Source organism: Eucalyptus grandis, chromosome 9 (genome assembly GCF_016545825.1).
Source record: "Eucalyptus grandis isolate ANBG69807.140 chromosome 9, ASM1654582v1, whole genome shotgun sequence".
In the NCBI taxonomy this organism is placed as follows: domain Eukaryota; kingdom Viridiplantae; phylum Streptophyta; class Magnoliopsida; order Myrtales; family Myrtaceae; genus Eucalyptus; species Eucalyptus grandis.
The window spans coordinates 25,093,304-25,155,389 of record NC_052620.1 but is presented as its reverse complement, the minus strand read 5'-3'; the positions used below and the strand labels follow the sequence as shown (position 1 = coordinate 25,155,389).

Below are 62,086 nucleotides of genomic sequence, written 5' to 3'. Positions count from 1 at the left end.
TGGGGCATGCTCATTAATACACATTTATGCATGTTGATAAAGACCCAAATGATATTGATGCATCAAAAAATTATATGTCATACGTGTGCATTGAGTAGATAATGACCATGCATTCATGTGAGATACTTACAAAGAAAGTAGGGTGTATGCTTATGTCTTGATTATGTTGCTCCAATTGTTTGTGAGTGTTATGCTAGGGCGGGTACGAAGGTGAACCCCTATTTTAAATTTAGATATTTCACTTACTAGGCTTCAGCTCATTCCTTTATCTTTCAGACGTGTAGAAAGGCCACCCCCACCACCGCTTTTTGGAGCCCTTGCAAATATTGAGTATGATTATGAGGAGGTTGCATTGTCTAATATAGTTTTTACGCATACCAAGTGCACTACTATGATGTGGATCAACATAAGACTTAATCACATAGAAAATTAGGGATTAATTTTTAAACCCTAGCCCAAAAATATTTTTTACTAAATTGCATCGTGTATTAGCATTAGGAATATTTGTATCACTACTGGTAATTTTTAAAATTTTCCCAAAAAAAAATTCATCAAAAAGAAAAGGAAATAAGAAAATAAGAAAAAATATTATTATTATTATTATTGAAAATTATGATCATAAAAGAAAAAAAGAAAGAAAGGAAAATCAAATAGGGCCGGGTAAGGGGTTGGGCTTGCCCGGCGTTCCTTCTCCTCCTCCTCTTCTTTCTCCCTTTCTCTTTTCTTTACGTGGGCCAGCCCACCTCTCTTTTCTCTATCTCATTTTCGTGCTTGGCCTGGCCCATACCTTTATTTCAGCCCGGCCAAGTCATCTTCCCCCCTCACGCCAGCCACGCTTTTGCAAAAGAGGGAAGGAAAGAAACGTACAAACCAGAGGAGGCAGAGGATCACGAGGACGGGCGAGCTGGCGATGGCAGAAGCTAGGCACGCCGGTTGCTAGCCGTTAAAAAGGAGAGAGGTGGGAGAGAGGGGAGGTTCTCTAGCGAGAGTCCAAGGGAGAGAGAGACCGAGAAGGGGAGAGATATGAAGGGAGAAAGCAACCGAGAGAGGGTGAGGCCGAAAGAAAGGAGTCCTCCGATCGTTCGGCCACGTCCGAAGCTCGTTCGACGGCTCCCGAATGCACCCCCAGGCCTGTTGTCCCTGTTTTCCCCAAGTTGCATCCGAGGTAAGCCGTGAGCTTGAGTCTTGTTTGTCTTCTCTCAGGCACGTCACAGCTCCAAGGATTCTAGCTCGGAGGAACGCAAGGCGACTAGACCTGGTCCGATCTATAGAGCTCGCCCCTCTTCGCCGCCCCTGAGCCGGATAGGGAACACCACCGACGACCCTCACCGTGCCCCGTTTCTACACCTGGTTTCTGGTTTGTTGAACTAGACCACCGTGCCCATTTCATGTGAGTCCCCACCTTCATTTATGATATATCTTGCTGTTGTTGGATCATTGTCTGCTCATTGTCATGCGTCCCAGTCCTTGTGTGAAACTCCATCGTGCTCTTGTCTGTTCCTCAGATAGCGTATCCGACATGTTCGGGCAAAGCATCCTCAAAGCACTTTGCCAGAAAATCAGGGTCGGGGATGATGTCCTTGACCACCAGAATCTGCATGTCCGCCCTCCCCGCATAGCTCACCATGTGAATCGTGAGCGCCTGCATGCATCGCATCTCAAACACCCCACATCAGTCCTGATAAAGATCCGATTCTAGATACGGCAGACAAGAAGGAAAAAGGAAAAACGAAAAACGATGAGGATTTGGATCCTTACGTGAGGTAAACTCGAGGAGTTCACCCGTACGTACGTGATGGGGTTGCCCATGACCGCGATCTCCTCTCGCGGGCCGAGCTCGTTCATGATAGTGAAGGAGGTGTTGCAGATGATCCTGTAGTTGAGCAGGCTCGCGATCTGCATCAGCAAATAACCAGACAAATTGCGAGTTTGTCAGCTTATTCTCATTCTGTTTTCCTGTTTCCCGAATTGCAGAAGCTTGAACGATCCTTACACGTGCTCCTAGATAAGTCATGACGATATCCCCGATTATGTAGGAGAAGTGAGCCTCCAGGGACTTCTTCTTCCGGCCGATCATGGACTTAGCTTTTCTCAGGTATTCAAGAGGGTCGCCAGAGCTTCTGCGGTAATGAACGGGGAGGAGGAGAATCCCGAACTTGTTGCCCCACCGCAGTCCCAGGTTGCCTTTGATCAAATTGGATAGTTCTTGATTAATACCAAACCCACACTTCAATTCAATCAACTTCAGTTAGTAGGCAAAAAACAGTGAGACTCACCAGCAATCCGGGTTGTTCTCACAGATATAGAGGTGGCAAAATGGATCTTAATCCCATATATGACTCATTTAAATCATAAATAGATAATATATGAATCATTTTTTTTTGTTGAAGAAACTAGTTAAATGGCTTTAATAATTAAAGACTTAAGATAGATGGGTCTTAAGTGGGTTGAATTTAGAACCCATTTTCAACCAAAATCACATAATCTCCCTCTTCCCTCTTTAACTTTACAAAATATATATATATATATATATATATATATATATATATATAAATCAAAATTATAATTATTTTGTATTTTAATTTTCTTTCCTTTTTTTCTTTCTTCTTCCCTCTTCCGGTGGCCCGCACGGCGATGGCTAGCGACCGGCCGGGCGAGCCTCGAGCTCACCGATGTCCGATGAGGCTTGAGCCTCGCGATTTGGCGAGGCTCGAGCCTCGCCCAACTCGAACTTGCTGGCGTCAGGCGAGACTCAAGCTCACCGGTGTCGGGTGAGCTCGAGCTCACCGAATCTAGCGAGGCGAAGGCCCCACCGACATTCGGCGAGGCTCAAGCCTCGCCGATCTAGCAAGCCTTGAGCTCATTGGCATCGGCTAGCCGGGCGACTGTGGCTGGTCACCGGTTGTCATCGTGGCCGGCGGCCGGCCAAAGAAGAAAAAGAAGAAAAAGAAAAGAGAAAAGAAAATTAAATATTATATTCTTAAAAAATAAAAAAAAAACTTTTTAAGTTTCGTTAAATGGGTCGGGTACGGGTCGAGTATGAGTTAAAAATTTTGCACTACAATAAATAGGTTATAAATGGGTTAAATGAGTTAATTTGGGTTGGATCATTTATGACCCGACCCGACCCACCCGTTTAACGGGTCTATAGATTAACCATCGCCACTCCGGCAATGCAAGTCACAGCTGACAAAGGTCAATGAGCATTTTAGTCAGTTGAGATTTGTCGCCTTTGAATTGACAAAAATCGAGTGGATTGTCGGAAATGCTATTCCCTTTTTACCATTGGGAGATCGGTGATCCAAGTATTTGAACAAGCCGGCTGATATGATCCCAAAGAGAACATCATTAATGGTCCGCATTTGAAGCAATGAAAGATATTCATCATCATTTGGAATGAGCATGGAATCAAAATGCATTAATAGTCGTAAAATAAAATAAAAGCATGTAGAATTCTTCTTTTCAAGATAAATGACAAATTTAGTATTAGTTGCACTCTCCAAAGTTGTACAAATGCTTACGTTGCTCGCCAATCGGGGTGAGCATGATCCGGGTGGGTGGTTCTCATGTTATATTTAAGAACAGTTCACTAAGGACCAATTTCAAAAATTAAAATTGAAATCCAGCCATTAGTTTCATAGACCTATTCGGGAACCGGATCGCGGGCCTGTTCGGTACTCGGGTGGACCCATGGAATCGGTCCCCAATCCCTATAAAATTGCATTCATCAATTAATATTATGATGAACCTAGTTTCTATTTAAAGCAGCAAAGCTTGTTCGGCCTTATATTTGGGTTGAATAGCTATTAATTTTAATTAAGAATTGAAAACTATAGGGTGGAACGAATAGATAATGTTAGCTAAAAGTTTAATTTTTTTGAAGATGGTGTGGTTGTCTTACGATTTATTGACATTGGAAACATATAGAGAATTAGACTACATGTTAGAAGTCCTAACTTTCACATAAGTTAAAATATTAATCGCTTGATCTATCTTTTTTCAACATTAACCTAATTTAAAAAATGGAATGGCTAAGGAGAGACATAATTATCTCCAATTAGTTCTCTCATTCCTCTATGTTTATTTACTTTGTTTTGGTTGAGGAAGCAACTAGATAGATTATTAGAATGCAAAAGAAAAAGTAGGGGAGTTAATACACACCGAAGAGACAAAATTAGTAATAATGTCCAATAACTACAAATATACATGTATGTACATATAGCGGAAATTTAATCAACTACGAAGATACATAAACTACAATTAAAGTACGGAAATTGAAAGATATTTATATAGCGGAAAGGATAAGTTGCAAAATAGTAAAAATAAGATAAATTTACAAGAATATTGAGTTCTTTAATTGATTGATGAAGACTTAAAAAGAATACAGGGGAAAATTGTCCAAAAAGTCCAAAACCTATTGTATAGTAACCAATTTAGTCATAAATGTTTTGATTGTGTTAATTTAATCTTAAACTTATTGTATGACAATCAATTCAGTATGGTCGTTGTCTTCGATTAAATTTTGACATTGTGTCTTTTTCATCGCACTTTGTTGAACACATGGATCTAAAATCTTGTTTTGGATTTAGATAGTACAATAATCTTCATTGATGGAGCTCCTTTACTTGTTAAGATTAGAAAGTACAATAATAATGGATTAATGAAAAGATGTTATTTCCGTTTGTACATTTGTGATTTTTAGCTATGAATCGTGAGAGATTTTTACCATATCCATTTGTCTATTTCTAGGTTCATGATATGATATGAAAGTATTTGGTTTTATTACTACATCAAATAATGGATAGGACATAGTAAAACATTTTATATCATATCCTATCGAGTTCTATTCTAACTCTAAATCAAAACAAACAAATGCAACTTAAGGGGAAAAGTATCAAAAAAATCTTAAACCTATTGCATTGGTATTGATTCACTTCTAAAATTTTCAATTGGACCAATTCAGTCATAAACCTTTTTATATTGGTACCAATTCGGTTCATCGACCATTTTGGCCCAAATACGACATGACAATTTTTATGATTTTTTATTAATTTTTTCTTTTTCCTTTTCTTTTCTCCCTTCTTCCTCCTCGGATTGTTCCGGCCACTGGGCAAGGCCCGTGAAGCCCTCGCTTGCCGCTGGTGAGGGTCATAGCCCTCGCCTGGCCTCTCCCAGGGCCGTTGGCAAGGTAGCTTTGCTCACGGCCCTGGGTGGCTGGCGAGGGCTTCGCGGCCCTTGCCTCCGCCTTGGCGATGGTCACCATGGCCTCACTAGCCGCGGGCGAGGCTGCCTTTGCTTGCGGCAAGACCAAGGTGAGGCTAACCTCACCCAAATCCGGGCGAAGCCGCCTCATCGGCAGCCCTGGGAGAGGCTGGGCAAGGGCTTCGCGGCCCTCGCCGGCCACCGCGGGATCAATCCAAGGAGGAAGAAGAGAAAAAGAAAATGAAAAAGAAAATAAATTAATAAAAAATTCAAAAAAATAATAATAAAATCATAAAAATTGTCACGTCAGCGTTCGGCCACCGGCCGACGTTCACGTTAGCGCGGCCAGCCAAAATTGGTTGAATGGATTGAATTGGTACCAATATAAAAATGTTTACGATCGAATTTATTCAATGAAAGTTTAACCGAATTAATCTTAATATAATAGATTTATGACTTTTTTTGATACTTTTCGCCAGCGTAAGTGATGGCTACTGTTGAGTTTGGGTTGGCTCGATCTCATGGATTTGAAAAGTTAGCTTTTACCTAACGTCCCATGCATCCAAGACAAATTTGAGTTCCGAAAACCAAAGAAAATTTTAAGGGAAGAAAGGATGAGGTGGTCCAATCTTCATTTTGACTATTTACAATCGAGCACGTAGTGTCGTCTTTAGTGTATAGATATGCCTGAGACCAATAAAGAAAAGAAAAAAGAAAGATATGCCTAACTAAAGTAGGAACGCAAAAATTTGCCGATGTGCAGATGGTCCAGCGGCTACAATACTCGAGATACAAAGAGAAAGACGCGAGATCTGGAACAAGTTTGACTTACGAAATTCATATACAAAAAATCCAATATAAAACAGATTTCTTCGCGTTGCTCGCGATGTAATCGACCTTTTTCACGTTAATTTAAGAGCTTCTCAGCTGCCGTTTCCTTACCGGAAAGAGACCATCGAATCGAGTCGATAAAATGCTCGGCGAAAAGATGATCCTTAGGAGCCGAAACCAATCGAGTCAAAGAAGAGCCCGACTCGTCGATGCTCGCTATCTCGCACCAGCGCCTCTCGCTGCGTCGAGACAAAACCGCATCTGGATATCTTCTCTCTGTCTCTTCTTCCAGCCAGAAGCCGTACACAGAAGCCTCACGCAATCTCGCCGGAAAATTCCAAATCCAACACTCCCACACTCCTCCCCCTTCCCCGCCACTCACCCACAAAAGTCAAAGTCCGATTGATCGGTTCCTCGGTCATGAAACGCACAAAAGTTTCCATTTTGGGACTGCCTATTTAGGTTCCGATTCGTGTTTTTACTCGTTTGAGAAGTTCTGACTTCGATTTTGGGAATCGGAGGAAAGGCGGAATTTTGCGGATTTCCCGGAAGTGGGTCTGCGAGTGAGGAAGGAGGGGCGACCGGAGCGGGGCCGGAGGGATCATCGACCAGCATGTCGTCGTGGTCCACAGCCCCGTCGCCAACCTGTCCATCGACTCGCCGGGGCTCCTGGGCGACGACAAGCCCCTGTGGGATGTCCACCTCCTGATGGCCCACCGGTGCCTGGTGTTCCGGATCCACCACGCCCTGGGTGACGGGATCTCGATGTTCCTGGCATTGTGCCGGCGGGTGGACAACCCTGAGGCGCTGCCCATGATCGGTCCTCCGTTGTCGGCTAAGAGGAGGAGGGGCAGCAGCGGCGAGTGGTGGAAGGCGGTAGAGAGGGTGTTGGGGGTGGCGCGGTTCAAGTTGGTCTTCGTAGTGGAGTTTGTGCTGCGGAGCATGTGGGCGAGCGACTGGAAGACGCCAGTGAGCGGCGGCGCAGGGGTGGAACTCTGGCTGAGGAAGCTGGCCGCGGCGAGGTTTCGGGTGGAGGACATGAAAGTGGTTAAGTTAGCGGTGGCTAACGCGATAAATTCTAAAGTTTCACGTGCTTATCGCCCAGAAACAATTTTAGCACCACGGATTCAATGCTTTCCTCACTTGTTCAATCCTGACGTTATACGCCATTTTTTTTTTCAATGTTTTTTTTGGTCGGTTATTTTTTCTCAATGTTATCCCTATCATATTTTTGTTCAAATTAATACTTTCATTTAAAAAAAAAAGTGCAACATCCACTAAATCGCCGTTAAATGATGATGTGATGAAGATGGGGCATGTTTTTGTAATTTTTTTAGTAACATGAAACAATCTTATGTAAAAATTGCGGAAAATAAAAAAAGTTGAAGCTTAAAAGGATTGAGAAATAGATGCCACAGATTATTAACAAGCAAGCGTTGATGCCAATCTCGAGGGTCGGTTGAGATTGCTCGAATGACCTCGGGAGTCGACTAACCCTGGCAAGTAGGGGTGTGCAAAAGAACTAGAAACTTTCTAGATAACCTAGAATCGAACCAGATTAGAACTCGCAGTTCTCATGGGGCCAATCTGGTTCTTGGTTCCAATTTAATGGAATTGGTGAGTATCGATCCGATTCCTGATTCTAAGCATGGAACCCCCGGCCTACCTACTTGGACTGAATTGATTTATATATTTAAAGAAAGAAATTTCACCTTAATTACTATTATAGTTCTTTGATTAATTATATATGTACATACATGTATATTTGTAGTTACTGGAAATTATTACTAATTTTGTCTCTTCGGTGTGTATTAACTCCCCTACTTTTTCTTTTGCATTCTAATAATCTATCTAGTTGCTTTCTCAACCAAAACAAAGTAAATAAACGTAGAGGAATGAGAGAACCGATTGGAGATAATTATGTCTCTCCTTAGCCATTCCATTTTTTAAATTAGGTTAATGTTGAAAAAGATAGATCAAGCGATTAATATTTTAACTTCTGTGAAAGTTAGGACTTCTAACATGTAGTCTAATTCTCTATATGTTTCCAATGTCAAGAAATCGTAAGACAACCACACCATCTTCAAAAAATTTAAACTTTTAGCTAACATTATCTATTCGTTCCACCCTATAGTTTTCAATTCTTAATTAAAATTAATAGCAATTCAGCCCAAATATAAGGCCGAACAAGCTTTGCTACTTTAAATAGAAACTAGGTTCATCATAATATTAATTGATGAATGCAATTTTATAGGGATTGTGGACCGATTCCATGGGTCCACCTGAGTACCGAACCAGACTGGTGATCCAGTTCCCGAATAGGTCTATGAAACTAATGGCTGGATTTCAATTTTAATTTTTGAAATTGGTCCTTAGTGAACTGTTCTTAAATATAACATGAGAACCACCCACCCGGATCATGCTCACCCCGATTGGCGAGCAACGTAAGCATTTGTACAACTTTGGAGAGTGCAACTAATACTAAATTTGTCATTTATCTTGAAAAGAAGAATTCTACGTGCTTTTATTTTATTTTACGACTATTAATGCATTTTGATTCCATGCTCATTCCAAATGATGATGAATATCTTTCATTGCTTCAAATGCGGACCATTAATGATGTTCTCTTTGGGATCATATCAGCCGGCTTGTTCAAATACTTGGATCACCGATCTCCCAATGGTAAAAAGGGAATAGCATTTCCGACAATCCACTCGATTTTTGTCAATTCAAAGGCGACGAATCTCAACTGACTAAAATGCTCATTGACATTTGTCAGCTATGACTTGCATAGCCGGAGTGGTGATGGTTAATATGTAGACCTATTAAACGGGTGGGTCAGGTCGGGTCATAAATGATCCGACCCAAATTGACTCATTTAACTTGTTTATAACCTATTTATTGTAGTGCAAAATTTTTGACTCATACTCGACCCAGTCCGACCCATTTAACGAAACTTAAAAAAGTTTTTTATTTTTAAGAATATAATATTTAATTTTCTTCTTCTTCTTCTTCTTCTTTGGCTGGCCGCCGACCACGATGACTACTAGTGACCGGCCACGGGCGAGCCTTGAGCTCGCCCGGCTAGCCGATGCCAACGAGCTCAAGGCTTGCTAGATTGGCGAGGCTCGAGCCTCGCCGGACATTGGTGGGGCCTTCACCTCGCCAGATTCGGTGAGCTCGAGCTCACCCGACACCGTGAGCTCGAGTCTCGCCTAACGCCGGCAAGTTTGAGTTGGGCGAGGCTCGAGCCTCGCCAAATCAGCAAGGCTCAAGCCTCATCGGACGTCGGTGAGCTTGAGGCTCGCCCTGGCTGGTCTCTAGCCATCGCCGTGCCGGCCACCGGAAGAGGGAAGAAGAAAGAAAAAAAGAAAAGAAAATTATAATTTCGATTTTTATATAAATAAATAAATAAATTATATATATATATATATATATATATATATATATATATATATATATATATATATATATATATATTGTAAAGTTAAAGAGGAAGAGGGAGATTGTGTGATTTTGGTTGAAAATGGGTTCTAAATTCAACCCACTTAAGACCCATCTATCTTAAGTCTTTAATTATTAAAGCCATTTAACTAGTTTCTTCAAAAAACAAATGATCCATATATTATCTATTTATGATTTAAATGAATCATATATGGGTTTAAGATCCATTTTGCCACCTCTATATCTGTGAGAACAACCCGGATTGCTGGTGAGTCTCATTGTTTTTTGCCTTCTAACTGAAGTTGATTGAATTGAAGTGGTGGTTTGGTATTAATCAAGAACTATCCAATTTGATCAAAGGCAACCTGGGACTGCGGTGGGGCAACAAGTTCGGGATTCTCCTCCTCCCCGTTCACTACCGCAGAAGCTCTGGCGACCCTCTCGAATACCTGAGAAAAGCTAAGTCCATGATCGGCCGGAAGAAGAAGTCCCTGGAGGTTCACTTCTCCTACAGAATCGGGGATATCGTCATGACTTATCTAGGAGCACGTGTAAGGATCAGTTCAAGCTTCTGCAATTCGGGAAACAGGAAAACAGAATGAGAATAAGCTGACAAACTCGCAATTTGTCTGGTTATTTGCTGATGCAAATCGCGAGCCTGCTCAACTACAGGATCATCTGCAACACCTCCTTCACTAGCGTGAACATGCTCGGCCTGCGAGAGGAGATCGCGGTCATGGGCAACCCCATCACGTATGTACGGGTGAACTCCTTGAGTTTACCTCACGTAAGGCTCCAAATCCTCATCGTTTTTCCTTTTTCCTTCTTGTCTGCCGTATCTAGAATCGGATTTTTATCAGGACTAATGTGGGGTGTTTGAGATGCGATGCATGCAGGCGCTCACGATGCACATGGTGAGCTATGCGGGGAGGGCGGACATGCAGATTCTGGTGGTCAAGGACATCATCCCCGACCCTGATTTTCTAGCAAAGTGCTTTGAGGATGCTTTGCGCGAACATGTCGGATACGCTATCTGAGGAACGGACAAGAGCACGATGGAGTTTCACACAAGGACCGTGACGCATGACAATGAGCAGACAATGATCCAACAACAGCAAGATATATCATAAATGAAGGTGGGGACTCACATGAAATGGGCACGGTGGTCTGGTTCAACAAACCAGAAACCAGGTGTAGAAATGGGGCACGGTGAGGGCCGTCCGTGGTGTTCCCTATCCGGCTCAGGGGCGGGGAATGAGGGGCGAGCTCTATAGATCGGACCAGGTCTAGTCGCCTTGTGTTCCTCCGAGCTAGAATCCTTGGAGCTGTGACGTGCCCGAGAGAAGACAAACAAGACTCAAGCTCACGGCTTACCTCGGATGCAACTTGGGGAAAACAGGGCCAACAGGCCTGAGGGTGCGTCCGGGAGCCGTCAAACGAGCTTCGGGCATGGCCGGACGGTCGGAGGACTCCTTTCTTTCGGGCTCGCCCTCTCTCGGTTGCTTTCTCCCTTCTGATCTCTCCCCTTCTCGGTCTCTCTCTCCCTTGGACTCTCGCTAAAGGACCTCCCCTCTCTCTCGCCTCTCTCCTTTTTTACGGCTAGCAACTGGCGTGCCTAGCTTCTGCCATCGCCAGCTCGCCCATCCTCGAGATCCTTTGCCTCCTTCTCAGGTTTGTACGTTTCTTTCCTCCCCTTTTTTGCAGAAGCGTGGCTGGCGTGAGGGGGGAAGATGACTTGCGTGTGGGCCGGGCTGAAATAAAGGGATATGGGCCGGGCCAAGCACGAAAAGGAGATAGATAAAAGAGAGAGGTGGGCTGGCCCACGTAAAGAAAAGAGAAAGGGAGAAAGAAGAAGAGGAGGAGGAGGAGGAACGCCGGGCAAGCCCAACCCCTTACCCGGCCCTATTCGATTTTCCTTTCATTTTCTTTTTCTTTTATGATCATGATTTTCAATAATAATAATTTTTTTTGGAAAAATTTAAAAATTACCATACAAATATTCCTAATGCTAATATGCGATGCAATTTAGTAAAAATTATTTTTTGGCTAAGGTTTAAAATTTAATCCTTAATTTTCTATGCGATTAAGTCTTATGTCAACTCACATCATAGTAGTGCACTTGGTATAGGTAAGAACTACATTATGCAATACAACCTCATCATAATCATACTCAATGTCTGCAAGGGCTCCAAAAAGCAGTGGTGGGGAGTGGCCCTTCTACATGTCTGAAAGATAAAGGAACGAGCTGAAACCTAGCAAGTGAAATATCTAAATTTAAAATAGAAGTCCACCTTCGCACCCACCCTAGCATAACACTCACAAACAATCGGAGCAACATAATCAAGACATAAGCATACACCCTACTTTCTTTGCAAGTATCTCACATGAATGCATGGTCATTATCTACTCAATGCACATGTATGGCATATGATTTTTGATGCATCAATATCGTTTGGATCTTTATCAACATGCGTAAATGTATATTAATGAGCATGCCCCATCTTATTTATTTCATCTCCCGAACACTCTCAAGGCCTTTTTTGATGCATCAATATCATTTGGATCTTTATCAACATGCATAAATGTATATTAATGAGAATGCCCCATCTTATTTACTTCATCTCCGAATACTCTCGGGGCATCCCAACACGCGGACATCTCAATGTTGTATAACCCTACAGTCATGTTTTATTGTAAAAATTTAGGGGATTTATAACTTCATGTGGATAAGTGTTCTAGACGATAGGGGTTAGTGAATAGCACAAATTATTGTAACTGTCGTTATTTATTTTATTTACTTCCAAAATTGTAACTGTTGACTATGGGTCACAAATATATGGGTTATAAATAGCCACACCATATTCTTGGAAAAATTGTTCAGAAAGTCATAAATTTATTGTATAACGGCTTTAGCCTTAAACCTTTCAATTGTGTTAATTTAGTCCAAAAACTTCTTAATAATTTGCCAATTTAGTCTTAAATTTTTTCAATTATGCTAATTTATTAACAATTTACTAATTTACTCCTAAACTTTTTAATGCATTGCCAATGTTGTCTTCCCGACTAATTTTGGCTAGAATTTATTGATGTAGTGGTCTAGTGAATGTTGAATGTCCTACATGGCACAGCTTGGGCTAACATGGACAATTTTTGATTTTTTTTTTTTTGGATAGGAAAAGCAAGAAAAGAAATGAAAAAAACAATAAAAACAATAAAAATTGATCTTTTTTAAAAAAAATTTAAAAATCGTTCACACTGGTGCTAGCTGCGCCATGTAGGAAGACTAATATTGACTAGATCACCACGTCAGTGATTCTCAGTCACAATTGGCTAGAAGAACTGTTATTTGTAAGAAGGCTTAGGATTGAATTAGTAAATTGTCAAAAGGTTGGGACTAAATTGATATAATTAAAAGTTTTCGGACTGAATTGACCGTTGTACAATAAGTTTAATGCTAAATTAACACAATTGAAATATTTATGATTGAATTAGCCACTGTACAATAGGTGTAAGACTTTTGGGACAATTCCCCCCTCCCAATCTTTGTAAATCTTGAACAATCAATTAAAGAACTCAATGTTCTTGCAAATTTATCTTTATTTTTACTACTCTGCAATTTATCTTTTCCGCTATATAGATATCTTTCAATTTTTGTACTTTAATTGTAGTTTACAGATTTTTGTCATTGATTGAATTCTAATGTTGTATCTTTGTCACCGCACTTTGTTGTCAATTAAATTTTGGCAAAGCTTTCTTATGTCATCATATCGTTGATTAAATTCTGTAAACGTGTATATATTTTTTGTGTTCCATTGATACAACATTTGTTTGGAATCACCACAAAACTTGTCTCCGCTTAATAAAAATCGAAAACGAATTTCGGTGAAAGATATTTTGTCAATGATCCAATTTCGATGGAAAAAAAGGGGCAATGAGATTAATTAAAAATAAAAAAAAAACTATACTCTTCGTCTCCTTCTCTTCCATATCTCTCAATTTTGTTGAAACTTCACGATTCCTTCATAGGTTTTTGGATCACATTAAAACTTCATGAGGACGACAAGAGAGTTGAAGCTCATTTTTCTCTATAACTCTCTGGTTCGCGTCAAAAGTCAATGAAAGCAGCAAGAGACTCGAAACTCATTCTGCTCCATAACTCTATGGTTCATGTTAAAGGTGCACAAAAGTAACGAGATAGTCAAAGCACTATACTTTTCAGTGTTGTGAAGTTGAATGATCATATTTTCTTTCTTACTAGATTTGGTATTTGTTGGCAGATCTACCGCATCGATGTTACTAGAGTTTGTTCATTTTTTGTTATAATTGAATGTGTGGATCTAGAATGCTGTAATGAGCTCTTTTGCTATTTCATATTTAGATAGTGTAATAATCATGGATTGATTAATAAAGCTCGTTTACGATTTCAGATTTAGATAGTACAATAATCACGATAATTGATGGAAGTTATTTTCATATGTACATTTGTGTTTTTTCAGCTGTGAATCGTGAAAAATTCTTACCATCTCCATTTGTGTATTTTCAGGTTTGCACCAAATAATATATATAATATGGTATGAAAGTATCTAAATTTAGTACTGTTATTAATCAAATAGTGGATAACATATAGCAAAATATTTTATATCCCGGTCTATTTAGTCCTATTTTGACTTAACCTTGAAATGGCAAAATGCAGCTTAATGATGATTCCGGTTGACTTTTTTTGGTAAGGAATTTTTTTTTTTTTTGGTAAGGAAAGATATTGATTACGGTTGACTTTGGGTTGGCTTGTTTTTATTAATTTGAAAAATTAGTTTTTACTTAACGTCCCACGCATTCAATGCAAATTTGAGTCTTGAAAGCGAAAGAAAATCCTAAGGGACAAAAGGACAAGGTGGTCTGATCTTCATTTTTTGACTATTTACAATCAAGCACGTGTAGGCTAAGATCCATAAATGCCAGAGCCTCGTGCAATCTCGCCTGAAAATTATAAATCGGACACTCTCGCATTCCTCCCCCCACCCCACCATACAAACAAAAGCTTCGATTTTTAAACTACATCTTGATTCGATTCGTGTTTTCATCCATTCAAGAGGTGCGACTTCGTAAGATCCAAGATCATTGTCGTCATTCTCCGGCCATTCCATCCGTACTGAAAATTCCCTCCTTTTCGATCTTCACGCAGGCATGGGGTCCCTGGAGAATGGCTCCGACGAGCCCCTCACACCGGAAGGGCGCCTGTTCCTCCAGAAGGAGATGAACTAGGTGATCTACTGCGCCATTGGCATGAAGCAACCCCTCGATGTGGACGCCCTCAAGTTGGCGATCCGAGCTGCCCCATGTATACGCACCCTGTGTTCTGCAGCCTCTGGTGCGGGACTCCGCAGGTCGAGAGCACTGGAGGAGGACCCGCGTGAAAATTGACCGCCATGTCGTCCCGGTCCACGGCCCCGTTGCCGAAGGCCTCTCTGACGAGGCAGCAGTCAACGAGTTCCTTGCCGACCTGTCCAGTGACTTGCCGGGGCTCATGGGCGACGACAAGCCCCTATGGGACGTCCACCTCTTGATGGCCCATCAGTGCATGGTGGTACGGATTCACCATGCACTTGGTGACGGGATCTCGCTGATTTCCTCATTCCTGGCAGGGTCCCGGCTGGTGGACGACCCTGAGGCACTGCTGACGATCGGTCCTTCATTGTCAATGATGAAGAGGAGAAGCGACGGTGGCGGTGAATGGTGGAAGACAGTAGTGAGGGTGTTGGAGGTGGTGTGGTTCACGGTGGTTTTCGTAGTGGAGTTTGTGCTGAGGACCATGTGGGTGAGCGATCGGACGACGCCAGTGAGTGGTGGCGCATGGGTGGAACTCTGGCCGAGGAAGCTGGCCATGGCGAGGTTTTCGCTGGAGGATATGAAGGTGGTCAAGTCGGCAGTCGCTAATGCGGTAAGTTCCATGTGTTTATAGCCCAAAAAGAATAATAGCACCGCTGATTCAATACTTTCCTAATTTGTTCAATCTTCACTTTATACACAATTTTTTTTTTTGCCAATGTGATCCCTATTAATATTTTTGTTCAAATTAAACTTTTAATTTAAAAAAAAGGGTATAACAAGCGGTTGAATGATGATGTAATGGAGCCGTTGCATATTTATAATTTTTTTAGTAACAGAAAAACTACTATATTTACAAGGTTTAGGACGCATTTAGTAACGATTCTGTTCCGGGGAGCAATTTTTGATAAGAAATGATTTTTTTTTTTTTTGTTTTTGTTTATGTTCCTGGGAACAATTTTTTAGTACAAGAACACGTTTGGTAATGCAAAAAAATTTTATTCCAATGATAGAAATGCATTTGGTAAAATTGTATAATTTTGTTATTTCTTTTAATTTTTTAATATTTTTATTATATTTTTCTTTTTTTAACTTTCTTTTTTTCTACCTTCTTCCTCCGTTGTAGCTGATCATCGGCCACGGTGACCGGTTGGGCAAGGTACAGTGAGCTCGCCGAAGTCTCGCCAAGCCACCTCGAGGCTTAGCCTCACTGGATCTTGGCGAGGTTGAGCCTCGCGCCGGCTGGCAAGGCTTGGCCTCACCTTGGCTGGGTGAGGTCGACCTCTCCTAGATCTGGCAAGGTCAAGCTCGCCAAGATCTAGTGCGGCCAAGCTCGCCTAGTCACCAATGAGGCTTGGGCCGACAAGCCTTGTCATGGCTCGGTGTCTTTGGGGGCTAGCGACACTAGCGAGGTCACTAGCCCTATTTCCGAGAACAAAAGTTTTACCAAACATGTTTCTATTCTTTTTTTGTTCCCTGGAACAAAAGAATAGAAATTTTTGTTCCGAGGAACAAAAATTGTTTTTAATAAACAGGCACTTACTATTACGAAAAAACTCTAAACGCGTACAACTATGATAAATTTACTAAAATACTAAAACTTTAAACTATGAGAAAATTACCCCGAAGTAATTTTTAACCTCCAAAATCCCTAAATTGACACATTTGTGATAAATTTACTCTTTATTAGTTTTTATTAAATTGGATTAACACCAAGAAAAAATCACAAATCAGTACACCTATGACAAACTGAGGATAAAATCACAAACTGGTACATTCATCAATTATCACCTATCATTCAACTTGGCAATTTGATAGTAAAATTTAACGGAAACTAATAGAGATAAAGTTGTCATAGGCGTATTAATTTGAGATTTTTGGTTGTTAATAAATTAATTTGTAGTAAATTTGTTATAGTTGTACAAGTTTAGGGTTTTTCGTGTTATTAACCCCATTTAAAATGCAAAAAATAAGAAAAGTTGAAGCTTATAAAGAAAGAGCAATAGAAACCGTAGATCCCCAACAGGTGCTGTTGCCAATTTCGGGGGCTAGCCGGGTTCGCTCGAATGACCGCCAAGGTCGACTGATCTTGACAAGTGCTCGCCAGGGGTTTGCACGACTCTCTCGAGTGCGACCAATACTCCATTCATTGGCCATTTATCTTTAGAGGAAGAATACTACATGCTTTTCTTGTATTTCATGACTACCAATGCATTTTGTTGTAGTCAACTTCCAAATGATGAATATTCTATGCTAATACTAAATGATGATGAATCTCATTCACTGCTCCAAATGCAGACCATTAACGATGTTCTCTTCAGGATCATATCAGTCGGCTTGTTCAAATACATCGACCACCAGTCTCCCAATGGTAAAAAACGAATAGCATTTCCGAACATACACTCTGATTTTTGTCGATTCAAAGATGTCGAATCTTCGAAGACTAAAAATGCTCATTTGCATTTGTCAGCCGTGCGGGAAGGGACTCGAATAACGGGAGTGGCGGTTGTTAACTTGCGAGAACAACAGGGATTGCAGGCGGGTCTCGCTGCTATTCCTCGTTCCTCTTTTCTTTCATGATCTCACTTCCTTTTTCGCCTTTTAACTGAAGTTGACTGAATCAAGTGTGATGTGGTATTAACCAGGAACTATCCAATTTGATGAAAGGCAACCCGGGACTGAGGTGGGGCAACAAGTTCGGGATTATCCTTCTCCCCGTTCACTACAGCAGAAGCTGTGGCGACCCTCTCGAATACCTGAGAAAAGCTAAGTCGATGATGGACCGGAAGAAGAAATCCCTGGAGGCTCACTTCTCCTACAAAATCGGGGATATGGCCATGACTTTTTTAGGAGCACATGTAAGGATCAGTTCGCGCTTCTCCAATTCGGAAAACAGAATGATAATAAGCTGACAAATGCGCAATCTCTCTGTTTTTGCTGATGCAGGTTGCAAGCCTGCTCAACTACAGGATCCTTTGCAACATCACGTTCAGCATCTTGAACGTGCTTGGCCCACGAGAGGAGATCACGTTTGGGGGGAACCCCATCACATACATAAGGGCGAACGTCTCGAGTTTACCCCACGTAAGGCTCCAAAATTCTCGCACCTCATCGTCTGCGGTATGTAGAGTGAAATCTTTATCAAGACTGATGTGGGGTGTTTGAGAGGCGATTCATGCAGGCACTCACGATGCACATGGTGAGCTATGCGGGGAAGGCGGACATGCAATTTCTGGTGGCCAAGGACATCATCCACGACCCTGATTTTCTGGCCAAGTGCTTTGAGGATGCTTTACTCGAAATGAAAGCAGCAGCTTCTACTGCCTTGAACTCGAAGAAGTAAACAGGGAAACATTCCTGTGGGGTTAGGAGGGAAAAATCTGTATTTTATTCTTATGGATGTGGGATTATACACGGGGATAAAAAGAATCGATCCCATTTATATGATGTTCTATTGGGACGAGAAGAACCATTTTAGGCCATCGATCCAAATTTTGTCTTATGTCTTACTTGATTGATGAAGTTAGTAGGGTGTTGCTCGAGTTCTGGATCCATCCACTCTATGTTGAGCTCCAAGCAATTGAAAAGAGAAATGAAGAGAACAAAGTCAATTGTATGGCAAATAAAGCTAGGTACACTAAATTTTAAGATGATGGGACAGGTTTATGTTCTTTGAATGTCCACTTATGTCTACCTTTGATCACATCAATTTAACACACAATTTCTCTATCAATCTTGCGCACTTGACATCGAAAATTATTGCTCGCCATATTTAGTTGACTTATAACAGCCGTGCATTGATGATGGATGTCTCAACTGCTGATGTATTTAATTTTTTTTTCGATGTGATTGAATGTAGATAAAAGTGGACATTCAAATAGAAGAAACCTGCCCCATTGTTTTAAAATTTAATGTACCTAGCTTCATTTGCCGTCAATCTTGCACACCTAATATTAGAAATTATTGCTGTCGTATTTAGTTGGTTTACAACAGTTGTGCATTGATGATGGATGTCTCAACCACTCTACACATGTTTTATTCTTTTTCCCATTTTTTATTAAAACAAGCTTTGGCCGTATGTGGCTTCAGAAGGGACTTTAGGTCTTCAATGTCTTTTGAGTGAAAATTATAGTGTTTTGGTAAAATTTTGTAAATCACTTTGACTCAAAGCTACCATTGGCTAAGCCTAGAGCCCAAGGCAACTCCTCCCAGTTTTTGGCTTTGCAGTGTTCTCGATTTTTTTCTTTTTAAGGTTAGCAGATAACATTTTCGAATACCTATTTCCTATCTTTCCCTCATTTTTATTGTTCTTCGTCTCTCTCAACACCGTTTGCTCTGAATTCCGGTCGACGTAAGGCCAAAGTCAATGGTTATTGGGAGACGGTTGACAATTGCCGAGATTTGAGTTTGCAGGATTTGGGTTCATTTTCTCCCTCGTTGTTCATCTTCTACTGAGGTAAATACATTAGAAGTGCTAAAAGTTATGTACGGCACTCGCTGTGATACCAAAAGTTTCTTTTGGATCACGTGTTACTTAAAAAAAAAAAAAACGATCACTTAAGTGTCAACTTTGATCAATATTGTTGAAAATCCAACGGGGTCATATTTCATTAATTTTTTGAATCTACATGGCTTATTGGCGTGACCAATTAGCATATAACACCTAAACGATGCCATTTAGACAAATTGATGAGTGATCATTTAAGTGCCAAAATTATATATATGGATCAATTGAGTGTTAATTATTGTTAAAAGTGATTATTTAAGTGCTAGCCGTTAGTAAAAAAGATCACTTTAGTGCCAATCGATGATAAAAAGTGATCATTTTAATGATAATTTCATTTAAAAGGTGATTATTGTGCGACGTCATTTTGGACACCCACGTGGATTGGATTTTTTTTTAAATGTGTCAAATCATATTAAAATTTTAATTATAACTTCCATGTAATCAATTTGGCTAGAATATCTTTCTAGAGGCACTTAAGTGAGTCGGCGAAAACTTTGGTATCAAAATGAGCGCCGTACACAACTTTTGGCATTTTTAGTGTACTTACCCTCTTCTTCATATCTAAGTTCCAGATTTAGTCACTGTTTTGATGGTTCACTTAACAATTATGCTCTCCTCGTCGACGGTTCCCAGCGGTTGATGAGGGTGGCCAAGGGTCACTAAAGGTCTGGCCAAGGATCACTACGTGGAATGATATGGCTCGAAAATTTATGGGTAAGTTTTTTCCACCTGCAAAGTCTGCAAAAATGCGTGGCGATATTACTAATTTTATGCAAATGAATGATGAATCATTGTTTGAAGCATGGGAAAGATTCTAGGAGTTTCTCAAGAGATGCCTATATCATGGAATATCCATGTGGATGCATATACAAACTTCTTATAACGGGTCTTGTACAAATCTTCGTTTTATGATTTATGCAACTGTAGGGGGAATTCTAAATAATAAAACACTAGAAGAAGCCTTCAATTTATTAGAGGAAATAACATCCAATAGTTATCAGTGGCCTACTAAGAGGCTACCAATGCCAAAAACTAGCGGAGTTCATGAGATAGATGCTTTCGCTGTAATTGCTACACAATTTGAGACATTCAACCGAAAGCTAGATAACATGTGATTTTTGTAATGGAGGACATGTTAGCACATAATATTAGGGAGGTAATCATTTTTCACAACCTAGTGCAAATGCTAACTTTGTTGGGAATTTTGATAGGTCATAGAATAATCATTACTCTGACATGTGCAATTCAAGATGGCGCAATTATCCAAATTTTTCATGGAATAATCAAAATGTGATGAGAGTTAATCTAGAAGATATAGTTAACAAATTGGCCAACATCACTCATGACTTCGTCAAGAGCATGGATATGAGATTTCAAAACCAAAAGACTTCAATCAGAGATTTGGAGATGCAAGTGGGTTAGTTAACAAACATAATGTTAGGGAGACAACAGGGTTCTTTGCTTAGCAACACAAAGAAAAATCCAATTAAAAACATAGAGGTTGTAACCTTGAGAAGTGGTAAACAAGCGGGAGAAGAAGATGCCAAACAGAGATTTTCAAAGATAAGGAAAATTGAATCAATAATCAACCAAAGGAGGTAGGCAAGAACAAACTTTTTTTTTCTTCAAATAGTCCCAAGTCATATGTAGCACCAATTCCATTCCCTCAGTTACTCTAGCAATACAAAACGATAAGCAATTTTCTAAATTTCTTGATATATTTAAAAAATTACAAATTAATATTCCTTTTGCAAATGCCTTAGCACAAATACTTAGTCATACTAAAGAGATTTTGGCAAACAAGAGAAAACTGTATTATTATGAAACTGTGAAGTTGAATGAAGAATGTTCAATCATCCTACAAAACAAATTACCTCTGAAATTAAAAGATCTAAGGAGTTTTACTATTCCTTACACTATTGAGAATTCTTACTTTGAAAGAGCATTGTGCGATTTAGATACAAGCATTGATTTGATGTCGTTTTCAGTTTTCAAGAAATTAGGATTGGGCGAGGTAAAAACAATCACAATATCACTTCAACTAGTTAATTGATCAATTCAATATTTGAGAGGTATTGTGGAAGGTGTATTAATGAAAGTTGACAAATTTATCTTTCCTATATATTTCACTGTTCTTAACATTGAGGAAGATTTAGAGGTACCACTTATCTTAGGTCAACATTTTCTAGTAACAGGAGAAGCCCTTATTAATGTATAACAATGGAAGTTGTTTATTAGAGTTCAAGATGATCTTGTTTCTTTTAATGTTCCATTTGATGATAATTCTTGTTTTAGAATTGTGACATTTGACAAGTTGGTAAATAAGGTTTTTCAAGAAAATATTTTTATAGACCCACTTGAAGCATGTTTAGTTTGACCAGGAAACAAAAAAATTGAGGATGAGAAGATAAGGAGCATGTAAATTTCATGGAGGCAATTCCACCATATTCAAAGCAAAAGACAATTAAATTTAAGAAGTTAGGACAACACACAACAAAGCCTAAACCATCAATTGAAGAGCTTTCAATTCTTGAACTAAAACATTTTCCTTCTCATCTGAAATATATTTATTTAGATGAAGTTTCTTCTTTGTCAGTAAATATATCTTCTTTTTTGACAAATTTGATGGAGGAGAAATCACTTAGAGTGTTGATAGAACATAAAGATGCAATTGAATGGAAAATAATTGATATTAAGAGAATTAGCCCTTTACTTTGTATGTACAAAATTTTGATGGAAAAAAAATACAAGCCCACTATCCAACCTCAGAGACATTTGAACCAAAAGATGCAGTAAGTAGTGAAAGCTGAAGTAATTAAGCTACTCGTTGACACATATTTTTAAACAAAAAGGAAAAAGAAAAAACAATAAAAAAAACAAAAACAACAAAACAAAACAAAAAAAATAAATAGAAAAAATGCTTAGGGGTCGGGTCGGGCCGGATTCGGCCTTTGCCTGGCCCAACTCTCTTCCTTTTCCCCTTGTGCTCAGCCTGGGCCATTTTTCTCCTATTTTCCTTTTCTCCGGCGGCCCAAGCTATTTCCCCTTCGGCTCGGCCTGCGCCCCCGTTGTCTCCTTCCTCCATGCCATCTTCGAGCGTAAGACCTGCAAAAGGAGAAAATATAGGAGCAGGAGCGGGGAGATAGGGCAGAGCAGAGTAGAGCAGAAGGATGGGACAAGACGAGGGGAAAGTAGAACAGAACAGAGGAGGGAGGATAGAGGAAACGAGACCGGAACAAAAGAAAAGAGAACGGGAGAGAAAATGTTAGGAACCAGGGAGAGAACAGGGAGGGAAAGAGAGGTCCGGGGGAGGGATCTGAAGGAAGGAGGGCAAGATCGCCACCGCTACCACCGCCAATGCATCGCCCGACCACCGCCACCACGGCCATTTCTTGTGGAGCCCAAGTCGGTATTTCACCAAACGTCTTGTGTGTGTTGTGGCATCCCAAAATTCAAAGCCAAGCCATAAGGTGTGTTAAAGTTCCTAATTAGGTGATAAGAATTTCCATGGCTTATGCTTTAGCCATTAGTTTTTTTTTTTAGAAGATTTGTGCATATGATTGTGAAAATTAAATTTGATGGATTAATAATTTATGCTTGGCCATGTACTTTATAAATTAAATTTCAATAACCAAGATGTCCCAAGACTTTGGCCAAGATGAAAATTGAAATTTAAAAATATTTATAGAAGAAATTCAAAAAAAAAAAAAGAAGAGGAAAAAGGTTAATTTTTGGAATGGGCCTTAGGCCCATTGGCCTAAGCTTAATGGGCCAAGTCGACCGGCCCAATAGAGGCCCAAGAGAAGTGGTCGCCGGCCATAAAGGAGCCCAAGCCCAAGAAGCCCAACTCCAAGGCCCATGATGCATGTAATTGGACAAGTGGCAAAGGGGAAGGCCATGCATTGGTTGGTTTTTAGGCAAGTAATGATTGTTAATCATGAGGATTTGGGGGTATAAGAAGGGAAGAGAGAGAGGGTGGCCGGCCATTTTGCTCGCCCAAGGAGAGAGAGAGAGAGAGAGAGGTGTGCGAGAGAGAGAGAGAGTTGTGCGAGAGAGGAGGAGCGGCCGAGAGAGAAAGGAGGAGGGAACCGCCGTGTGCCGCCGTGTTCGCCGCCGTTCGCCGTCGACCGTCCATTATAGAGGCAAGTGGGAGTCCTCTAGCTTCTCTTGCATGCTTGTATGTCGTTTACATGTTGAGTTTTGGGTGTTAGATGAGAAAAAAACCGAAGCGTGGATGAGTTGTGTGTGAATGGTATGGCTGTTTGTGTTCGGACCGTGTGAGTCAGAAACTTGTTTGAGCTTGCATGTGTGTTTAGAGTCAGATTTTGGCTTTGATTTCTTCATGAGAGTTGTAGCTAACATCTTGAAATACAACATACTGAAATATTCGTGGAAAATGATGGAGATTTGAGGGGTTAAAGTCTTGTTCTACGGAGACCTCAGATCTGGAGAGGTTTTACTGACCTCTTGCTGGATTCGTGATTGCATGTTGGTTTGTGTTGAGAATCTCACTTTTATTTCTTCATGAAAGTTGTAGGGAACATCTTAAAATACAACATACTCAAATTTTAAGTGAAATGAACAAGTATAGCCTAGTAAATCAACTAGATCTTGAAGATGATGATTCTGGTGATGTATTCCGAGATACCCGAGACTTCAAGGACCTAAATGATGACTATATTATGGTTATTTGACTTAGATCTCTTCATTAAACTTGTATATGATATCTTGATGTACAACATATCCAAATTTCAGAGAAAAATAAAGAGAATAGGTAGGTGAAATCTCAATATTTCGGTGATGTGTACACTGGACGATGCGGTAATGGATCCAGAAGCTTCGTGAGGTTGTATAAAATAATATAAAAATAATATGGCTTTAAGTTATTCATGAAAGTTGTACGCAAGTGTCTTTGCTATCACTCTGTAAAATTTCATAATTTTTGGAGGCCGTATGGATATTTTAATCGAATTTCTTCGGAAACTGTGCATTCTGGTTTTATCCGAATATTATGTGCTGTTTTGTGGAAATTGTGAAATTGTGTGAAATTCAATTTGGCCATGAATTTTGCATGAAATTGTCATCCTATTGGTTTGTTTAATGATTGCTTGAATTTTTATAATTTTGGGAATTTATAGATATTGAATTTAATATTTATTTATAAATAAATAAATAAATAAATAAATAATAATAAAATAAAATGGATTATTTTATTGGCCATAAATTCCATTGAATTTATTAATAAATAATTATACATTGTTGCATGTATGATAAGATATTGGTGTATGTATGACATTGAATTATGATGCATGTGTGAATCCTATGCCAAGTATGACTTGTTTGATGTCACGCCATATGCCATGTTAAATTGAGATCAAAATAATGGTAAATGTGGATAATGATAAGTGAGGAAGTGGTTGTGGTGGAGGATGAGGCCGGAATGTATAGAGATGCATTGCCGGATTTCCCTGGGAGATTCAGGATGCCCGGAATGTGGGGGGCCGGAAGCCCTGTTGGAGGTCTTTGCCCGAAGGGAATGCCTCGCGATGCCAGGATTTGAGGTGCGGGATGCCCGGCCAGGGAGTGTAAATGCCGGAAGCCTTGTCGGAGGTTTCTGCCCGAAGGGAATGCCTCGTGATGCTAGTTGAGATGCGAGATGCCCAGAATGTGGGGGGCCGGATGCCCGGTGGCCTGGGAGGCTGAATGTTGGAAGCCTCGGAGGTCTTTGCCTGAGGGGATGATAAAATTGATGAATTGAGAAATGGGTGATGTGGTGATCAAATTGAAAGCTAAAAGTGGAAATTAAATCATGGCATGATATGCATGATGATGATGATGATATGTGATGTGAAATAATGATGATCATCCATGATATGATATGCATGATGATGATGATGATATGTGATGTGAAATAATGATGATCCCATGATATGATATGCATGATAATGATGATGATGATATGTGATGTGAAATAATGATGATCACCCATGATATGATATGCATGATGATATGCATGATGATAATGATGATGATGATATGTGATGTGAAATAATGATGATCATCCATGATATGATATGCATGATGATATGCATGATGATGATGATGATGATATGTGATGTGAAATAATGATGATCACCCATGATATGATATGCATGATGATATGCATGATGATTGATGATGATGATGATGATGATGATATATGATACGGCACGATGACATGTGTAATGTAATGACGTCATGACGACGATGACATGTATGATACGATGATGATACACATGTATGTGTTATAAATTGATATGATGAATGCATGATAGTATGCGCGTGGCTTCAAGGTAAGTAACGCCTGCAATGCATGTATGAATTGCATGATGCATTGAGTTGTTATTGGATTTCCTTATCTGCTAAGTGGTTGTACTCACCCCTTTAGGGACCCACATTTCAGATTAGTAGTATGCCACTTCCTGCCGTCACGCGGGGAGTATTTTACGGTCTACCATCCGATGTAGAGGTCGAGTGTGCTGAGATAGACTGTCCCTCTGTTCCCGGACTGACTTTTATTCGAGTACGCTGTCTAGTGATGTACGACGTAGGCCTGGCTGGGGGCCCTGTCATTCAGGAGTTCATATCCGTACATGTTCGTCGGGATGGAGCGATGCGAGGGATGTTGCCGCCGCCACCGCCTGGTGCACCGGGTTGGGTGTGAGGCCTGTACGTGACGAGTAGGGGCTGGACCCTTTTTGGGGATAGTTAGCGGACACTTATGATGGGGATTGTGCACGTGTGATGTTGAGGGTCGACGGTTCTTTTTGAGGTTTTAAGCTGGACATGGCTGAGTCCTAGCTTTTCCTTTTTGTTGTACCGACCCAAAAGAAGTCCCATCTTGAAAATATATGTAAATAAAGTGTCGTGGCTTGTTTATAAAATTATGGTGATTAGTGGTGTGTATTTGTATCATGGTTGGTAGGGGGAGAGATGGTGATTTTTTAATTTGCTTCGGCTAATGAGTCGCGCTCGGACCGTTTTGTTTTAATAAAAAAAAAATGTGTCTACGAATTAGGACACTTCTTCAAAACAGAAAGGTAATAAGGTGTAACATTGGCGCTGGTGACGACCTGCGAAGGGTTCGGGGTGTCACAGCCACCCCTTTTTGGTATCAGAGCGAATGGTTATAGGTGGAGTGATAAGGAGCCTCATTTGGAAATTGAGGAACACGATGACAATGGACACCCTAGGATCTAAAATGGAATAATTGAATAACGGGTGATGAGTATTCACTCGTAGATCCCCAGTAGTTTATTTTGAGTTGCTTTTAGGTACCAGTAACATGTATATGTTACTTATGTAGTGATAGTAATTGCTTTGAATGGAGGCAGTGAGTCTCAGATTATTCCTGAGGCAATGCTTGGAAATTGCAGGAAAGTCATGGTGCGAGCTGGAAGTGCTCATTCATCGAGGGCTGAAGCCTCTGCTGCAAGGGCTGAACCCCGAATGGAAGATATCCTGCAGGCATTAGCCAATATTGGAAATCTGATGGAAAGGCAGGCGTAGCAACAGCCCGAAGCAGAACGCCGTACTCAAGGACTAGTGGAGCAGTTCTTGAAGCTGAAGCCACTTAAGTTTAATGGAATGGGAAGTCCTGAGGCGGCGGAGCAATGGATTGATGGGATGGAACGAATTTTCCGGCTGTTGGACTGCACCGATCTTTGAGAAAATAGTTTTAGCAGAGTACCAGTTGGAGGGAAATGCGAAGTTTTGGTGGAGAGCTTCGAAGGATATAATCTTTCCACCAGGTACTAATGTGAGCTGGGAGGAGTTTGTTAGGGCTTTCAATAGGAAGCATTTCTCTGATTGTGCTAAGGATAGGAAGATTACTGAATTTGTTCAGCTAGAACAAAAAGGGTTGACAGTAGATTAATATGAGGCTAGATTTTCTGAATTGTCTAGATATGCTCCTAGATTGATTGAGGATCAGGAAGAGAAGGCTAAGAGATTCCTGAAAGGATTGAGGACTGATATTAGAAAGCAACTGGTGCCTTTGAACATAAGAGATTATAATGAGATTTATGAAAGGGCGCAGTTAGTGGAGCAGGAGCTGTTGAGGGAACGGTCGGAGTTTAAGAAACCGTTGAATTTTAATGATGTGAGAAAGGGTAAGAGACCTTATTCTGGTCAAGGTCAGACCTGGAATGTGAAGAAGAAAAGTAACTTTGGGAATTTTGGAGGAGCAAGGAGTGGTCCGAATATAGGGAAAGCACCCTATCAGCCTGGTATTTGTTAGAAGTGTAATGGACGCCATGGCCCAGGACCTTGTACGGGACAACAAAAATGTTTTGGTTGTGGACAAGTGGGTCATCTTAGGAGAAATTGCCCACAAGAGAGGTCGCAAGTGAGTGTTGGCTCGGTGCGACTGGGATATCGAGTGCTTTGTTAGGTCAAACCCACAAGGAAATCCTCAGAGACCACCTGCACAAGGAAGGGTGTATGCGATTACCCAGGAGGAAGCGGAAGCTTCCAAAAATGTTATCTCAGGTGCGATTCTTATTAATGGTGAAAAGGCATATGCATTGTTTGACACGGGTGCAACGCATTCGTTTGTGTCTGAAAGATATAGATGTTTGAATAAGATAGAAGTTATGCCGCTTGAGACGCCTCTTTGTGTTTCCACGCCTTTAAAGGATATGGTATTGTCTACGCTGGTGTGTGGGAATTGTAAGATATCAATGGGAGGAAATGATATGGAAATAGATTTGGTTGTAATGGCTATGTATGATTTTGACGTTATTATAGGAATGGACCGGCTTCGTAAGTATCGGGCTAGAATGGATTGTTATAGAAGAGTGATTCAATTTGTTTTACCTGATCAGTCTAGTTGTGAATTTTTAGGAGGTCAGACCCATTTTCCTGTATCACTTATTTCGGCAGTAGAAGCCTGTAAGTTACTTGACAAAGGATGTCAAGGGTACCTAGCCATAGTTAGAGATTATGCAAGGGAGGAGCCTAATCTTGAGGAAGTTCGTGTAGTTAACGAATTTCAAGATGTATTTCCTGAGGAATTGCCTGGATTGCCGCCAGAGCGAGAGATTGAATTTGAAATTGAATTAATGCCTGGAACGGGACCAATATCAAAAGCCCCATATAGGATGGCCTTAGTTGAATTGAAGGAGTTGAAAGTGTAACTGCAAGAATTGCTTGACAAATGATTCATTAGACCAAGTGCTTCACCTTGGGGTGCACCGGTCTTATTTGTGAAAAAGAAAGATGGATCGATGCGCTTGTGTATTGACTATAGGCAGTTGAATCAGGTGACCATTAAGAATAAGTATCCTTTGCCTAGAATTGATGACTTATTTGACCAACTCCAGGGAAGTTCGGTCTTCTCTAAGATTGACTTGAGGTCGGGATACCATCAGTTGAGAATTAAAAAGGAGGACATTCCTAAGACCGCGTTCAGGACTCGTTATGGACATTATGAGTTCCTTGTTATGCCATTTGGATTGACTAACGCGCCGGCCGCATTTATGGATTTGATGAATAGAATATTTCAGCCTTATTTAGACCAGTTTGTGATTGTTTTTATTGATGATATTCTAGTATATTCAAAAGGGCCTAAAGAGCATGAGCAGCATTTGAGAATAATTTTGCAGACCCTGAAAGAGCATAAGTTGTATGCCAAGTTTAGTAAATGTGAGTTCTGGTTGGACCAAATAATATTTCTAGGACATGTGGTGTTAGGAAAAGGAATTGCAGTAGATCCAGCAAAAGTTGAAATGGTGGTAAATTGGCCGAGATCGACGACACCCACTGAAATACGAAGTTTCTTAGGATTGGCTGGTTATTATAAAAGGTTCATTGAAGGATTTTCACGACTGGCAGGACCTTTAACTAAGTTAACCCGAAAGAATGTGAAGTTTGAGTGGAATGGAGAATGTGAAAGGAGTTTTCAGGAGCTCAAAAGGAAATTGACTTCGGCTCCAATTCTAACTATACCTACTGGACCTAATGGTTTCATAGTGTATAGTGATGCATCTCACAAAGGACTAGGATGTGTGTTGATGCAGCATGGCGAGGTTGTAGCCTATGCATCCAGACAATTGAAACCCCATGAGCTAAATTACCCGACGCATGATTTAGAACTAGCAGCTATAGTGTTTGCCTTGAAGATATGGAGACACTATTTGTATGGGGAAAAGTTTGAGATTTATACGGATCATAAGAGTTTGAAGTATCCGTTCTCACAAAAGGAGTTGAACATGAGACAAAGGAGGTGGATGGAGTTGTTAAAGGATTATGATTGTGAGATAAGATATCATCCAGGGAAAGCAAATAGAGTAGCAGATGCTCTCAGTCGAAAATCAGCTATGGAAATGGCTAGTTTGAGGATGGCAGAATGGGAATTGTTAGAATCTGTAGCAAATTCAGAATTTAAATTGGAAATGGATTGTCTTACTGGCATGCTTAGTGCATTAAGGATTGAGCCAGAGATTATCCAGAAAATTAAAATCCTGCAAGAATCTGACCCAGAGATTTTGAAAATGAAAGATACAAAGATCTTTAGGAAAAGATCAAAATTTCAAGTCTCTGATGATGGAATAGTAAGATGTCAATGACGACTTTGTGTTCCTGACAATGAGGAATTGAGGAAGGAAATTCTGTCGGAGGCACATAAGAGTAATTATAGTATCCACCCAGGTAGTACAAAGATGTACATGAATTTGCGTCAGCAATTTTGGTGGAATGGTATGAAGGCAGATACAGCTAAGTACGTATCTCAATGTTTGACGCGTCAGCAAGTAAAAACGGAACATCGTAAACCCGCAGGACTCTTGAGACCATTAGACATTCCAGAATGGAAATGGGAACATATAACGATGGACTTTGTGCAAGGATTGCCAAGGACATCAAGGAGTCATGATTCAATTTGGGTGATAGTGGATCGTTTGACTAAGTCGGCACATTTCTTAGCGCTTCGCATGGACTACCCAATGGATAAGTATGCGGACATGTATGTAAGTCAAGTGGTACGCTTACATGGTGTTCCAGTGACCATTACTTCAGATCGGGATTCGAGGTTTACTTCGAATTTTTGGAGAAGTCTTCAAGTTGCATTAGGGACTAAGCTTCAATTTAGTACTGCTTTTCATCCCCAGACAGATGGTCAATCAGAAAGAGTAATCCAGATATTAGAGGATATGTTAAGGGCTTGTGTAATCGATTTCAAAGGAAATTGGGATGAAAGATTGCATTTGGTAGAGTTTGCCTATAATAATAGCTTTCAGAAAAGTATAGGCATGGCTCCATATGAAGCATTATATGGAAGGAGATGTAGGACTCCTGTCTATTGAAGTGAAGTAGGAGAAAGAAAGTTGACAGGACCTGAATTGGTACAAGTTACCACTGAGGCTGTTGAAATTATCAGAGAAAGACTTAGAACAGCTCAGAGTAGACAGAAAGGCTACGCAGATAGGCGTAGAAGGCCTTTGGAATTTAGTGTAGGAGACCATGTATTCCTTAAGGTATCTCCAATGAAAGGAATATCTCGATTCGGGATGAAGGGTAAGTTAAGCCCTTGGTTTGTTGGACCTTTTGAAATTCTTGAGAGGATAGGAGATGTAGCTTATCGTTTAGCGTTACCTCCTAAGTTAGAAAATCTGCACGATGTGTTTCATGTATCGATATTAAGGAAGTACCAGCCGGATCCTGGTCACATACTCGATCATGAAGCCATCAAAATGGATGAGAGAGTAAGGTACATTGAAGAGCCTGTGCATATATTAGATCAAAAGAAGCAAATTCTTAGGACCAAGAAGATCCCATTGGTTAAGGGATTATGGCGACATCATGATATGGAGGAGGCCACAAGGGAAAGTGAGGATATGATGAAGGAAAAGTACCCCTATTTGTTTCAAGAAGGCGCGAGTGGTGTTTGAATTTCGAGGACGAAATTCTCTAAGGAGGGGAGAATTGTGGCATCTCAAAATTCAAAGCCAAGCCATAAGGTGTGTTAAAGTTCCTAATTAGGTGATAAGAATTTCCATGGCTTATGCGTTAGCCATTAGTTTTTTTTTTTAGATGATTTGTGCATATGATTGTGAAAATTAAATTTGATGGATTAATAATTTATGCTTGGCCATGTACTTTATAAATTAAATTTCAATAACCAAGATGTCCCAAGACTTTGGCCAAGATGAAAATTGAAATTTAAAAATATTTATAGAAGAAATTCAAAAAAAAAAAGAAGAGGAAAAAGGTTAATTTTTGGAATGGGCCTTAGGCCCATTGGCCTAAGCTTAATGGGCCAAGTCGACCGGCCCAATAGAGGCCCAAGAGAAGTGGTCGCCGGCCATAAAGGAGCCCAAGCCCAAGAAGCCCAACTCCAAGGCCCATGATGCATGTAATTGGACAAGTGGCAAAGGGGAAGGCCATGCATTGGTTGGTTTTTAGGCAAGTAATGATTGTTAATCATGAGGATTTGGGGGTATAAGAAGGGAAGAGAGAGAGGGTGGCCGGCCATTTTGCTCGCCCAAGGAGAGAGAGAGAGAGAGAGAGAGAGAGAGAGAGAGAGAGAGAGGTGTGCGAGAGAGAGAGAGAGAGAGTTGTGCGAGAGAGGAGGAGCGGCCGAGAGAGAAAGGAGGAGGGAACCGCCGTGTGCCGCCGTGTTCGCCGCCGTTCGCCGTCGACCGTCCATTCTAGAGGCAAGTGGGAGTCCTCTAGCTTCTCTTGCATGCTTGTATGTTGTTTACATGTTGAGTTTTGGGTGTTAGATGAGAAAAAAACCGAAGCGTGGATGAGTTGTGTGTGAATGGTATGGCTGTTTGTGTTCGGACCGTGTGAGTCAGAAACTTGTTTGAGCTTGCATGTGTGTTTAGAGTCAGATTTTGGCTTTGATTTCTTCATGAGAGTTGTAGCTAACATCTTGAAATATTCGTGGAAAATGATGGAGATTTGAGGGGTTAAAGTCTTGTTCTACGGAGACCTCAGATCTGGAGAGGTTTTACTGACCTCTTGCTGGATTCGTGATTGCATGTTGGTTTGTGTTGAGAATCTCACTTCTATTTCTCCATGAAATTTGTAGGGAACATCATAAACTACAACATACTCAAATTTGAAGTGAAATGAGCAAGTATAGCCTAGTAAATCAACTAGATCTTGAAGATGATGATTCTGGTGATGTATTCCGAGATACCCGAGACTTCAAGAACCTAAATGATGACTATATTATGGTTATTTGACTTAGATCTCTTCATAAAACTTGTATAGGATATCTTTATGTACGACATATCCAAATTTCAGAGAGAACGAAAGAGAATAGGTAGGTGAAATCTCAATATTTCGGTGATGTGTACACTGGACGATGCGGTAATGGATCCTGAAGCTTCGTGAGGTTGTATAAAATAATATAAAAGTAATCTGGCTTGGAGTTCTTCATGAAAGTTGTACGAAAATGTCTTGGATATCGCTATGTAAAATTTCATAATTTTTGGAGGCCGTATGGATATTTTAATCGAATTTCTTCGGAAACTGTGCATTCTGGTTTTATCCGAATATTATGTGCTGTTTTGTGGAAATTGTGAAATTGTGTGAAATTCAATTTGGCCATGAATTTTGCATGAAATTGTCACCCTATTGGTTTGTTTAATGATTGCTTGAATTTTTATAATTTTGGGAATTTATAGATATTGAATTTAATATTTATTTATAAAAAAATAATAAAAAAAAAAAAAAAAATAAAATGGATTATTTTATTGGCCATAAATTCCATTGAATTTATTAATAAATAATTATACATTGTTGCATGTATGATAAGATATTGGTTTATGTATGGCATTGAATTATGATGCATGTGTGAATCCTATGCCAAGTATGACTTGTTTGATGTCACGCCATATGCCATGTTAAATTGAGATCAAAATAATGGTAAATGTGGATAATGATAAGTGAGGAAGTGGTTGTGGTGGAGGATGAGGCTGGAATGTATAGAGATGCATTGTCGGATTTCCCTGGGAGATTCAGGATGCCCGGAATGTGGGGGGCTGGAAGCCCTGTCGGAGGTCTTTGCCCAAAGGGAATGCCTCGCGATGCCAGGATTTGGGGTGCGGGATGCCCGGCTAGGGAGTGTAAATGCCGGAAGCCCTGTCGGAGGTTTCTGCCCGAAGGGAATGCCTCGTGATACTAGTTGAGATGCGAGATGCCCGGAATGTGGGGGGCCGGATGCCCGGTGGCCTGGGAGGCTGAATGCCGGAAGCCTCGAAGGTCTTTGCCCGAGGGGATGATAAAATTGATGAATTGAGAAATGGGTGATGTGGTGATCAAATTGAAAGCTAAAAGTGGTAATTAAATCATGGCATGATATGCATAATGATGATGATGATATGTGATGTGAAATAATGATGATCACCCATGATATGATATGCATGATGATATGCATAATGATGATGATGATATGTGATGTGAAATAATGATGATCACCCATGATGATGATGATGATGATGATGATGATGATGATGATGATGATGATGATGATGATGATGATGATGATATGTGATGTGAAATAATGATGATCACCCATGATATGATATGCATGATGATATGCATGATGATTGATGATGATGATGATGATGATGATGATGATGATATATGATACGGCACGATGACATGTGTAATGTAATGACGTCATGACGACGATGACATGTATGATACGATGATGATACACACGTATGTGTTATAAATTGATATGATGAATGCATGATAGTATGCGCTTGGCTTCAAGGTAAGTAACACCTGCAATGCATGTATGAATTGCATGATGCATTGAGTTGTTATTGGATTTCCTTATCTGCCGAGTGGTTGTACTCACTCATTTGGGGACCCACATTTCAGATTAGCAGTATGCCGCTTCCTGCCGTCACGCGGGGAGTATTTTACGGTCTACCATCCGATGTAGAGGTCGAGTGTGCTGAGATAGACTGTCCCTTTGTTCTCGGACTGACTTTTATTCGAGTACGCTGTCTAGTGATGTACGACGTAGGCCTGGCTGGGGGCCCTGTCATTCAGGAGTTCATATCCGTACATGTTCGTCGGGATGGAGCGATGCGAGGGATGTTGCCGCCGCCACCGCCTGATGCACCGGGTTGGGTGTGAGGCTTGTACGTGACGAGTAGGGGCTGGACCCTTTTTGGGGATAGTTAGCGGACACTTATGATGGGGATTGTGCACGTGTGATGTTGAGGGTCGAGGGTTCTTTTTGAGGTTTTAAGCTGGACATGGCTGAGTCCTAGCTTTTCCTTTTTGTTGTACCAACCCAAAAGAAGTCCCATCTTGAAAATATATGTAAATAAAGTGTCATGGCTTGTTTATAAAATTGTGGTGATTAGTGGTGTGTATTTGTATCATGGTTGGTAGGGGGAGAGATTATGATGTTTTAATTTGCTTCCGCTAATGAGTCGCACTGGGACCGTTTTGTTTTAATAAAAAAAAAAAAATGTGTCTACGAATTAGGACACTTCTTCAAAGCAGAAAGGTAATAAGGTGTAACATTGGCGCTGGTGACGACCTGCGAAGGGTTCGGGGTGTCACATGTGTTCCTTAGAATTAAGACAACCGGAGCTCAGCTTGACCGGTTCGGGCGAGCTCTGGCCCTCTTCGACCTACTGCTAAGTAGTTGTCAGCGTTGTGAGTTGTGTTTTGAGACCGCTGGCACCTGTTCTAATCCTGCTCAATCCGAGAGACCCCGTTCTAGTGGCACATCCCATCTATTCGACAGAATGCTTGAACTAGATTCGCTTTCATTTCCTTGGGTTTGAGCATTCGACAGCCGCGACGGGGGCCGCAGTGGCTAGCAGTGGGCGGTGGATGGCCGAGCGACGGCTGGGGGAGGTTAGAGCCACGATTCCTCGCATGCGTTGGCAAAGCTCGCCCCGAAACCCCCCTATCGTCATTGTTGAAGGCCTTTGGCCTCGGGGGGTCGAAAGTCACCTCCACATCTAAGCGCGATGGCGTCGTCACGCTTTGGCCAGCTAATCGCCTGGATGGCGCTGTCGCAGCTCCTCTGGTTGCGACTAAGTAGTCGTCGACCGAAAGAGGAAGGCCGAGTTGGGCCAGATCTTTCTGGCCCGCTCAGCCTCTTTCTTTTGTAGCCCACAACCTAGAGTTGGTTTGGGTTGTGGGCCTACAGACCTTTTTTTGTAGGGGAGTGGGCCCGCTAGTTAAGGCCTAATCCTGGCCCTTATGGGCGGGTTGATTGGCCCGCCCCTAAGTGGGCTAGACCTGAGCGAGTCTTACCAACCCACCTTGATCGGGTCAAGCTCGGGTCGAGTCAGACCAAACTCGACTCGGCTCGGGCGAAATTAATAAAAATATATTTTAAAAAAATCGAAAATTAAAAAATATAGGGTTTGGTTAGGAGTTACCATGTCCTGCCTTCTTAATATAATTAGGCCTTTATTTACTCATATATTGATTATATGGTATGTTTAATTTGCATATTTTCTTATGTTTAATTGCACGAGCTAAAGTTGACTACAATTAGGATTTTGATTGCAAATTGTTACTTTAATGATTGCGTATCTGCATGATCACTTTACATGTTAGTGGATAAATATAAAATCAATCCAAATTGCATGACAAAAATCTTTTCTTTTTAAAATGAACAAGATTAAGTACCAAAAGAACACTAAATGGTTAATTAGTGTAATCAAGTCCTTAACTCTAGATTCTCTAGTTGCGTAGGAAGTGAGGTACATTTCCATACATTACTTAGTTTCTAGCTAACCCCAATAGGTTTGTGGCGACTCCTTATTGCGAAATTCTTGAGAACATCTCAATGCCACGCGATATATGAGCTTAGGAGAGCCCAAGCCTAATCATGGGCCTTAGGTCCATCCTTTAGGCAATGCTCCTAAACCTATCCCCTCCCCCCGAGGGATAGGTCACGACACTACTTGATGTATGGATCATCTATCCTATCTCTTATAGTTCCTAGTAAGTCCTGTGCAAGTTTTGTAAAAGAAATGTGGTATGACTGTTAAAAAAAACAACAAAAATGAATTGATTCCAACTAGAAGAGTTACTAAGTGGCGTGTGTATATGGATTAGAGAAAATTGAATGATACCACTATAAAATATCTACTCTATTTACTATTTATCGATAAGATGTTGGCAAGACTTTTAGGACATGAATTTTATTACTTTCTTGATGGATATTTGGGGTATAATCGGATTCTTATTGCACTAGAAGATTAAGATAAAACTACTTTCACTTATTCCTTGGTATTTTTACGTTTAGAAGAATGTTGTTTGTTCTTTATAATGCACCAGCTACTTCTCAGAGATGCATGATGGCTATTTTTCTGATATAGTTGAAAGGGTTAATACCTTGAAAAACCCCAAACTGGTACACTTGTGACAAATTTACCCCAAACTATTTTTTTGACCACAAAAAACCCCAAACCGGTATACCTTTGACAAATTTACCCCAAACTGGTATATTTGTGACAAATTTACCCTCTGTTAGTTTTGGTTAAATTTTATTGTCAAATTATTAAATTAAATGACACGTGACAGTTGACTTGTATAATTTTACGTTCCATTTGTTACAGTTTAAAACTTTTATGATTTTTTTATAATATTAATCCAATTTAGCGGAGAGTATATTTGTCACAAATTTACCAGTTTAGGGGTTTTTTGTGGCCAAGTAAATTAGTTTGGGGTAAATTTGTCATAAATGTACCAATTTAGGGTTTTTTATTATTTATAATTAGTTGGGGTAAATTTGTCACATGTATACCAGTTTGGGATTTTTCATGGTAAAAAAAATAATTTGGGGTAAATTTGTCACAGGTGTACCGGTTTAGGGGTTTTTTAGGGTATTAACCCTAGTTGAAAAATATTTTGAGATTTTCATAGATGATTTCTCCGTTTTTGGCTTATCATTTGATTCTTGCTTAAATAATTTGGCTTTGGTCTTACAAAGATGTGAGGAGACTATCCTTATTTTGAATTAGGATAAGTGTCACTTTATGGTACAAGAAGGAATAGGGCCCGGGCATAAAATTTCTAGAAATGGAATAGAAGTCGATTGAGCCAAAGTGGAAGTCATTACAAAATTGCCTTCACCAACATCTGTGAAACTTGTTTGAGGATTTTTGGGGCATGCAGGATTTTACAGGCAGTTTATAAAAGATTTTTCAAAAATTGTTAAACCTTATTCTAATCTTTTGGTAAAAGATGTTCTATTTAATTTTTTTGACGAATGCATGCAGCTTTTAACACTTTGAAGAAGAAGTTACTGTCAGCACCAAATATGGTAGTATCGATTGGGATTTACTTTTGAGCTGATGTATGATACTAGCAATTCTATAGTGGGAGTTGTTCTAGGACAAAGGAAAATGGAGTTTTTCAAACCATTTATTATGTCGGTCGAACCTTGTCGATGCACAATTGAATTATTCAACAATGAAAAAGGAACTTTTGAGGTAATTTTTGCTTTTAATAAATTTTGTTCTTATTTTTTTTTGGTCGGATAATTTCGTTCTTATTTAATTGGCTTAAAATTTATAGTTTATCCTAACCACTATACTCTTAAACATCCGCTTGAAGAGAAAGAAAGAAAACCCCGGTTAATTAGGTGGAAGATTTGATTTGGAAATCAAAGATAAAAAGCAAACCAAAAATTTAATTAAGGATCACTTGTCAAGAATTCAGAATTCAAAGAAAAAGGTAAGACTAATTTTGGAAGAGTTCCTTAAGAGAAATTTTTCCCGTCAAATCCACAAAAATTCCTTAGTATGTTGACTTTGTTAATTATTTAGTAAGAAAAAAATTCTTTTTGATTTAACAATTATTTTTGGGAAGAACCTTTCTTATTTGAAATATGTGCAAACCAAGTCATAAGGAGATGTGTTCCAAATGAAAACATAACAAGTGTTTTACATCATTGTTATGACGAAGAGGCAGGTGGCCATTTTTGGTGCCACCAAAACTACAGTTAAGAATTTGTAATTTGGATATTGTTGGCCCATACTTTTTAAAGATGCATACTCCTACTCCTACGCAGCTTCATGTGATTAGTGTCAAAGAACCAGAAATATTTCAAGGAAAAATGAGATGTCTTTAAACAACATTATTGTGTGTGAATTATTTGATATTTGAGGTATTGGTTTCATGAGAATTTATACATTTTAGCGATTGTGGAGTATGTATCTAGGTGGATAAAAGCTGTAGCATTGCCAACTGATAATGCTAAGATTGTGGTCAAATATTCTTGAAGAAAAATATTTTTACCCAATTCGGCACTCCTAAGGCAATCATAAGTGATACGGGGACATTTTTACAACATACAGTTTGAAGCATTTTGGAGTAAGTAGGAGTCACATATAAGGTTGCAACTCCTTATCATTCTTAGACTAGTGGTCAAGTAGAGATTTCAAATAGCAAAGTCAATAGAATTTTATAAAAAACAATGAATGCCTTTAGGATAGATTGGTCAATGAAACTTGATGATGCACTTTGGGCTTTTAGAATAGCGTTTGAATTCCAATTAGGATTTCTCCTTTTAGACTAGTGTTTGAGAAGGCATGTTACTTACCGGTGGAATTAGAGCATAAAGCATATTAGGCATTAAAATTTTTGAATTTTGACATGCAGTTTACATGTGAAGAGAGATTGTTACAATTGAATGAATTGGAGGAATTTCGCAATGAGGCCTATGAAAATCCTAAGTTGTATAAGAATCATACAAAAAGATGACATAACAAGCACATATTCATAAGAGAATTCGAAATTGGTTAAAAAGTTTTACTTTATAAGTCTTGTCTTAAATTTTTTCAAGAAAGTTATGGTCTCGATGGCCTAGTTCTTTCAAAGTCATATAGGTATTCCCATATGAAACAATTAAAGTTTCACATGACACCGAAAGTACATTCAAGGTGAATGGTCAATATTTGAAGCCCTACTTTGGAGGTAGTTAACTTACAATAGGTAGAAGACCACCATTAAAATTCAACCTCCACAATAGCAACATTTGAGATAGTTTGGCTGAAAACTATAAAGTAATCATTTCTTGGGAGGCAACCCAAGGACTTTCATTATGTTTCTTCACTTATTTTTATTTTTTTATTTTTGGTAAGGTTTTCTTCACTTATATGCTGTGAAACAAGCTATTATTGCGAAAATAGGATTTTTAAGTTTACTTTTCGCAAAAAAAAAAAAAAAAAGAAAAAAAAAAAAAAAAAAAGATTAACTTTTCTCTGTTTTATCCAAGTTAATTTTCTTCCTTGAGGGACCATGTTCCAGGAGTTTAATCATCAAGGCTATCAATGGACACATCCTACAACAATGAGAGTTTTCTTGCTCATATTTTTTTTTTGTCACATTGAGGGCAATGCTTTATTCAAGTTTGTGGGGAGACAAATTTTTTGCTAAATCTATTTTTTTTTAATCATGATTGCATTCCTTATTGTGAATTTTTGTTATTCTTAGGAAAATGTAATATTTTGTTCGAATTTGCAACTGATGTATGAGTTAATTTTGATTATGATTATGTTGATCCACTTACTAAGCACTAAAAGTCTCTAATTTTTTTTAATTGTGTGAAAATTTAAAGAACATTTATGTGAAGTATGTGATTTTCTTAGATCTCTTCCAAATTTTAGAATTTCTTTGATTTTTCTTTTGAGGCGAAATCCTAAGTTATATCTAACTAAGAAAATGATTTATACAATTTTTGGATTGATTGAGTCTTTCAAGCCAACCCTGCTTATTTATCCCTAGTAATCTCGTTGAGCCTTAATTATCATCCATTTTTTTATTGACACCCATATATGTTTAGCCTATATTTCATCAAATTATATCATTGTCCCACGGCCCATGAACACGTTAATTTTTTTAATAAAAGTTTATTTGAGCCTTATAGCAATTTGAGAGGATGAGTGGAGCATGAAAAGGAAAAAAAAAATATGGATTGCTATGGTTGTTTAGGGTGTATCAAAAAAAGATTTTTTTTTATAGCTTTTATGGTTCCCTATCCAATTTTTAATTGAGTGAGTCTTTTGGATACTCAATGAGTTGGAAATTTTCATATTATATCAAGAGGGACTTTGGAAGGAACTCCACCATAAAGCAATTTTAGAAAAAAAAAAAAAAGAGCAATGAAAAAAGAAAAAAAAGAAAAAAAAAGAATTATAATATATGGTGGTAGAAAGATCATCTTGAAGGAGTGAAATTAGGGACAGTGACATTGCCTTTAATAAGATCCTAGAAATTAACATGTTGATTGGTGAGTTGAGCTGATAATTACCATTATCTTACCTTTAGCGTAGCCTTACATTGCAAACTAAGAAGATTCCTACTAATTTTTGGTTGGATGATTAACTTACATTAGTGGAGAAATGAATGAAAAGCAAGCCTATGAGGTTTTATCATTATTATAGAGAATTTTTAAGAGGTTGTTTATCAATGTAAATTTATTTGGATTGTATATAACTTGAAAAGATGAGGACTCATCCACCAATTGGATCACATAATGGTCTTAACTTATAAATCAATTTCAATGTTTGGATGAATTTTTTTTTTTAATTGTGAATTTGAGCAATTATGAAAAAATATCATGGAGAAGGTTGTTGCTTTGAGTATACACTATATCTTGCTTTTGTTTGAGAACTAGTAAAATGTTAAGTTTGGGGGTTTGATAACTATATAAAAGTAGAGTTATTTGACCTATTTAGGCAACAAATAATGCAATATCCATGAGAAAATATTTGGATTTCTTTCCGATTATTCGAATTTTCCTTGTTTATGTAATGAAATATGGAGAAAATAAGAAAAAGAATGGAAAAAAAAAAGGGAATCATGGATTTTGTCCCTAATTTTATCCACAAGCATTGAAAGATGCATATCTAATCAGAGATCCTTTGATTTACTACATAATTTTATGCGAAAAATAAGCAATTGTCTGGAGATGAGGGTCTCGGATGTATCCTATAAATAGGAGAATATTGAGAACCTAGGAGATAGCTAGGTTTCTATTTTTACATCATTTTTCATTGTTTTAAGAGTTTTTCAAGCATTTTAGAGAGAAGACAAAAGTAGTGACCGAATTTTTATTCTTTAATTCAAGATGTTAGGTTTGATTTATAGTTTTGTTTCTTCTTCTACTATGTTCTAATTTTCTTTTGTTAAGGCTATAATGTAGCTTGATCATGATAATATGAATTTCATGATTTTTATGAATGCAAGTGATTTCATTCATGTGAGTTACATATTATCGTGCTTAATGCTTTTAAGTGATCGACCACCAGTAGAATGATTTGATGTGGATATTTGAGATTGAGAAATAATAATATGCAATTGCTCCTTGTAATATATAACCATGAATTAAACATGGATATAAATATACCACATTATTTGTGTAGTTTTTGGTGATAAGATGATCCAAAAGACTTATTATAAGCTGAGAATATTAATAGATTTTAATATACTCATGCTTATTTAAATTTATATAGAGATATAGTGGATTAATAAACTGAGTAGGTTTGCTATAATTAGAGATAGAATAGTAAATAGATTAGAAAATTCCACTATCACATGTTTGTTATTGTTTTTGTACGCATAATAATTTGAAATTTATATCTAATAGTTATGATAAGATCGGATGCTCTAATATATTTATCTGATTGATGTACTGCATTTAGTTTCCAAATTTTGCTTTGAAGATTTTTAGTTTAATTTTTTTCTCAATTCTATTTTGATATGTTAGATAAATTTAGAATTAATCTATTGTTAATATTTATTTGGTTTTCATTTGTCTTTGTAAGACGATATTATTTTCTTATCATTACATTACTTGTTTGATATTTCGTTTGCGTTTAGAATATTACAATTAAGTGTCCTCGCGACTATAATTGGATTTGTTATGAGTGAATTTGGGGATTGCGTGAATCAATTTCTTGCAAATTGTTATTCTTATATCGATAACAAATCTAATTATTTCGTGAGCGGTTCGAAATGACTGGACTTTTTCAATAGATATAGGTGAAGATTCGTAACCTTTTCAAATTATTAATAGTAGAATTAATGTGCCTAATTTCTTGTGGGTAGGCTACAAGCATTAAGTTTTGCCCTTTCTAGCGGTCCGGCCTTATTTGCATTTAAGGACTCATCTCGAGTGTGATATAACTAGTTAGATGTTTGAGTCTTGTCTGATATAAGATAAAGTTAGATAAAAACCATACTAGGCAATACAACCTCCTCATAATCATACTCAATGTGTGCTAGGGCTCCAAAAAGCGGTAGTGGGGAAATGGCCATTCTAAATGTCTAAAAAAAGAAAAAAGAAGCTAAAGCCCAGCAAGTGAAATCTCTAAGTTTAACGTAGGAGTTCACCTTTGCAGCCACTCTGGCATAACAATCATAAACATTCGAAGCAACATAATCAATGCATAAGAATACACTCTTACCTTTTTTGCAAGTACCTCACACAAATGCATGGTTATCACCTACTCAATGCACATGTATGACATATAATTTCTTAATGCATCGATATCATTTGGTTCTTTATCATTATGTATATATGTACATTCATGAACATGTATCATCTTATTTACTTCAGCTCTCGAACACTCCTGAGACATCTTGACACACGGGACATCTCAACATGGTTTAACCCTGTAGATTTGTTTTGTTATCGTAAATTTAGGGATTTTATAACTTCATGTAAATAAGTGTTCTAGATGATAGGGATTATTGAAAAACACAACTTATTGTTACTATTGTTATTTATTTCATTTAACTCCAAAATTATAATCATTGACTATGGGTTATAAATAGCCACACTGTATTCTTGCAAAAATTGTCCAAAAAGTCATAAACTTATTGTACAACGGCTTTAGTTCTAAGCCTTTCAATTGTGCTAATTTAGTCCAAAAACCTCTTGACAATTTGCTAATTCAGTCTTAAAATTTTCAATTGCACCAATTTAGTCTTAAATCTTTTAACCCGTTGCCAATATAGGTTTTTCAGGGCAAAAACACAACGCAAGTGCCAAAACTCAGCACGGGGGATACTTAACACTTAAGTGCCAAAAGTTCTGAAAGGTACACTTAAGTACCACTTCTTTGAAAAATGAGACATTTAAGTGCCAACTCCAATGAAGGGAGCCATCGGAAAGCTCAATCAATAAAAAAAAAGAAGCTAAAACGACGTTGTTTTGCCTCTTATTTGAATTTTAATATATATTAGTTAAATTAAATTTAAAAAAAAAGGGATTGCAACATTTGTTGAATGAGGTTTGTGCTCGTCTCCGCCACCCCATCATCATCGGGAAGGGTTGGCAACGGTGGGAGGAGGGTTGGCCGGGTTCATCGGGCCTTGACTAGGGGCTAGCAACCTTGGCTAACCGATGGCCAGAGGGTCTCCAGCCCTTGTCGAATCTAGGGAAGGGCTGTGACCCTCACCCTAGATTTGGGCGAGAGCTTGTAGGCCCTCGCCGCCAATCCGCTAGGGCTACCAAACCCCGGCCGTCGTCAGCCCTTCCTAATGATTGTAGGGTAGCAATGACGAGGGCTTGCACAACCCTCATTGAACAAGTGCTGCAATCCCTTTTTTAAAATTTATTTTTAAATTTAATTAAATTAATATTTATATGAAAATTCAAATCTGAGGCAAAACAACGTCGTTTCCGGCTTATCTAGCCACATCGTATGCAAAACGACGTCATTTTGTACTTGTCTCACTGAAAAAAAGTCACATCGATATTTTGATCAAAATTTCTCATCGTTGACACTTAAATGATCTATTTTTCTCCTATTTTCACACTTAAGTATATCTTCATGAACTTTTAACACTTAAGTGTCATCTTGTGCTAAGTTTTAGTACTTAGGGTATTCAGCACTCATTTTTTTGGCTAATTTTTGCTGGAAATCGCCAACCTAATGGTCTAGTCAAAGTTGAATGTCCTTAACATGGACAATTTTTTAAATTTTTTGAAAAAAGGAAAAGTAAGAAAAGAAATGAAAAAAAAAAATCAATAAAAATAATAAAAATAATAAAAATAATAAAAATAATAAAAAATTGATCTTTTTTTTTTTAAATTTAAAAATCGTTCATGCCAGCACTAGTTGTGCCAATAGAAAGACTAGCTTTGATTAGACTGCCACGTTAGTGATTTTCGATCAAAATTAACAAGAAGAATTGTAATATGTTAAAAGGTTTATGATTAAATTAGTAAATAGTTAAAAGGTTAGGACTAAAATGATACAATTAAAATGTTTCAAACTAAATTAACCATTGTATAATAAGTTTAAGACTAAATTAACATAATCGAAAGGTTTAGGACTAGATTGACTACCATACAATAGTAGGACTTTTTGGACAATTTTCAATTCTATGTAAGTCTCGATCAATCAATTAAAGAACTCAATGTTCTTGCAAATTTGTCTTTATTTTTACTTTTCTGCGACTTATCTTTTCCGCTATATAAATATCTTTCAATTTCCATACTTTAATTGTAGTTTATAGATCTTCGTTGTTGATTAAATTCCGATGTTGCATCTTTATCAACTTAGTATGTTGTCAATTAAATTCCGGCAAAGCTTTTCATGTCATCATATTTTTGATTAAATTCCGTAAAAGTATACATATTTATTAGGCAAAAGAATGCTTCAAGTGTCATAACTTGGCACAAAGGGACACTTAAGTGTCATTACTTACGAAAGTGCCACTCAAGTGCCACATTTGAAGAGAAATTGATCACTTAAGTGTTGACGTTGTTTTGCACACGACGTGGTAAAAAATTAATTAAATTAAATTTAAAATAATTTTTTTAATATTAAAAATTAAAAAAATTAAAAGGGGGAGAGGTTGAGGGCTTAGCCCTCAGCTGCCTCCCCACTTTTTATTTATTTAAATTTTAAATATTTTTAGTTTTTTTTTTAAATTTTTAAATTTTTTAATATTAATTTTTAATTTTTAAATATTTTAAATAAATTTAAATTTAAATTTAATTTAATTATTTTTTTACCATGTCAACACCAAAACGATGTCGTTTTGCACTTGCTTCGGCAGAAAATCGCCACGTTAGCAATTTGGCCGGATTGACACTTAAGTGATCAATTTTGCTCGATTTTGATACTTAAGTGTCACTTTCGTAAGTTATGGCACTTAAGTGTCCATTTGTGTCAAGTTATGGCACTCCAAGGGTTCGTGCGTCTTTTATTGTGTTCCATTGATACAACATTTGTCTTGAATTACCACAAAACTTGTCTCCTCTTAATAAAAATCGAAGATGAATTTCAGTGAAAGATACTTCATAGATGATGTAATTTCGTCAGAAAAAGGGGCAACTATGTTCTCCATCTCTTTCTCTTCTGTATCTCTCAATTATGTTGAAACTTCACGATTCCTTCGTAGTTTTTTGAATCACGTCAAAACTCCATGAAGTTGAAAGAGTTGAAGCTCATACTCCTCCATAACTCTCTGGTTCACATCAAAAGTCAACAAAAGCAACAAGAGAGTAGAAACTCATTTTGCTCCTTAACTCTACGGTTCAAGTTGAAGGTGCATGAAAGTGGCGAGAGAGTCGAAACACTATACTTTTCGGTGTTGCAAAGTTGAACGATCATATTTTCTCATCGTTGACACTTAAATGATCTATTTTTCTCCTATTTTCACACTTAAGTATATCTTCATGAACTTTTAACACTTAAGTATCATCTTGTGCTAAGTTTTAGTACTTAAGGTATTTAGCACTCATTTTTTCGGCTATTTTTTGCTGGAAATCGCCAACCTAACGGTCTAGTCAAAGTTGAATGTCCTTAACATGGACAATTTTTTAAATTTTTTGAAAAAAAGGAAAAGTAAGAAAAGAAATGAAAAAAAAAATCAATAAAAATAATAAAAAATTGATATTTCTTTTTTAAATTTAAAAATCATTCATGCCAGCACTAGTTGTGCCGATAGAAAGACTAGCATTGATTAGACTGCCACGTTAGTGATTTTCGATCAAAATTAACAAGAAGAATTGTAATATGTTAAAAGGTTTATGATTAAATTAGTAAATAGTTAAAAGGTCAGGACTAAAATGATACAATTAAAATGTTTCAAACTAAATTAACCATTGTATAATAAGTTTAAGACTAAATTAACATAATTGAAAGGTTTAGGACTAGATTGACTACCATACAATAGTAGGACTTTTTGGACAATTTTCCCCTTTTCTATGTAAGTCCCGATCAATCAATTAAATAACTCAATGTTCTTGCAAATTTGTCTTTATTTTTACTTTTCTGCGACTTATCTTTTCCGCTATATAAATATCTTTCAATTTCCATACTTTAATTGTAGTTTATAGATCTTTGTTGTTGATTAAATTCCGATGTTGCATCTTTATCAACTTAGTTTGTTGTCAATTAAATTCCGGCAAAGCTTTTTATGTCATCATATTTTTGATTAAATTCCGTAAAAGTATACATATTTATTAGACAAAAAAATGCTTCAAGTGTCATAACTTGGCACAAAGGGACACTTAAGTGTCATTATTTATTTAGAAAGTGCCAAAGTGCCACATTTGAAGAGAAATGGATCACTTAAGTGTTGACGTTGTTTTGCACATTGACGTGGTAAAAATTAATTAAATTAAATTAAAAATAATTTTTTAATATTAAAAAATTAAAACAATTAAAGGGGGGGAGAGGTTGAGGGCTTAGCCCTCAGCCGCCTCCCCACTTTTTTTTTTTTTTTTTTTTTTAATTTTTTTAATTTTTAGTTTTAATTTTTATTTTTTTATATTAAATTTTTAATTTTTAAATATTTTAAATAAAATTAATTTTAAAATTAATTTAATTATTTTTTTACCACGTTAACACCAAAACGATGTCGTTTTGCACTTGCTTCGGCGGAAAATCGTTACGTTAGCAATTTGGCCGGATTGTCACTTAAGTGATCAATTTTGCTATGATTTTGGTACTTAAGTGTCACTTTCGTAAGTTATGGCACTCCAAGGGTCCGTGCATCTATTTATTGTGTTCCATTGATACAACATTTGTCTTGAATCACCACAAAACTTGTCTCCTCTTAATAAAAATCGAAGATGAATTTCAGTGAAAGATACTTCATAGATGATGTAATTTCGGCAGAAAAAGGGGCAACTACGTTCTCCATCTCTTTCTCTTATGTATCTCTCAATTATGTTGAAACTTCACGATTCCTTCGTAGTTTTTTGAATCACGTCAAAACTCCATGAAGTTGAAAGAGTTGAAGCTCATACTCCTCCGTAACTCTTTGGTTCACATCAAAAGTCAACAAAAGCAACAAGAGAGTAGAAACTCATTTTGCTCCTTAACTCTATGGTTCAAGTTGAAGGTGCATGAAAGTGGCGAGAGAGTCGAAACACTATACTTTTCGGTGTTGCAAAGTTGAACGATCATATTTTCTTTGGTACTAAATTTGGTGTTTTTGGCAGATCTATCGCATCGGTGTTATTGGAGCTTGTTTATTTCTTATTATAGTCAAATGTGTGGATCTGGAATACTGCAATGAGCTCTTTTGCTATTTCATATTTAGATAGTCCAATATTCAGATGGTCCATTGGATACAAAATTCGGGATACAAAGACAATGACATAAGGATATGGAACAAGTTTTACTTAATGAAATTCATAGACAAAACAGTGTAAAAGCTAGAATCTTTTCGAATGGTTTGATCTGTGATTCCCACGCAAAAGGTTCATGAAACAGACTACTTCGCATGCCGACAATGTAATCGACCTTTTCATGCAGGTGTTTAGCTGTCGTTTTCAAGAACCATCGAATGTTTTTAAGAATCATCGAATTAATAAATGCTTGGCGAAAAGATGCTTGCTGCGGCTAAAATCCATTTATGCCAGAGCCTCGCGCAATCTCGCCAGAAAATTACAAATCGGACACTCTCGCACTCCTTCCCCTTCCTCACCACACGGACAAAAGTTTGGATTTTTTAGACTACTCCTTTAGATTCTGATTCGTGTTTTTATCCATTCAAGAAGAACTAACTTCGTACGATCCGGCACTGTCGTCATTCTCCCGACATCCCATCCGTACTGAAGATTCCCTCCTTTTCGATCTTCACGCAGGCATGGGGTCCCTGGAGAACGCCTCCGACGAGCCCCTCACACCGGCGGGGCGCCTCTTCCTCCAGAAGGAGATGAACCAGGTGATCTACTGTGTCATCGGCATGAAGCAACCCCTCAATGTCAACGCCCTCAAGTCAGCGATCCAGAGCTGCCCCATGTTTACCCACCCCAGGTTCTGCAGCCTCATGGTGCAGGACTCCGCAGCCGAAAGCACTGGAGGAGGACCCACGCGGACATTGACCGCCATGTCGTCCCAGTCCACGGTCCCATTGCCGAAGGCCTCTCTGACGAGGCGGCCGTCAATGAGTACCTCGCTGACCCGTCCACCGACTCACCGGGGCTCCTGGGCGACGACAAGCCCCTGGGGGACGTCCACCTCCTGTTGGCCAACCGGTGCCTGGTGTTCCGGATCCAACATGCCCTGGACGACGCGATCTTGCTGATGTCGATGTTCCTGGCATCGTGCCAGCGGGTGGAAGACCCCGAGGCGCTGCCGACGATCGTTCCTCCGTTGTCGGTTAAGAGGAGGAGGGGCGGCGGCAGCGACTGGTGGAAGGCCGCAGTGAGGGTGTTGGGGGTGATGTGGTTCACGGTGGTCTTCGTAGGAGTTCATGCTGCGAAGCATGTGGGCGAGCGACCGGAAGAAATCCCAGCCAAGAGAGTCGTGCAAACTCGGGCGAGCACTCGCGGGGGGTCATTCGAACAATCCCGGCCAGCCCAGCCCTCGGAATCGCCAAAAACGCTTGCTGAGAATTTCCGGAATCTGTATTTGAACTTTCCTTATTTTCTGTATTTTATATATGATTGTTTTGTGTCACTAAAAAGAAATTAAAAAAAAAATGCCACTTCTCCACCATATCATCAATGAACCGCGATTTAACGACTTGTCATCCTTTTTTACCCTGAAAATTTAATTTGAACAAAAATATTAGTAGAGATCACATTGAAAAAAATAATGTGTACAAAGTGAAGATTAAACAAATTAGAAAAGTATTGAATCCAAGGTGCCATTATTCTTTTTGGGCGGTAAACACGAGATATAACTTTAGAACTTACGGCATTAGCGACCGCTGACTTGACCACTTTCATGTCCTCCAGCCGAAACCTCGCCATGGCCAGCTTCCTCGGCCAGAGTTCCACCCCTGCGTCGTCGCTCACCAGCATCCTCCGATCGCTCACCCACATGATCCTCAGCACGAACTCCACTACAAAAACCACCGTGAACCACACCACCTCCAACACCCTCACTACCGCCTTCCACCATTTGCCGCCACCGCCACTCCTCCTCACGCTGACGACAGAGTACCGATCGTCGGCAGCGCCTCGGGGTCGTCCACCTGTTGGGACCCTACTGGGAAAGACGAAACCAGTGAGATCCCGTCGCCAAGTGCGTGGTGGATCCATAACACCATGCACTGGTGGGCCATCAGGAGGTGGACGTCCCACAGGGGCTTGTCGTCGCCCAGGAGCCCCGGTGAGTCGGTGGACAGGTTGGCAAGGTACTTGTTGATCGCCGCCTCGTCAGAGAGGCCTTCGGTGATGGGGCTGTGGACCGGGACACATGGCGGTTGATGTCCATGAGGGTCCTCCAGTGCTCTCAGCCTGCCGATTCCCGCACCATGAGGCTGCACAACCTGGGTTGCGTAAACATGGGGGAGCTCTGGATTGTCGACGCCCACCGACTTGAGGGCGTTGATATCGAGGGGTTGCTTCATGCCGATGGCACAGTAGATCACCTGGTTCATCTCCTTCTGGAGGAACAGGCGCCCTGCCGGTATCAGGAGCTCGTGGAAGCTGTTCTCCGGGGACCCCATGCCTGCGTGAAGATCGAAAAGGAGGGAATCTTCAGTGCGGTTGGGATGGCGAGAGAATAACGACAGTGCTGGCGGCTCGTATGAAGCTAGTACTTCTTGAATGGAAAAAAACTCGAATCCGAATCTAAAGGAGTAGTCTATAAATCGAAACTTTTGTCCGTGAGGTGGGGAAGGGGGAAGGAGTGCGAGAGTGTTGGATTTGGAATTTTCAGGCGAGATTGCGTGAGGCTTTCTGGCATACGCCTGAGAATATGTTGGCTGCACCTGTTGAGAGACTTTAGCTGGAAGAAAAGACAGGGAGAAAAGATATTTACATGCGGTCTGTCTTCACGCAGCGAGAGGCGGTGCCTGGTGCGGAGAGAGCATCATTTCGCCAAGCATTTATTAATTCGATGGGCCCTTTCTAAAAACGACAGCTAAAAGAGGCTCTAACACCTACATCGTCGGCATGCGAACGAATCTGCTTTATGAACCTTTTGCGGGGTAATCAAAGATCAAACCATTCAAAAAGATTCCAGCTTTCCCACTGTTTTGTATATGAATTTCATTAAGTCAAACTTGTTCCATATCTCTTATGTCACTTTCTTTGCATCTCGAATTTTCTATCCAACGGACCATCAGGATATTGGCAATCTTTTGTGTTCCTGCTTTAGTTAGGCATATTTATACGTTATAAGATGAATTGTACCACGTCCTCAATTGTAAATAGTCAAAATGAAGATTGGACCACCTCGTCCTTTCGTCCCTTGGTATTTTCGTTTGTTTTCAAAACTCAGATTTGTCTTGGATGCATGGGATGTTAAGTACAGCTAACTTTTCAAATCAATGAAAGCAAGCGAAGCAAGCCAACCCAAACTCAACAATAGCCATCATTAAAGCTGCATTTTTCCGTTTAAAGTTTTAGTCAAAATATGATTGGATAAACTAAGATATAAAATATTTTGCTATGTCTTATTCACTATTTGATTAATCACAGTAATACAATATATAGTTTCATATCATATTATGTCATCATAGTGCAAACCGGAAAATACACAAATAAAAATGGTAAGAATCTTTCATTATTCACGGCTGAAAAAACACAAATGTACAGACGAAGATAACCTCCATCAATCATCATAATTAGTACTATCTAAATCTTAAACAGTAAATGAGCTTTATCAATCAATCCATTATTTTTGTACTATCTAAATATGAAATAGCAAAAGAGCTCATTGCATCATTTCAGATCCACACATTCAACTATATTAAGAAATAAACAAGCTCCATAACATTGATACAGTATATTTGCTAGCAAATGCCAAATCTAGTAAGAAAGAAAACATAATCATTCGACTTCTCGACTTCGAAAAATATAGTGCTTCGACTTTCTTGCCACTTTCGTGCACCTTCAACTTGAACTATAAAGTTACGGAGCATAATGAGTTTTGACTCTTTTGCTACTTTTGTTGACTTTTGACATGAACCAGAGAGTTATGAAGGAAAAATGAGCTTCGACTCTCTCATCATCTTCATGGAGTTTTGATGTAATCCAAAAAACTACGAAGGAATCCTGAAGTTTCAACATAATTTAGAGATAGAAGAGAAGGAGACATAGAGCGTAGTTTTTTTTTATAATCTCATTGCCCCTTTTTTCACTGAATTTGGATTGTCGATGAAATATCTTTCATCGAAATTCATCTTTGAGTTTTATTAAGAGGAGACAACTTTTGTGGTGATGCTAGACAAATATTGTATCAATGGAACACAAGAAACACATACTTCAACGGAATTTAATCAATGATACGATGAAATAAAAAGCTTTGCTAGAATTTAATTGACAAGAAAGTGCAGTGATAAAGATACAACATAGGAATTTAATCAACTACGAAGATACATAAACTACAATTAAAGTACGGAAATTGAAAGATATTTATATAGCGGAAAAGATAAGTTGCAAAATAGTAAAAATAAGATAAATTTGCAAGAATATTGAGTTCTTTAATTGATTGATCAAGACTTAAAAAGAATACAGGGGAAAATTGTCCAAAAAGTCCAAAACCTATTGTACAGTAACCAATTTAGTCATAAATTTTTCGATTGTGTTAATTTAATCTTAAACTTATTGTATGACAATCAATTCAGTATGGTCGTCATCTTCGATTAAATTTTGACATGGTGTCTTTTTCATCACACTTTGTTGAATGCGTGGATCTAAAATCTTGTTTTGGATTTAGATAGTACAATAATCTTCATTGATGGAGCTCCTTTACTTGTTAAGATTAGAAAGTACAATAATAATGGATTAATGAAAAGATGTTATTTCCGTTTGTACATTTGTGATTTTTAGCTATGAATTGTGAGAGATTTTTACCATATCCATTTGTCTATTTTTAGGTTCATTATATGATATGAAAGTATTTGGTTTTATTATTACGATTCATCACATAGTGGATAAGACATAGCAAAATTTTTTATATCATATCCTATAGAGTTCTATTCTAACTCTAAATCAAAACGAACAACTGCAGCTTAAGTGATGGCTACTGTTGAGTTTGGGCTGGCTCGATCTCATGGATTTGAAAAGTTAGCTATTACCTAACGTCCCATGCATCCAAGACAAATTTGAGTTCCAAAAGCCAAAGAAAATTTTAAGGGAAGAAAGGATGAGGTGGTCCAATCTTCATTTTGACTATTTACAATCGAGCACGTAGTGTCGTCTTTAGTGTATAGATATGCCTGACTATCTGACCAAAAAAGAAAAGAAAAAAGAAAGATATGCCTAACTAAAGTAGGAACGCAAAAATTTGCCGATGTGCAGATGGTCCACCGGCTACAATACTCGAGATACAAAGAGAAAGACGCGAGATCTGGAACAAGTTTGACTTACGAAATTCATATACAAAAAATCCAATATAAAACAGATTTCTTCGCGTTGCTCGCGATGTAATCGACCTTTTTCACGTTAATTTAAGAGCCTCTCAGATGCCGTTTCCTTACCAGAAAGAGACCATCGAATCGAGTCGATAAAATGCTCGGCGAAAAGATGATCCTTAGGAGCCGAAACCAATCAAGTCAAAGAAGAGCCCGACTCGTCGATGCTCGCTATCTCGCACCAGCGCCTCTCGCTGCGTCGAGACAAAACCGCATCTGGATATCTTCTCTCTGTCTCTTCTTCCAGCCAGAAGCCGTACACGGAAGCCTCATGCAATCTCGCCGGAAAATTCCAAATCCGACACTCCCACACTCCTCCCCCTTCCCCGCCACTCACCCACAAAAGTCAAAGTCCGATTGATCGGTTCCTCGGTCATGAAACGCACAAAAGTTTCCATTTTGGGACTGCCTATTTAGGTTCCGATTCGTGTTTTTACTCGTTTGAGAAGTTCTGACTTCGATTTTGGGAATCAGAGGAAAGGCGGAATTTTGCGGATTTCCCGGAAGTGGGTCTGCGAGTGAGGAAGGAGGGGCGACCGGAGCGGGGCCGGAGGGATCATCGACCAGCATGTCGTCGTGGTCCACGGCCCCGTCGCCAACCTGTCCATCGACTCGCCGGGGCTCCTGGGCGACGACAAGCCCCTGTGGGATGTCCACCTCCTGATGGCCCACCGGTGCCTGGTGTTCCGGATCCACCACGCCCTGGGTGACGGGATGTCGATGTTCCTGGCATTGTGCCGGCGGGTGGACAACCCTGAGGCGCTGCCCACGATCGGTCCTCCGTTGTCGGCTAAGGGGTGGAACTCTGGCCGAGGAAGCTGGCCACGGCGAGGTTTCGGTTGGAGGACATGAAAGCGGTCAAGTCAGCGGTCGCTAACGCAATAAATTCTAAAGTTTCATGTGCTTATCGCCCAGAAACAATTTTAGCGCCGCGGATTCAATGCTTTCCTCACTTGTTCAATCTTGACGTATACGCCATTTTTTTTTCAATGTTTTTTTTTTGGTCGGTTTTTTTTTCTCAATGTTATCCCTATCATATTTTTGTTCAAATTAATACTTTCATTAAAAAAAAAAGGTGCAACATCCATTAAATCGCCGTTAAATGATGATGTGATGAAGATGGGGCATGTTTTTGTAATTTTTTTAGTAACACGAAACAATCTTATGTAAAAATCGCAGAAAATAAAAAAAGTTGAAGCTTAAAAAGATAGAGAGATAGATACCACAGATTATTAACAAGCAAGCGTTGATGCCAATCTCGAGGGTCGGTCGAGATTGCTCGAATGACCCCTGGAGTCGACTAACCTTGGCAAGTAGGAGTGTGCAAAAGAACTAGAAACTTTCAAGATAACCCAGAATCGAACCGGATTAGAACCGGCAATTCCCATGGGGTCAATCCGGTTCTTGGTCCAATTTAATGGAATCGGTGAGTATCGATTCGATTCCTGATTCTAAGCATGGAACCCCCGGCCTACCTACTTGGACCGAATCGATTTATATATATTTAAAGAAAGAAATTTCACCTTAATTACTATTATAGTTCTTCGATTAAATATATATGTACATAGATGTATATTTGTATTTACTGGACATTATTACTAATTTTGTCTCTTCGGTGTGTATTAACTCCCCTACGTTTTTTTTTTTTTTTTTTTGCATTCTAATAATCTATCTAGTTGCTTTCTCAACCAAAACAAAACCAAAACAAAGTAAATAAACATAGAGGAATAAGAGAACTGATTGGAGATAATTATGTCTCTCCTTAGCCATTCCATTTTTTAAATTAGGTTAATGTTGAAAAAAGATAGATCGAGCGATTAATATTTTAACTTTTGTGAAAGTTAGCACTTCTAACATGTAGTCTAATTCTCTATATGTTTCCAATGTCAAGAAATCCTAAGACAACCGCACCATCTTCAAAAAATTTAAACTTTTAGCTAACATTATCTATTCATTCCACCCTATAGTTTTCAATTCTTAATTAAAATTAATAGCAATTCAACCAAAATATAAGGCCGAACAAGCTTTGCTGCTTTAAATAGAAACTAGGTTCACCATAATATTAATTGATGAATGCAATTTTATAGGGATTGGGGACCGATTCCATGGGTCCACCCGAGTACTGGACCAGATCGGCGATCCAGTTCCCGGATAGGTCTATGAAACTAATGGTTGGATTTCAATTTTAATTTTTGAAATTGGTCCTTATTGAACTGTTCTTAGATCTAACGTGAGAACCACCCACCCAGATCATGCTCACCCCGATTGGCGAGCACCGCAAGCATTTGTACAACTTTGGAGAGTGCAACTAATACTAAATTTGTCATTTATCTTGAAAAGAAGAATTCTACATGCTTTTATTTTATTTTACGACTATTAATGCATTTTGATTCCATGCTCATTCCAAATGATGATGAATATCTTTCATTGCTTCAAATGCGGACCATTAATGATGTTCTCTTTGGGATCATATCGGCCGGCTTGTTCAAATACTTGGATCACTGATCTCCCAATGGTAAAAAGGGAATAGCATTTCCGACAATCCACTCGATTTTTGTCAATTCAAAGGCGACGAATCTCGACTGACTAAAATGCTCATTGACCTTTGTCAGCTGTGACTTGCATAGCTAGAGTGGCGACGGTTAATCTGTAGACCCGTTAAACGGGTGGGTCGGGTCGGATCATTTCGGGTCATAAATGATCCGACCCAAATCGACTCATTTAACTTGCTTATAACCTATTTATTGTAGTGCAAAATTTTTTACTCATACTCGACCCTTACCCAACCCATTTAACGAAACTTAAAAAAGTTTTTTATTTTTATTTTTATTTTTAAGAATATAATATTTAATTTTCTTTTTCTCTTTTCACTTTCCTTCTTCTTCTTCTTTGGCTGGCTGTCGGCCACGATGACAACCGGCGACCGGCCACAGGCGAGCCTTGAGCTCACCTAGTTAGCCGATGCCCACGAGCTCAAGGCTCGCTAGATCGGCGAGCCTTAACAATTGTTTAGAAAGTCATAAATTTATTGTATAATGGCTTTAGCCTTAAACATTTCAATTGTGCTAATTTAGTCCAAAAACTTCTTAATAATTTGCCAATTCAATCTTAAATTTGTTCAATTATGCCAATTTAGTCAAAAACCCTTTAACAATTTACTAATTTGCTCCTAAACCTTTTAATGCATTGCCAATGTTGTTTTCCCGACTAGCTTTGGCTAGAAATTATTGATGTAGTGGTCCGGTGAATGTTGAATGTCCTACATGGCATAGCTTGGGCTAACATGGACAATTTTTGATTTTTTTTTTTTTTGGATAGGTAAAGCAAGAAAAAAAGGAAAAAAAAACAATAAAAATAATAAAAATTGATCTTTTAAAAAAAAAATTAAAAATCATTCACACTAGTGCTAGCTGCGCCATGTAGGAAGACTAATATTGACTAGATTGCCACGTCAGTGATTCTCAGTCACAATTGGCTAGAAGAACCATTATTTGTAAGAAGGCTTAGGATTAAATTAGTAAATTGTCAAAAGGTTGGGACTAAATTGATATAATTAAAATTTTTTCGAATTGAATTGATCATTGTACAATAAGTTTAATGCTAAATTAACACAATTGAAATATTTATGATTGAATTGGCCACTGTGCAATAGGTGTAAGACTTTTCGGACAATTCCCCCCTCTCAATCTTTGTAAATCTTGAACAATCAATTAAATAACTCAATGTTCTTGCAAATTTATCTTTATTTTTACTACTCTGCAATTTATCTTTTCCGCTATATAGATATCTTTCAATTTTTGTACTTTAATTGTATTTTACAGATCTTTGTCATTGATTACATTCTAATGTTGTATCTTTGTCACCGCACTTTGTTGTCAATTAAATTTTGGCAAAGCTTTCTTATGTCATCATTTCGTTGATTAAATTCTGTAAAATTGTATATATTTCTTGTGTTCCATTGATACAACATTTGTCTGGAATCACCACAAAACTTTTCTCCGCTTAATAAAAATCAAAAACGCATTTCGGTGAAAGATATTTTGTCAATGATCCAATTGCGATGAAAAAAAAGGGGCAATGAGATTAATTAAAAAAAATAAAAACTATGCTCTTCGTCTCCTTCTCTTCCATATCTCTCAATTTTGTTGAAACTTCACGATTCCTTCTCATTTTCCTTTATAACTCTTTGGTTTGCGTCAAAAGTCAACGAAAGCAGCAAGAGACTCGAAACTCATTTTGCTCCATAACTCTATGGTTCATGTTAAAGGTGCACAAAAGTAACGAGATAGTCAAAGCACTATACTTTTCAGTGTTGTGAAGTTGAATGATCATATTTTCTTTCTTACTAGATTTGGTATTCGTTGGCAGATCTACCGCATCAATGTTACTAGAGTTTGTTCATTTTTTGTTATAATTGAATGTGTGGATCTAGAATGCTATAATGAGCTCTTTTGCTATTTCATATTTAGATAGTGCAATAATCATGGATTGATTAATAAAGCTCATTTACGATTTAAGATTTAGATAGTACAATAATCACGATAATTGATGGAAGTTATTTTCGTTTGTACATTTCTGTTTTTTCAGCTGTGAATTGTGAAAAATTCTTACCATCTCCATTTGTGTATTTTTAGGTTTGCACCAAATAATGTATATAATATGGTATGAAAGTATCTAAATTTAGTACTGTTATTAATCAAATAGTGGATAAGATATATCAAAATATTTTATATCCTGGTCTATTTAGTCCTATTTTGACTGAAACTTGAATCGGCAAAATGCAGCTTTAATGATGATTACGGTTGACTTTGGGTTGGCTTGTTTTTATTAATTTGATAAATTAGTTGTTACTTAACGTCCCACGCACCACGCATTCAATGCAAATTTGAGTCTTGAAAGCAAAAGAAAATCCTAAGGGACAAAAGGACAAGGTGATATGATCTTCATTTTGACTATTTACAATCAAGCACGCGGTACCGTTCATCTTATAGCGTGTAAATATGCCTAACTAAAGTAGGGACACGAAAGATTGCTGATATCCAGATGTTCCATTGGATACAAAATTTGAGATACAAAGAGAATGGCATAAGAGATACGAAACAAGTTGACTGATGAAATTCATATACAAAACAATGTAAAAGCTAGGATCTTTTCGAATGGTTTGATCTTTGATTACCCCGCAAAAGATTCATGAAACTGACTTCTTCGCAAGCCGACAACGTAATCGACCTTTTCATGCAAGTGTTAGAGCCTCTTTTAGCTGTCGTTTTTAAGAACCATCGAATTAATAAATGCTTGGCGAAAAGATGCTCGCACAGGCTAAGATCCAAGCCTCGCGCAATCTCGCCTGAAAATTATAAATCGGACACTCTCGCACTCCTCCCCCCTCCCCACCATACAAACAAAAGCTTCGATTTTTGGACTACTTCTTTAGATTCTGATTCGTGTTTTTATCCATTCAAGAAGTACTGACTTCATAAGATCCGGCACTGTTGTCATTCTCCCACCATTCCATCCATACTGAAAATTCCCTCATTTTCGATCTTCACGCAGGCATGGGGTCCTTGGAGAACGGCTCCGACGAGCCCCTCACACCGGAAGGGCGCCTGTTCCTCCAGAAGGAGATGAACCATGTGATCTACTGCGCCATTGGCATGAAGCAACCCCTCGATGTGGACACCCTCAAGTTGGAGATCCAGAGCTGCCCCATGTTTATGCACTCCAGGTTCTGCAGCCTCTTGGTGCGGGACTCGCAGGTCGAGAGCACTGGAGGAGGACCCGCGTGGAAATTGACCGCCATGTCATCCTGGTCCACGGCCCTGTCGCCGAAGGCCTCTCTGATGAGGCAGCAGTCAATGAGTTCCTCGCCGACCTGTCCACTGACTCGCCGGGGCTCATCGGTGACGACAAGCCCCTATGGGACGTCCACCTCCTGATGGCCCATCAGTGCATGGTGTTACGGATTCACCATGCACTTGGTGACGGGATCTCACTTATTTCCTCGTTCCTAGCAGGGTCCCGGCGGGTGGATGACCCCGAGGCACTGCCAACGATTGGTCCTTCATCGTCAACGATGAGGAGGAGAAGCGACGGTGGGGGCGAGTGGTGGAAGGCAGTAGTGAGGGTGTTGGAGGTGGTGTGGTTCACGGTAGTTTTTGTAGTGGAGTTTGTGTTGAGGACCATGTGGGTGAGCGATCGGACGACGCCGGTGAGTGGTGGCGCGGGGTGGAACTCGGCCGAGGAAGCGGCCACGGCGAGGTTTTTGCTGGAGGATATGAAGGTGGTCAAGTCGGCAGTCACTAATGCGGTAAGTTCCATGTGTTTATCGCCCAAAAAGAATAATAGCACCGCTGATTCATGACTTTCCTAATTTGTTCAATCTTCACTTTATACATATATTTTTTTCCCAATGTGATCCCTATTAATATTTTTGTTCAAATTAAACTTTTCATTTAAAAAAAAGGTATGACAAGCGGTTGAATGATGATGTAATGGAGCGGTTGCTTATTTATAATTTTTTTTAGTAATAGAAAAATAACCCTATTTAAAAGGTTTAGGGCTCGCTTGGTAACGATTTTGTTCCGGGAAACAATTTTTGATGAGAAATGATTTTTTGTTTTGTTTATGTTCCCAGGAACAATTTCTGAGTATAAGAATGTGCTTGGTAACTGTAAAAAATTTATATTCTTGGGACAAAAATGCGTTTGGTAAAATTCTATAATTTTGTTATTTCTTTTAATTTTTAAATATTTTTATTATATTTTCCTCTATTTTTTTTTCCCGTCTTCCTCCTTTGTGGCTAGCGGCTGACGAGCAGTTGGGCAAGGTCCAGTGAGCTCGTTGGAGCCTTGCCGGTGGCCTCGGTGGCGAGGCTCGACCTCGCCCAAGAAGCATGAGGTCGGCCTCGCCCGGCTCGGCAAGGCCAAGCCTCGTGTCGGCTGGCAAGGCTCGGTCTCGCCTTGGCTGGGTGAGGTCAAACTCACCTAGATTTGGCAAGGCCAAGCTTGCCTAGATCTAGTGAGGCCGAGCTCGCCTAGCCATGCCTCGCCCAGCCACGGCGAGGCCCGGGCCGACGAGCATTGCCGTGGCTAAGCGTCTCCGGGAGTAGGCGATGCTCTGATGAGGTCACTAGCCCTTGTTTGGTTGGTCGCTGGTGCCAACCATGGCTAACGCCGGCGACCGGCCAAAAGGAAGAAGAAGAAGAAGAAAAGAGAAGAAAAAAGAAGAGAGAGAAAAATTGATTTTAGAAATTGTTTCCAGGAACAAGAAACTACTTTTTTCTACTTCTTATTTCTATTTCAAATCTATTTCCAGGAACAAAAAAATAGATTTTTTGTTTTTAGGAATAAAAGTTTTACCAAACACGTTTCTATTCATTTTTCGTTCCCCGGAACAAAAGAATAGAAATTTTTGTTCTGTGGAACATAAATTGTTTTTAACAATTAGGCTCTTACTATTACGAAAAACTCTAAACGCGTACAACTATGATAAATTTACTAAAAAACTAAAACTTTAAACTATGAGAAAATTACCCCTAAGTAATTTTTTAACCACCAAAACTCCTAAATTGACACATTTGTGATAAATTTACTTTCCATTAGTTTTCATTAAATTGGATTAACACCAAGAAAAAAAATCACAAATTAGTACATCTGTGACAAACTAAGGTTAAAATCACAAACTGGTATATTCATCAACTGTCACCTATCATTCAACTTGGCAATTTGATCGTAAAATTTAACGGAAACTGATAAAGATAGGCATATTAATTTGAGATTTTTGGTTGTCAAAAAATTAATTTGTAGTAAATTTGTTATAGGTGTACTAGTTTAGGGTTTTTCATGGTATTAACCCCATTTAAAATGCAAAAAATAAGAAAAGTTGAAGCTTATAAAGAAAGAGCAACAAAAACCGCAAATCCCCTACAGGCGCTGTTGCCAATTTCGGGGGCTGGCCGGGTTCGCTCGAATGACCACCGGGGTCGATTGATCTTGACAAGTGCTCGCCAGGGGTTTGCACGACTCTCTCGAGTGCGACCAGTACTCCATTCATTGGCCATTTATCTTTAGAGGAAGAATACTACATGCTTTTCTTGTATTTCATGACTACCAATGCATTTTGTTGTAGTCAACTTCCAGATGATGAATATTCTATGCTAATACTAAATGATGATGAATCTCATTCACTGCTCCAAATGCAGACCATTAACGATGTTCTCTTCGGGATCATATCAGTCGGCTTGTTCAAATACATCGACCACCAGTCTCCCAATGGTAAAAAAACGAATAGCATTTCCGAACATACACTCTGATTTTTGTCGATTCAAACATGACGAATCTCCGAAGACTAAAAATGCTCATTTGCATTTGTTAGCCGTGCGGGAAGGGACTCGAATAACGGGAGTGGCGGTTGTTAACTTGCGAGAACAACAGGGATTGCAGGCGGGTCTCGCTGCTATTCCTCGTTCCTCTTTTCTTTCATGATCTCACTTCCTTTTTCGCCTTTTAACTGAAGTTGACTGAATCAAGTGTGATGTGGTATTAACCAGGAACTATCCAATTTGATGAAAGGCAACCCGGGACTGAGGTGGGGCAACAAGTTCGGGATTATCCTTCTCCCCGTTCACTACAGCAGAAGCTGTGGCGACCCTCTCGAATACCTGAGAAAAGCTAAGTCGATGATGGACCGGAAGAAGAAATCCCTGGAGGCTCACTTCTCCTACAAAATCGGGGATATGGCCATGACTTTTTTAGGAGCACATGTAAGGATCAGTTCGCGCTTCTCCAATTCGGAAAACAGAATGACAATAAGCTGACAAATGCGCAATCTCTCTGTTTTTGCTGATGCAGGTTGCAAGCCTGCTCAACTACAGGATCCTCTGCAACACCACGTTCAGCATCTCGAACGTGCTTGGCCCACGAGAGGAGATCACGTTTGGAGGGAACCCCATCA

The 62,086-nt window shown here is 39.0% G+C and overlaps 3 protein-coding genes and 1 non-coding gene across 5 annotated transcripts in view; 2 read left to right on the top strand and 2 right to left on the bottom strand.

Moving 5' to 3' along the window:
• Positions 1–1,501: 1,501 nt before the first annotated feature.
• LOC120288476 (O-acyltransferase WSD1-like) lies at positions 1,502–49,871 on the bottom strand. Its single transcript, XM_039302477.1, has 5 exons — positions 49,465–49,871; positions 3,243–3,357; positions 1,994–2,242; positions 1,759–1,896; positions 1,502–1,642 (listed from the first exon to the last, which is right to left on the bottom strand). The coding sequence occupies exons 1-5, from the start codon at positions 49,809–49,811 to the stop codon at positions 1,502–1,504; spliced, it is 990 nt and encodes a 329-aa protein (XP_039158411.1). The 5' UTR covers positions 49,812–49,871.
• On the top strand, positions 17,050–18,485 carry LOC104420518 (O-acyltransferase WSD1-like). The gene is made up of 5 exons (XM_039301640.1): positions 17,050–17,173; positions 17,273–17,340; positions 17,448–17,660; positions 17,749–17,886; positions 17,984–18,485. Exons 1-5 carry the CDS (start codon positions 17,053–17,055, stop codon positions 18,143–18,145), a joined length of 702 nt encoding a protein of 233 aa, XP_039157574.1. The 5' UTR covers positions 17,050–17,052; the 3' UTR covers positions 18,146–18,485.
• LOC120288641 lies at positions 20,053–20,159 on the bottom strand. The gene has a single exon (XR_005546744.1). It is a non-coding gene; the product is annotated as a small nucleolar RNA R71 (small nucleolar RNA).
• An 8,599-nt stretch (positions 49,872–58,470) lies between the features above and the next one.
• The window catches only part of LOC104420517 (O-acyltransferase WSD1-like), a 4,073-nt gene continuing 457 nt past the window's right edge, over positions 58,471–62,086 (top strand). The window contains exons 1-6 of one of the 2 annotated variants that reach the window (XM_010032343.3): positions 58,471–58,599; positions 58,688–59,441; positions 61,335–61,407; positions 61,508–61,575; positions 61,683–61,895; positions 61,984–62,086. The exon at positions 61,984–62,086 is cut by the window's right edge and continues 35 nt beyond it. In XM_010032343.3, coding sequence (XP_010030645.2) covers positions 59,070–59,441; positions 61,335–61,407; positions 61,508–61,575; positions 61,683–61,895; positions 61,984–62,086 — 829 coding nt within the window. In that variant the 5' untranslated portion in view covers positions 58,471–58,599; positions 58,688–59,069. Of the gene's footprint in view, positions 59,442–61,334; positions 61,408–61,507; positions 61,576–61,682; positions 61,896–61,983 lie in introns of both variants that reach the window. The other variant, XM_039301639.1, reaches the window with a different exon arrangement.

Coding starts and splice junctions, on each gene's coding strand:
- LOC104420518 (XM_039301640.1), top strand. CDS start 17,053: ATGCTAATACTAAATGATGATGAATCTCATTCACTGCTCCAAATGCAG. Junction 17,174..17,272: donor CGACCACCAGTCTCCCAATG/GTAAAAAACGAA, acceptor TGCATTTGTCAG/CCGTGCGGGAAGGGACTCGA. Junction 17,887..17,983: donor ACGTCTCGAGTTTACCCCAC/GTAAGGCTCCAA, acceptor CGATTCATGCAG/GCACTCACGATGCACATGGT.
- LOC120288476 (XM_039302477.1), bottom strand. CDS start 49,811: ATGGATCCACCACGCACTTGGCGACGGGATCTCACTGGTTTCGTCTTT. Junction 2,243..3,242: donor CGACAATCCACTCGATTTTT/GTCAATTCAAAG, acceptor TACTAACTGAAG/TTGATTGAATTGAAGTGTGG. Junction 1,897..1,993: donor TGACTTATCTAGGAGCACGT/GTAAGGATCGTT, acceptor TTGCTGATGCAG/ATCGCGAGCCTGCTCAACTA.